Below are 67,999 nucleotides of genomic sequence, written 5' to 3'. Positions count from 1 at the left end.
AGAACCATCGCTTGGACCAGGAGCTGGGTCGAGTAGGGGGTGAGAAAGGGGCGGATTCTCCGTATGTTGTATAGGAAGAACCTGCAAGACCGGGTCACCGCCGCAATGTTCTCGGAAAGGGACAGTCTGCTGTCCATCACCACGCCGAGGTTCCTTGCACTGGGTGACGGCGTGAGTGTGGTATCCCCAAGGGAAATGGAGAGATCCAGATGGGGAGAGGTATTAGCAGGGATGAATATCATTTCAGTTTTACCTGGGTTGAGCTTTAGATGGTGGTTGTCCATCCAGCTCTGGATGTCCCTCAGGCAAGCAGAGATACGGGCTGAAACCTGCGTATCAGACGGCGGGAACGAGACGAAGAGTTGGGTATCGTCCGCATAGCAGTGGTAGGATAGCCCATGTGCAGTGATCACAGGGCCAAGGGAGCGAGTATAGAGAGAAAAAAGAAGCGGGCCAAGGACTGAGCCCTGGGGAACTCCTGTGGCGAGGGGCCGAGGTGTCGATACCGAACCAGCCCAGGCAACCTGGAAGGAGCGACCAGAGAGGTAGGACTCAATCCAGTCCAGGGCTGTGCCACAGATGCCCGTTGCTGACAGGGCAGACAGGAGGATGGAGTGATCCACAGTGTCGAAGGCAGCAGAGAGATCTAGAAGAATGAGGACAGAGGAGAGGGAGGCTGCTCGTGCGGCATGAAGTGACTCACTGACGGAGAGGAGCGCAGTCTCTGTCGAGTGGCCCGATCTGAAGCCAGACTGATGGGGGTCTAGCAGGTTGTTGTTAGAAAAGAAGGAAGAAAGTTGAGTAGAAGCGGCTCGTTCTATAGTTTTAGAAAGGAAAGGAAGAAGAGATACCGGCCGGTAGTTCTGGATGATGGAGGGATCCAGGGTAGGCTTTTTTAGCAGCGGAGTGATGTGGGCCCTCTTGGAGGATGCCGGAAAACAGCCGGAAGACAGGGAGGAGTTGACAAGGGAGGTGACAAATGGGAGAATGTCAGGTGTGATAGTTTGGAGAAGAGAAGAGGGGATAGGGTCAAGGGCACAGGTTGTAGGGCGGTGGCAGAGCAGGAGTTGAGAAACATCAGAGTCTGTAAGGGGGGAGAAAGTGGAAAAGGAAGGGATGGGCCTAGAGGGGGGGAAGGGCACAGTGAGGGGGGCGGCGGTTGTAAGGGATCTGCGGATGACTGCGACCTTCTCATCGAAGAAATCAGCAAAGTCATCAGCAGCGAAGGAGGACTGAGGAGGAGGAGGCGGTGCGTTGAGGAGAGAGGAGAAAATGGAGAAAAGTTTCCGGGGGTTAGAAGCAGAGTTCTGAATTTGCGTTTGATAGTATTTTGCTTTGGCGGCAGTGACATCAGAAGAGAATGCCGCCAGGAGAGACTGGTAAGTCATGAGGTCGGAAGCGTCTCTGGATTTCCCCCACTTCCTCTCCGCTGCGCGGAGGCTGGCCCTGGAGGTACGGAGGGTGTCAGATATCCAAGGACTGAGAGGGGATGTGCGAGGTGGCTTTGAGACAGGGGGACAGAGAGAGTCAAAGGCGGAGGAGAGAGATGAAAGGAGGGTGGCAGATGCAGAGTCAGCGGGGAGTTTGGAGAAGGATTCGAGAGGGGGGAGTGAGGCGGTGACGGTGCTGGCAAAGGAAGAGGGTGAGAGGGAGCGGAGGTTACGGCGGGCTGAGGAAGTGTGGGTGGGAGGAGGGGGAGGATCAATAGAGGAGATCAAGGAGAGGGTGGTTGAGAGGGAGAGGTAGGGGAAATATATTAATTCCATTCATTCATTATCCTAACCCGTTATCCTGAACAGGGTCGCAGGGGGCTGGAGCCTATCCCAGCTTACATTGGGCGAAAGGCAGGAATACACCCTGGACATGTCGCCAGTCCATCGCAGGGCACACACACCATTCACTCACACATTCATACCTATGGCCAATTTAGACTCTCCAATCAGCCTAACCTGCATGTCTTTGGACTGTGGGAGGAAACCGGAGTACCCGGAGGAAACCCACACAAACACGGGGAGAACATGCAAACTCCACACAGAGAGACCCCGGCCAACGGGGATTTGAACCCAGGACCTCCTTGTTGTGAGGCGGCCACTGCACCATCCGTGCCAGCCGGGGGGAAATATAATTCATTATAATTAATTAATATAATTTAACATACAATAAATCATATTTTACATATCATGAGACCCAACATATAATTTTTTAGAATCTCCAAATAGCCTTTTTGGAAACTCACCTAGACAATGCTTAAAAAAAACAATGCAGAATGCTCATTTTTAGTGATCTGTTCAGCACAATTTAAAGGAGATTGGTCCAGCATTGTGGCTGTGGCTCCATTGTGTTTCTAAGCCCATCAGGCATGGCTATATCCCCACAGAGCTTCTGTAACTTTGATTTTGTAAACTTTAGAGTAATTCTGAAATTTGAACAACAATGCACATTTATATTTATTATATGCACTAGGCAATATATGCTGGATACTGTGTACTAGGCACTGGGCACTATGCACTATGCACTATGCACTAAGCACTGTGCACTAGGCACTATGCACTGTAACCAGGTAGATTATTTCCCACCCCTTTTCTGTCCAGGGTGAAACATACATGTATGACTTTATTGTCTGACGGTTCAAGGAGGACTGTTTTCTTCAACCACTTGGGCAAGAGCGAGCAGTAACAACTCTGCCAATACGTGCTGCATCTAAAATCTCAATTTCTCTAAGTTTGATCATCCAACATAATAAGGTGTTCATGTGGGCCTTTCTGGTGAGAAACTTGTATCGACTGTAAATCTGACATCACTTGAAAGCAGGATGAGTTTGTTGTGAACTCCGAAGTTCATAGCTTTGACTTAGCTGCTTAGAGTTATGACTTCTCCAAGCACTTTAGGCTTCACAGCTACTTTGTGACATACTCTGTTTATTAGGAACATTAAAATACACAGAAAATGTATTTATGAATGAACTGTAGTGTATTGTGTATTTGCTGGCACAGTTTTTGGGTACTTCCTCACCATGAATTTAGCTGCAGCACAGATGGAAAAAGAAACAATAACAAGCTTCAGATTCGCAACTCCTCCAATAAGGTCAAAGACGCTCAGTGCATTGTACCCCAGCTGCCACCAGAGGGCAGCATGCCTTGCTGTTTTATGTTGCTGGCTTGTTATGTTGCTGCTTGCTGGCTGAACCAGGACATTGACTTCGTTTATGTTGGTTCCTTTGGATTGAGAAACACGAAGGCCATATTGGTGCCACATTGAACCATGCTTTTGTGTCTATCGCTCTTAACCACCAACCTTCCAGGTCCCAGTCATGTACCTTGGCCGCTAGGCTATATGCTGCCCACATTATACCATTATGCATTATACGTAACAGTATATGCATTATGCTGTTAAATGAATCAGGAAATGTACAGCTATGACACTGAGATGTGTGCTCACTTGTCTGTTACACTAGACATCAACCTGAAATCCAAGTAAACTTAAGGAAAATTTCATGAACGTTAAGATATTGTGAATCTGTACACCATATTCAGGTCAGAACATCCATTCTTCAGATCTGTTTAATAAATCACAGTCTCCTGCCTGGATGCAAGTTAATCTACGTCTTCTGACACAACACCCCAACCTCCACAAAGTAATGAAAATAAAATGGATTAAAGAAAAGGGGGGGGGTGAATATTCCCCACAGCTCACACACTCCATCACCACTACGCCCCTATCAGGAGGAAGGAGGACAGAAGTCTCGCCCCATACCCCCTGCCTGTTACACCTGCACTGGCAGTGACTCACCACCAGGGAGCGCAGAAGTACCAGCAGAGTGCAGCACGGTGTGTAAGCTTAAGTAAAAAGGGCTTCTCTACCTCTCTTCACAAAAGATATTTAACAGCTGGAAACCATGGCTTTATTATGAACACGAATCCAGGGATTCACAGAAGAAATTAAGGCTATATATTAAAAGCACCTAATTGAGTAGGGTGCCTGATAGCATCTGTGAAGTTAAATAGCATTGTGGATGTTCCAGCTACTCATTCAGCGCTGCACCCAGAGGTGAGGGCTCCACTGTAAACAGGAGCCTTTTCTATAATAACCTAAGTTTATCCCACCACTGTGAATCCCTCCTGCAAATCCCACCATTGTGAATCCCACCTAATAATCCAACCACAGTGAATCTCTTGGCAAAACAGCATAACAGTAAGACAGCACTGAATATATTTGGTGCAAGTTCTCACAGATAAACCATCAGCCTTCATTCATAATATTTTCTGTTCAAAGCCACAATCACTCGTGCATGTTCAGACACACAGAAATGTCAGGGTCATTTCCTGTAGCGTGAGCGTCCCTGTGTATGACTGAGTCATGAAGTATGCGTAGCTGCTTCTGCTGCCTGCCCACCAACTTAAAGGTTTTCACAGTTCTGTTCAGCTTATTCCTGCATTGAGCACATACTTATGAAATCCCTCTGTTAGAAAGGGCTGTCTGTTAGAAAGTCTTTTCATGGTATGTCTGTTATTTTAGCCAGTATGAATATTAAGGAAACAAGGTGGAAGTCATGGCAGAAGTCATGTAAGGATTTTCTGTGTTACTGTCGACTCCAAATAACAGGTTCAGTGCAGCTATGAAGTAAGAGCCATCAGTGCTATTCTGTAACTTAAACATTATTCATTCTTTTCTGTAGGCTCATGCGCCAGTTCCTACATTTTTAGGTTACTACATTTTCGACCAAATATATCCAAGAGAACACTCTAAGGAGTGTGAGATAAGAAATATTAGAAGGTTTTATGTCACAAATAGAGAAAGTGTAGATAGGTTTCAGTTCTGGGAGCAGAAATCGAAAATCGAATGTAGATGGACAGCCGCAGGATCATTCTGCTGATTCCAGTCCCTGTGCTTCTGGCAGTTTCCGCAGGTCATTAGCACAGAGCTTCAAGACTGAAATAAACCTCATTGCAAAAGCACTGCCCTACTGTCCTATACGGGCAGAGAGGGAGGGGTAGACCCCTGGGGTTGGCTGAATGGGGAAGGGAAGCGAGGGACAGACCTCTGTGATTAGCTGAATGAGGACAAACCTCTGTGATTGGCTGAATGAGGACAGAGTGGGAGGGGCAGACTTCTGTGGTTGGCTGAAATGGGACATAGTGGGAGGGGCAGTCCTCTGCGATTGGCTGAATGGATCTATGTTGTGGCATACCTGCAGAAAGTGTACAAATTCACTGAACGGAATGGAAGGTTGGAATGAAGAAAGAACAGTTCATGGTGTTCATGAGTATCTGTGCAGTGAGACAGGGGAACCGTAAATGCAGCCAATGCTGTAACGTATGGGGTACATGACTGTCATTTATCCACCAGCAGGCTGGAGTACAGTCGTTTATTTCCTATCTGTGTGGCTATTACGAGCTTCCAGCTCCAGTCCGACCAATCCCCAACCAGTGGCACAGAAGCTGAAACTGAAATGATCCAGAACAGTCACCAGGATTCATCCAGCCAAGCCCTCCAATTAGACAGGTGAAGCAAAAAAACACAGAACTCCAATCCCCCATTTATTCCTGGCTTCCTGTGTTTTATCTGTGTGTACTGGGATTGGGCTGATATACACATAACCCAGATTTGCTTTCCTGACCTGTTTAAAGAAGCAATGGGCACAAGCAAAGATAGGTGTGTAAAATCTATATGGGATCTTTCGAAGCTGGGACCCTGGTAGTTTGTCTTTAAGAGGAAAATGGGTGCAGTTCTCTCATAAAACTTAGAATAACTGCCCTCACACTCCAGTGGGTTTATAAGCAGCCAGTCCTGGCCCTCAGGAAGAAAGAGTGTTTAATGTTCCCTTATATTTATTTATGGGACACGCTGCATCACTGATAACCACCACTGTACATCCGTTTCTCCCAAACATAAACACTGCTACCAAACAATGAATGTTTTTACATTTACATGTCTAAGAGAAAATGCGATTGTATAGGCGAGTTCAGTGTACAATTCCACCTTACTACACCTGGTTAATAGTGTTAACAAGAAATAATGTCATTTCTTGTTGGCATTAAGTGTCATTTAACAGGATAGTGAGGGAGGAGAATCAGGCTGTAAGTGTGAGTAGTAATGGCTCTCTAATAGAGAACACAAAACACACGTATCAGTGGAGTTTCCATAAGCACCGGGCTGATTTACGCTGCTCCTTATGACAGAGAGAAAAACGAGGTGCTGTGGGGATAAATCAGGCGAAGAGCAGGAAATCGAGCTTGGATATCATCTTGTCAGAAGCTTAATGGGCTTCTTCCTGTCACATTCAATCGAGCAAACTTTGAGAGGTGAAAAGAAGACGGCTAGCAATGCCGGTGGAGTCATGGATAACGCTGTAAAAATCAACCTTCTGGCTATCAGTTACTCTCTATGAATTCCACAAGCTGCTGGCTGAAAGCTACTTGGTTTGAACTCCACATAAGGCGATAGGGTGTGGCTTAGCCTGAGCTCTGAGCACTGTACGTGGGGCGACATGGCTCAGGCAGTAAGAGCAGTCGTCTGGCAGCCGGAGGGTTGCCGGTTCGATCCCCTGCCGGGCGGCGTCGAAGTTTCCCTGAGCAAGACACCTAACCCCCAAATGCTCCTGACGAGCTGGTCGGGGCCTTGCGTGGCAGCCAATCGCCGTCGGTGTGTGAATGGGTGAATGAAGAAGCATCACTTGTACAGCGCTTTGGATAAAGGCGCTATATAAATGCCTGCCATTTACCATTTACCATTTGTATGCTGCGTGACCAGGGTACAGTAATTAATAAGAATTACTTGCCTTTAGTGAAATCCTGGTCTTGTCACTTGTGTGCATGTCACACGCTGTTCTGGTGACTCAATGGTGGAATGGCCAGCCTACCACTTTCAGGACGGCAGAATCCCACCCCACACAGACTGTACCACACACCTGTACCTTACTCCTCCCTCCTGATTTACCCACCCCACCCCCAAAAAAAAGAAACCTATGTTTTTGTTTATGACTGTTTCACATGTGTATTTTGCTATTCATAAATTTAATGCTTTTCATATGTTGAGGAACTCATGCACTTGTAAATAGCTATGTATTAATGTATGCTAAATTATTAAAATGTAATAGGTCATTGTTGTAGTAATCTAACAAAATGAAGCTTGATTCATTTTTTGAAAGAATGTAAGCACTTAATGCTCTGAAAAACTGGTTATGTTTTCAAACTAATCGAGGTTTTTTGGTGGAGCTGCACAGATGTTAGTCTACCAGGAGCTAGCAACAAAAATATATGTCTGCACACATTATAATGGCTTGGTCGCTATAGCACTACAGTGTGACGAACAAACTGACACAGCCTACTCCATAGAACTCATTGGGTGGGGCCAATTCCTCAGAACAGTGGGATTTGTAGATTGTGTAAAAAAAGTTGGTACAACAGCATTTTGTCCAGATCTTATGAAAGCACTTTCCTCATTTTCATACATCCAAAAGAATGTGGTGATGGCCTGGAGTATACAGGTCTACGGGCCATGGTCTGGAGTATACAGGTCTATGGGTTATGGTCTGGAGTATACAGGTCTATGGGTTATTGTCTGGACTATACAGGTCTATGGGTTATGGTCTGGAATATACAGGTCTATGGGTGATGGTCTGGAGCATACAGGTCTATGGGTTATGGTCTGGAGTATACAGGTCTACGGGCCATGGTCTGGAGCATACAGGTCTATGGGTTATGGTCTGGAGTATACAGGTATATGGGTTATGGTCTGGAGTATACAGTTCTAAGGGTAATGGTCTGGAGTATACAGGTCTACGGGTGATGGTCTGGAGTAGACAGGTCCACAGGTGATGGTCGGGAGTATACAGGTGTACTGGTGATGGTCTGGCGTAAACAGGTCTATAGATTGTGGTCTGGAGTATACAGGCCTATGGGTTATGGTCTGGAGTATACAGGTCTACTGGTGATGGTCTGGAGTATACAGGTCTGCGGGTGATGGTCTGGAGTATACAGGTCCCCGGGTCATGGTCTGGAGTATACAGGTCTATGGGTTATGGTCTGGAGTATACAGGTCTATGGGTTATGGTCTGGAGTATACAGGTCTTCGGGTTATGGTCTGGAGTATACAGGTCTATGGGTTATGCCAGTAGCTACATGGAGCTGAAGTGCCAGAGCAGCATAATGCAGTTATAGATTATGAAGTGGACTTTGCCAAGAACGTGTGACCTTGGATAGGATAGGAGCAATGCAGATTAGTGCCACCATTTTGCGTGATTGCTGTGATCAGAACATACCTTGGGTTATTGTCAATTCTATGATAATAGTTATGTAGGTTGACCTTTGCTTACCTGCCATTGATAAAAAGCTTGATTTGTCCTTCAAATGATAAGATCTCGTTTAATTAATAAAAACTGTGGATATAAACAAGGTAATGCAGGCTGGTTTTAAAACATTTAATGAGTGCCACAAACATTTAACAATTATTTTACAAAGGACATAAAACAAAATCTGCCGTGGGAAGATAAATGATCTATTTTTAATTTCATCTTCTCAGCGAACTGTTAAAACACAGACACAGGTGTGTTTTTAGGAATAAATAATGGTTTCCTATGACTGTAAACATGAAGCTGGCCTCCCTGTGCTACAAGTAACCAATACTTTACAATTCTTTAATAAAACGTACCATATCAGACTTAAATATTACTCATAAATATGTTTTAAAAAGTTAGCAACAGTAGCCATCCATTTATAATGCAGATATCCTTTAACACTAATAAAATCCTGTAAACTAAACTGAAACCAAGCAGCACTCGTTTGGCAAATTATCATTTTCACAAAATTGACAGAAAAGAGAAATGGACCACAAACTCAAAATCAACAAAATGAACTTGCTGTCAGCATCCGCTCTATATACAAAAGTGTTTAGGTTATCAAACCCCTGGCAGAGGATGCAGTTAATAGAACCTTTTTTTATGAAATTATTTTTTTTACTCCCATAATTCTAATTCCCACCTACCGAAAGGCCTTCCTAAATCTTAGGGTTGGGTCGCTTACAAACATACAGTCTCAAGCTAGCATTCAGACACTCATCTCAAAGCAAAAAAAAAAAAAAGAACATGTGGACCAATCACTTGCTCAGTTGAAATCACGTGACTTTTATTCCACTTCTGTTTGAGAGACCTTCTGCTCTTCTTCAGATCCCAGAGGCCTCAGCTCTTCTTCTTGTTCCTCTGAATCTGCTGTTCCGGAACATTCTTCCCCAGGAGGCTCATCCACCGGCCCGGTCTCGTCGGCTGGGAGATCTGCCACTGGAGCAGGGCTTTCTGAGTGGGGAGGCTCTGAGCAAGGGCTTTCCGAACGGGAGGGCTCTTCGCGGGGTTCATCTGAAAAGCAATGGGATTTGTCCCAGTTTCAGTAAGCATCAGAGGCCTAGCGAGACGTACGTCCGGTTCGATGAATCGGTTAAAAGGCAACGATCCGATTCAATCGATGCAACAATCAGTATTGTAATGAATCCTAGAAAAAATATATATATTTTGGTTGTATGTGTACATGTGTACTGTGTTCATATGTACTGATATCAGAATTTTCTATCCCATCATAGCAAAATTTGTAATACTGCCAAATATCGAACCGTCGTCTCATGGACAAGAAGTCATCTTGGGGAGAAGACCTAATAAAGTCTCTCACAAATGTTTCTTCACCATTGTGAAAATAAAATCAGATCATCTGGAGAAAGGAATACCCTGACAGAACATTCATTTTAAATCCAGTTAAAGGAAAGCAGATTGCTGATCGGAGAGCTTGATCTCATGCAGATTTCAAAAGCCATTCCCACAATCAGCCCGGTGAAGAGGTAAAGATCTGATCTGAAGGTGAGCGGACGGAGATTACGGGGGCTGGAGGCATCAGGCCGTGCTAAAGAAAACCTGTTAGCGGGCGCCGAACGCTGACGAAACCGCGCTTCAGTCCTCGGAGCGCAGGCTAACGGTGAAGCGCGCAGCCAGTCAACACTGCGGCCACCGGCACTGCTGCTGTTACCTATCCAAACAACAGCAACGCCAACAGGCCTTTACCCAAGACGTGGAAGAAATACCACACTCATCCTAGAGGGGGAGAACACTAATGCAGGATAGTGTGGCAATACTTTTTTCTGCGATACAGTATCGATACAGCAGCACAGAGTTTCAATGTTTTATTTATATATATACGCATTTTATAACGTTATTTTTATGTGACGGTTGCATGACAGAGGGAAAGAACCACTCTCCATAGAGTCCAATAAAATCACTGCAGTCTGCAGATCTCACTGTGGATTAATGTTATCCTGTTCATACAAACTGTTGTGAAAAAAACAACTTATTTTTGTTTGACGTTTTGCAAATGAAATGTTATGAGCAAGATATGTGCCGTTTACCTGGCTAGACATGTCAGACTAATAACCATAACCACTGCCATCCCTTTACGTTTACACTACAGTGGAAATGTTACTTGACAATTCCAGCAAATAACCTAAACCGCAGATTCTACCTAGCAACCAGACATACAGTCTAGACCAGGGGTCTCCAATCCTGGTCCTGGAGAGCTACTGGGTCTGCTGGTTTTTGTTTTCACGTTAAAATCAGCACCTGTCGAGACCCAGGTAACCAGGTGAGGCGAATTAATTAATCAATTAGACTAGTTGATTACACTTAAGTGCAGGGTAACAACGAATACTAGCAGACCCTGTAGCTCTCCAGGACCAGGGTTGGAGACCGCTGGTCTAGACCCTCATGTTCTAGTAATGTAGCAAGCCAGTAAGCAGCAAGCCAGCAACTTAGTATTAAAACTCATTTCATCTGAGTGATACTGATGCCATTTCAAAATGCAATTAATAAATATATATGATAGATTCCTGCTTTTTGAAAAAATATGTGCAGGGGTATTATTCAGTTACACATTTCAGTTCAGTTACAATTCAGATGTCATGAGATGTATCGTAGATGATTGTTTTGCAGCATATCGCATATGGCAGAATCACCTGTATCGTGATACCATCGTATCCTGGGCAAAGAATTGTGATTGTTACTCTGAGATTCCCACCCAAAACTAATCGTACAGTACGACTTGGAGCATCTTTAATTTACTGTATTTCTGAATTAAAGAATACTTTTAAAGACTTAAAGTCAAATAGTAACTGTACTGAAGGCTTGTCCCATTCCATTTGGCCCTCCAGCCATCAGTCCACTAGCTCAGCCCAAGGAGAATACAAACGCCTAATTGGCCAGAGATCGCATCAATCATGTTAACAGACTACCCGGCACGCCTGGGCAGACCTGCAGCTAATCAGCCCATTGCCTCTGTGAACTCCCTGGGGCCAGGATCCAATCACAGACCAGGAGGCGTGTCCCGCCCGGGGAGTGGTGCTTTGCGCTGCATGCGCCAAAACCCCAGTGGAGCCGTTAGAGAGGAGCCATTAAAGTGGAGCAGCATTGGTAAAGCGTTACCGAGCACACAGCAGCATTACTGGGAGACTGGAACTAGCACAATGCTATGGGGAGCGAATTTCAGGGCGAATATGAGTGCTACAGCAATGACGTCATTTTTGTAGACCAACCTGACATTTTCTTCCACCATGGGTTCCCACAGCTTTTTTCACCAATAGGGATTTCGATTTCTGCCCGATAAAATGTTAATGTAAATGGTTAATGTACGCTTAAGAGAGCTTCACGTTTTATCCTATGTTAAATAACATCTACTAATATCTCAACCATGTACTTCTATTCTGTTATGTGCTTTAAAAAGCAAGTTGCTAACAAGTTCCTACATTGAAAATATAACAACGCTCATATATTTCTGGCCACCACAAGTGTAATACCAGCCCGTCTGCAACATTACCGTTGCAGTTTCAATACAGCAACAGGTTAGCAACTTTATTTTTTTAAAGCACAAAACGGCTTCAAAACTCGCAGGCATTAACGGATGCACCTTACCTTGTAGAATAAAATGTGAAACTCTTAAACATGTACGTTTACCATAGACTTTATATATGACAGAAATCGAAATCCCTATGGAAGGGAAAAGAGCATGGGAAAATTGGCCGAGGGAACTCATGGCTAAAAAATGCTAACTCTCTCTTTTAGGACTACAAACTGGGGGGGGGGGTGGGATTTGGGTACAGCGGGGTACCTGTGGCAGAGACCGGCTCTTCGTCCTCGGAGGCAGTGGAAGGGGCCAGGGTGGGCGACTCGGAGCACTGCCGTCTCTCAAAGCTGAACTCTGGGAGCCGGGGGGCCTGTGGGCGGGTCTTGCGCGCGGGATTCAGGAAGTAACAGTACGCGCATCGGAAGGCTGAAATACGATGCAGAAAAAAATAAAAAATACACTGTAAATACACACTCACGTTCCCTCTGAACTCAGTAACAGTGATACAACTTCACACAGCCACGTCAGCAAGTTAACAACAGCAATTTGTAGCACAAAGCTAGTAGGCGATACATCGCTGTGTGTAGTGTGGAGCTAGTAAGTGACACTGATGTAGCAACTGTCTAAAATGGCACCAGGAAATGAATAAAAGGACATGGAGAGCAATCTTACCAATGTATTCAAATTCCTCCTTTAGTGCCATGCCATTGTGAGACACACACTGCTGGCAGATCAGGGCATATCTAGAAAGAATGAACATGTTATTCAATGTTATTTCTGCTTGCTACATACATTAATGTTCCAAAGAAAACCATCTTTACTGCTGCATTACTGTAGCTGTTGCTTACTTCTCAGTCACTTTTAGGTTTTTACCCAATTTCAGACAATCAGACTGATACTAAATTACATGAGAGTCCACTACAAAATTAAACACCATCCATGGGCTCCATGCAAACTGTGCTGCCTCTATGAGTGGCTGCAGATGGAAGCAGCGTTAGCTCTGCTAAGTGAAGTGACGGAAATACACATTTCCAGCATCTCCCAAAGCAGTTCACTTCACCAAGCTAACGTTGCTTCTCACTGAAGCCATTCTTAAGAGTCAGCATGCAGCCCATAGATGACACGTAATAATTTTGCATCAAATAAGTGTTACCATCAAATAAGACAGTCAAAAAGCAAATTTGAATGAAATTCTGTGCACAGTCATGACCTGTTCTGAGGGCCGTCCCCCACCAGGTACTCGATCACTCGGTCAACAGCTCCCCTCTCCCGTGGCAGAATGGGTCTGGCTAGCGGAGGGCCCGGCGGGTGCATCCCTACATCACAAAAACCACAGTCAGGGATAATCCGCAACCCCAGCATCACAAAAACCACAGTCAGGGATAATCCGCAACCCCAGCATCACACAAACCACAGTCAGGGATAATCCACAACCCCAGCATCACACAAACCACAGTCAGGGATAATCCACAACCCCAGCATCACAAAAACCACAGTCAGGGATAATCCGCAACCCCAGCATCACAAAAACCACAGACAGGGATAATCCGCAACCCCAGCATCACACAAACCACAGTCAGGGATAATCCACAACCCCAGCATCACACAAAGCACAGTCAGGGATAATCCACAACCCCAGCATCACAAAAACCACAGTCAGGGATAATCCGCAACCCCAGCATCACAAAAACCACAGTCAGGGATAATCCACAACCCCAGCATCACAAAAACCACAGTCAGGGATAATCCGCAACCCCAGCATCACAAAAACCACAGTCAGGGATAATCCGCAACCCCAGCATCACACAAACCACAGTCAGGGAAAATCCCTAACCTCAGCATCACAAATACCACAGTCAGGGATAATCCCTAACCCCAGCATCACACAAACCACAGTCAGAGATAATCCCTAACCCCAGCAATTCACAAACCAGTCAGGGATAATCCCTAATCCCGCCATCACACAAACCACAGTCAGGGATAATCCCTAACCCCAGCATCACACAAACCACAATCAGGAATAATCCTGAATCCTGCCATCACAGAAACTACAATCGGGGATAATCCCTAATTGCACCATCAGGATTGAGGGGTGTGGTCTGTCTCTAATGAATATTCATAAATTTGTTCTTGATGGACAGCCCACTAAACTAACTCACAATAGTGTTTATTTAGCTAGCTAGAAGTGCATTGGGAAATGTCCCTCACATTGAAGGCACAGTCGAATCAGACCAGCAGAATCAGCGGTGAGAGCAGATGTACCATGTAAAGCCGTCCCAGTGAGGTGGCGAAACTGGCGGTTTGCACCTCGTACTTCTATTTCAGGGCTTAGGCCTGGTTTTTTGCTCTATCGGTTGTTCTTTTTCCACTAGTCTGTAAAGGGTCTCTGACACAGTATTCCATAAAGTGCAATGCAAATTAAAATCAGTTATATGTGATGTAGTCTAGCATCTGATCTGTAGGCAGAGACTCACCCAGCCCTGGGATGGGCGTGGCTGGGCTCAGGGGCCGCCGCATCGGGCTGTGGGGGGTCCCCATCCTCTCGGGCGGGCCCCCGGGGGCCGAGTGCAGCGGGGCCCCTGACGGGGTGGTGCCGGGGGCCAGCGGGGGACGGGGAGCCCCCACCGGTGTCGCCAGACCCGGGGGCCTCTGGGAAAGGGTCCGATGACGAAGTTCTGCAGAAGTGTTCCGCAATAAACCATTAATCTTCTGGGTCAGAAGCATTTAAAGCACTTCATCACTGCAAGGGCATTATATATACATTATATATAACTCTAAACAGCACTCCTGTACCTTGGCCTGGTCTTGGAGTCATTTGGGGCCCCACTGGAGAAGATTCTAGATCCTTAATGAAAATAACAGGTATTAATTTAAGTTTGATACACTTTTGCATAGCTTATGAATTAATCAAATTCACTCACTAGTAAACTCTTAGTACCAACACTTACTTTTTTCTTTGACTCTGGATCAAATCTTTCCAGGATCAATTTAGCATTCTTGTACGTTTCCTTCTCCATCACTTCCTCGAGCTGGAAAACACATAAAAACAAAATCACACCTTTATAGTATACCTACAACTCTTATTGTCAAACCTTAGGGCTAAAATATAAAACTCTCCAAAATGATGCACACTTTGTTCTGAACAGAGGCAGAACAAGCATGAAACATGAATTAAAGCTCTATACGCGCTGACCTGCTTTGAGCAATAACCTACAATGTTACAGAGGGACCCATTTCTTTTCTGCCTTCTCATCAGCACACATACACCCTCCTCACTTTCACACATTAGTCAGGGACATCTTCGACACTTGAAAGCACAGAAAGAGAAGAAGCAGGATGGCCATTCCGTGTCAACTCAAATGAAGTTCACCACAGCATCTCTTCAATATCCTTAAAGTGACTGTAAAGGTAAATCCGTGACTGGATTCAGAATAGATTATATGGTGCTATGGTGGTATGTACTATAACATGCAGTTTAGTCAACAACATACAGAAAGACCAATTCCACAATCGATTACATTTATAAACTTCATGAACATAAAGTGACGACGTTATGATTAATATGAATTACTGGCATCCTTTTATTCAAGCATGGAATTGCTGAGTTGAGATTTTTTATTCAACTCAACTGAAGAAAGAAATGAATGGCATGTCATCTACTATTGCTTCATCAAGCCCATAATTACTCCCACTCCTCTGCATTAGTGGGACAGGTGCATGGCACGGTTAAAAGACTTGCTACAAGAGCATCCCTACAAGCAACAGTAGAGAACCATATCTTAATGCCACAACAGCTATATAAGTGGGCTTCAACAAACATTGATACTGTACATTTCTTCTACTCATAAGGAGAATAACCAGAAGCCATGGTAATCAGAAAGTTGTGCCTGCAAGCAATGAGGAATGACTCATGTTCAGAATTTCTTGAGATAAAGATTAAACTTTCATTTGTGTGTCTAAAAGTTATATACCCCATATTCTGGACTGTTGGGCAATATCATTAAAAAATGTCGAAACAGACACATGAAATTCATTTCTTGCTCCAAGTGTTGAATAAAAATCCCAAGACTCAGCAATTCCATGCTTGAATAAAATGGACACCAGCACTTCATATTCATAGTATCAGATTCTGGAATTGGTATTTTTGTAGCTCATTGATTAAACTACATGGTACATAAATATCATTGATTGAAAAGTCCATGGTTAAATTAAGTTGGACTGTTTAAATCTGTCATTTTCTTCAAAAATACAATGTATTTTTTAAGTTTTAGTTTCCTAATAAAAAATCATTATAGTCTTAAAAGATTTCTCTAAAGTTATTTTGGACTATTCCATTTTCTCTTGTTTGGTACAACATTAGGTTTGGAGTTGGAGCACATCACATCTTTTCATGGATGTCAAAATATGTGTAAATTAACTTTGTTGCATTTTTCGTGAGTTATATCGTCCTTGTCAATCACCTGATGTATTCACGTTTTATATGTGAGAACAGTCTCATCAAAATGACACAGCAAAAATGGTTTACTTTTTGAGATACCTTGAAAATGGCTTCTTGTGGGGAAAAAAGATATATCACTCAGGCCTAATATCATTAAAATAAATAAAAAACAATTCATGTTTTTTCTCGAATTATAAACGCAAAGTACCACAAAATTTCAAATAATTTGGCAGATTACTTGTAGAAACAATTTGACATTTTCATTTACAATTGAGAAGTCTCTAGCACAAAAAGGAAGAAGCATATGTCACTCAAATGTTGAGGATTTCTATTCCACATCATTGCCTACCGCCACAAAAAAAAATGAAAGAAGAGTTCATTTTTTTTTCTTCCTCCATATCAGAAGTGTTTTCGCAGAATACAGTACATATGACATCAGCCAGCTGTCTGATTTCACTATCATGCATTAGCATCACCTGCTGGACTGGAGCTTCAGAGCCTAGTAACAGCAAACGGAGGTTTAAAATTCACCAGCATATCCCATGAGTCCTGAGCCAATTTCCTATGGGGAAATCTTTACTGCTCAGTCAAATCCGTCACACATCCTAATGTTTCCAACACTCAAACAGGCAAGCCAGCATGCATACAGTATTATGAAAATACAGTTTCAAATTAAACTCACTATTTTTTTTTTCTGGGTTCGGAGATCACCTAATTTTTCATCTGAAACACAAAACAACATTTGGGTTACAACAAATAACTGCATACATTTTGGGCAAGCATTCCTACATTTTAAGGGGTTATTCAATTTGAATATTTATCAAAATAGATTAAATACTTCCTACAGTTTTGAGTTAGGCGGCACTTACTGTTTCGTTCAGTTCTCTTTGCGAAGAGGTAAATCAGAAGTTTCCTCATAAACCAGACCCTGGGATGAGAGAAATCAGAAATGTGACACATCCAACAGGAAAACTACTGTTTACAATATATAATAACAGATTATTTTGAGAACAGGAATAATTAAAACAGATTTTCAGACCACTACAAATTTAAGTTTACCGTTTTGTGGTAAATCCTGATATAGACCAGACTATGTAGGAGAAGCAAATTCTAAATGTAACTGACGTTGCTGTACATAGAGCCCATCCATGCACTAGAACAGAGCTTAACAGATACCAGACCATAGAGCCCATCCATGTACTAGAACAGAGCCTTAACAGATACCAGACCATAGAGCCCATCCATGCACTAGAACAGAGTTTAACAGATACCAGACCATAGAGCCAATCCATGTGCTATAACAGAGCCTTAACAGATACCAGACCATAGAGCCAATCCATGTGCTAGAACAGAGCCTTAACAGGACAGGTCGCCCAGCAGCCTGTGTATTGGCACTTCTGTAAGGATAAAGTACTACATATCTTACTCAGCTGCCACTTGTATTCAGACTTTCATGGTCTCACAGAGTATGTAGAATCAGGATTAGGATTATATGTAGAATCAGTCATGCACATCTGTTCTCCTAAATCCAGCTGCTTGGAACACAGGGCTTAGCAAGAAGCACATTCACTTCTGTTAAGGCCAACATTTCCCATAATTATCATAACTCCCATAATCCTGCATGATGGAAGTGCAACAGCACTGAGTTTTACTCACAGCACAGGAAACAGCGCGAGGGGCAGAGCCAGGAGGAGCTTCTCGGTCCACTGGTCGGGGAAGAAGCAGAGGTACACGCTCAGGCAGGTGAACAGGTACAGCACAGAGGAATACAGCAGCAGCCTTCCCACCCACAGCTTCCGCAGCCTCTCGTTCTTCTCCCGGAACTCCTCCAGGTCCTTTATGTCCTGCAAAAAAAACAACATTTCCCATGAACACTCTGGTCATCGACATGCGCAATACAAACATTTGAAACAAGAGATTAGTCGATAACAGTGGTTCCGAACCCCTGCTCAGAAACAGCTGTTTTATGTTTTAACCGATCACATTAAAGACTGAGGTGAATCAATAGGCCCCTAAATGGTAAAAGTACGGCCATTAAAACTAAGAATTTGGTTGACAATGAAGATGATAAATGATAAGAAACCAAACCTGCATTGTATTATAGAGTTATGAATGAATTGAAACTCATGTGTTGGAACAACCAAATTTGGAGCCTACTGATTCACCTAATTTGATCATTTAAAAAATTATGTTGCCTTTTTTATGAAATTGTTTGTAATATAGCACATTAAGGACAAAGTGAACATATAATCATTACTCGTCATGCCATGCATAGCTATTTCTGACATAATATGGCTTAAGAGGGTAAACAATTCATCTAAACATGAAAACACCCAATTTTTTAAAAATGGGATGGCATTTTGATGATTTCAATGTTTACTCAAGACTTGTGTGGTTAGTCTCATAGACACACGTGCATTCATATTTTCTTATTCTCTCTGCACTCTTTATGGCAGGGCAGTGGCACATTACCAGCCCAATAAAGATGAACAGCAATGCCCAAAAATACACTTGAAAATACTTCCACTCCTTACACTCCCTCCGTTTTGGGAGGGTAACCACAGTAATGACAATAAAAGCAGTTTACCTTGTCTATAGTTTCCAGAACATCCACAGTGGAAGGTTTTGCCTGTTAAAAGGAGGAATAGGGGGAAGATTGTGGTTGTGTTTCATTTTAAACGCATTTCCACAGGAGAACAGTTACAGGTCACATGACTTCCCTCCCCACTCCCCGAATCACCTCGGTGATTCCACATATCGAAAAAGAAGAAAACCAGCTCAGAAATTAAAGTAGCAGAAATGACCAGAATGAACCCGCAGACACACCGCAGAAACAATTAATAGTGATTTATTGATTTCTGTGATATATCGCATGCCAACTTTGCAGAGCTCCGTTTAATCGGATATTGACTTTATCCTGCCGTGAAGATCCCCATTTCACAGTTGAGTCATTTCAAGCTGAAATGGGCCATTTCGCAGTCTGAGCAGCTCAGATTTTGGTAGAAAAACTCAAAGGCAGTAAAGTGCTGTTTACTACCTTTTTTTATCTCTTCTTTGACCTGTGACTGGTCGGCATAAAATGAGAAACTGACTTTTCTTCTCATGGTCCATACTGAATAATCCTCAAGTGAATTTTTGTGCCTGACACAACGAGGCTTCTTTCCACTTACCTTCCACCGTGACACCACATTCCCCATTTCTCCGTGGTGGAACGCAGTCAACTATGTCTGCTCCTGTTGAAAATATGTTCAATCAGAACGTTAACAAACGTGCATACTGCGAATTATGTGCGAATTGCGTATTTAAACATGTGATATACTGACATGGACCGCTGAACATAATTGGCTGGATGCAGGGCCCAAGGCGCCATAGCGTCACAGACGGACTGTATTTACAGGAAAGCACATTCCCCTAGGCACACTCAAAGTAAACACCAGCATTATCCATCACCTCCGCCAAGCATGTGTAAATTATGCATACATTTTAACATGTGCACATCAGACGTGAGCACAGTTCTGTGTGCGTGGGACTCAGGTTCATTGCACACTCATACTCCAACATCGCTCGCGTTTTAATGGACACGACCGATCTGGACTTTCAGAATAAGTATACAGTACTTTTAAACCAAAACTATAGTTACCACCCATCTGCACATTGTCACGATCTGACCGGAAGTGACCACTCCACTCAGCAATGCTGTACTCCTTTTCAGCGTGAAAACTTCGCTCAGGTATTATCGCAGTTTTTATTTTTTATTACTACCCACCTATCCAGAGATAGCGAACAAGTCCTATCACATCAAAGTAATCTAGCTACCTTGCTACACGTTACAGCACAATTCATAATGTATTATACGACGCAAGTTAATTCTAGCCAGCTAGATCAGGCTTGTGGAGTCGCAGAGCAAGTAAAAAAAAACGGCAACAAAGCGAATGTAAAAACGGATACACAGACCCAACGATTGCCAAAATGTAGCAGGAACGGCTACTGTAGCTAGCTAGCTAACGTCAAAACATTCCTACAAGCCAACAATTACATTAGCATAGCGTAGTTTACATAATTGCAGGTAACGGTTAGCATTATCTCGAAAACGGAATCAATGACATCAGAAAATGAATCAGCCTGCATGCAAGTCATCACCTACCCACATACAACATACAGCTACCTATAGATAACCTCATCTGCCAGCTAGCTAACAAGCTAACGTTAGCCTAATCATATCATAGGCTATAAAACACAAGCATCATAGACTGGGCACCGGTCCTCACTACTCAGTTTTAACGGCGCAATGAGAAATTAATCTGATGCGAGTGGGGTTGGTTTGAATTTAATGATAACTTTAGTCGCGTCCTTACTAACAGTTACTAACTTACCTCAGGAGCCGTTTCCTAGCGTGTGCTGGTACACGAAACACTGTACACACTAATAATGTTGGCTTACACTCCCATCTGCTAAAGCATTTCGGCCTCCAAGTCTAACCCGCCTGTGCAAAACTCCTTCCCATCATGCCTTGCCACAGAAGCTTCATCCACAGTCTATGGCTTCATCACGTGAAAGGGGTTCATAACACTCAAACGATAACAAACGACACAATTGTTCAATGAACGATACCCAAACAGCTAGATTTTCTGTCGGAAAGCCATAGGCTACATATGACGCAGATTTTACATTTGGTGGCTAATAATTTTTAATGCTGTCACATTCTTGCACCAAACAGAAAATTGCTTACAGGTTTTAATGCAAATGCACATTAAAGTAATTTCTCCTGACTTTAGAAAGCTGGACTGATTTCAAAATGTGATACCATTAAAATATGCAAACCTCCAAAGTACCCAACTCCCCATTCATCATCATTATAGGTTGATAAGTTAATGAACACATGTGGGTTTATATTTTAATAAGCTAATGTAATCATCCTGTTTTGCATTAATAAGCTATACTTAAGTCATGTAGCATAACATAACCCCACCCCCCACACCCTGGGCCAGGAACAATACCACAAGTCTGGCTTTGGCTGGTCTTACTCAAGGACAGTCAGAGACTTGTCCCGAAGCCACTCCAATGTTGTCTTGACAGTATGCTTCAGGTCACTGTCGTGCTGAATGATGAATCGTTGCCCCAGTCTGATGCTGCCACCACCATGCTTCACTGTAGTCATGGTATTAACCAGGTAATGAACAGTGCCTGGTGTTCGCCAGACATAGTGCTTGTAGTTCTGTTCAATTTTGTTCATCATGCTCTCAGAGTCCTTTAAATACTGTTTGGCAAACTCCAAGCAGGCTGTCATATTCCGTCTAGTCACTGTACCATAAAGGCTGATTGACGGAGTGCTGCTGAGATGATCGTCCTTCTGGCAGGTTCTCCCATCCCTGCAGTGGACTTCCGAAGTTCTGCTAGAGACCGTTGGGTTCTTTGTCACCTCCCCTCACTGGTTACTCAGTTTTGCAGGATGGCCAACTCTAGGCGAGTCCCGGTGGTTCCAAACTTCTTTGATTTCACAATTATTGAGGCCACTGTGCTCCTTGGAACACTTAAAGCTTTAGAAAGCTTTACACCCTTGCCATGACCTATGCCCCACTACCATTTTAGGTTTACAGAGAGCTCCTTGGACTTCATGGCTTGTTTTTACAATCTTACAAGTGTGCAAAAAGTGAAGGAGGAATTACATTACATTACATTATTGGCATTTGGCAGACGCTCTTATCCAGAGCGACGTACAGTTGATTAGACTAAGCAGGAGACAATCCTCCCCTGGAGCAATGCAGGGTTAAGGGCCTTGCTCAAGGGCCCAACAGCTGTGCAGATCTTATTGTGGCTACACCGGGATTAGAACCACCGACCTTGCGTGTCCCAGTCATTTACCTTAACCACTACGCTACAGGCCACGCGGAATACTTTCTGAAGTTACTGTATGTCTAACAGTTTATATTTCAAGTGTATTCCATGCTCAAAGTGAATTCAAGTATAACAGTGTCAAAGATTGCACTCCATCAAAATGCACTCGGTCTCTCTTGGTCAGAGTTGATTTCACACATTCATACCTTCTCTGAGTGAGAATTTGACAATTCACTTGAAATACTGATATTTCTGTTATTTAGTAGGTCCTTCAGGGCCGACACCCTCCCTGTAGTTCTGGTATTTAGAGGGTCCTTCAGGCCAGACACCCTCCCTGTAGTTCTGGCATTTAGTGGATCCTTCAGGGCCGACACACTCCCTGTAGTTCTGGTATTTAGTGGATCCTTCAGGTCCAACACACTCCCTGTAGTTGTGGTATTTAGTGGGTCCTTCAGGGCCGACATACTCCCTGTAGTTCTGGTATTTAGTGAGTCCTTCAGGCCCAACACATTCCCTGTAGTTCTAGTATTTAGTGGGTCCTTCAGGCCCGATATACTCCCTGTAGTTCTGGTATTTAGTGGATCCTTCAGGCCCGACACCCTCCCTGTAGTTTTGGTATTTAGTGGGTCCTTCAGGCCTGACACCCTCCCTGTAGTTTTGGTATTTAGTGGATCCTTCAGGCCAGACACCCTCCCTGTAGTTTTGGTATTTAGTGGATCCTTCAGGGAGAGTTCTGGTATGTTTACCTCATGCCAGCAGCTGTCATCACCATGATTGGCGATCGGCTACATGAAACATGCTTCAAAATATACGCATTGTATGTATTCTGCCGGGTCACTGGTAATAAGCCAATCAATCACTCTGGAACAAGCGGATTGGTCTGTAACAGCACATAAACAGCGCGTAACGGGAGAGCGGAGGATAGCCTGATGGGGGTGATCAGGTAATGTTAAATCAATATGACAGACGCCAGTAAGTGCATCTTTCATGGCATTTTATAAGATCTTCAATTTAAAACAAGCAGTTCAATTATCCAATTCAGGCAAAATAGGGATGGCCTAACAATAGGAGTGTACTGCCGGGGATAATATATATATGCTGCATTCTATAATGACACAGCTATAAGATGCATTTGTATTATATTTGTAATAGCTTATTTGCCAATTGGAAATACAAATGGTTTTTATTTTGAGTATGATTATATTTTATTATTGTCCTACCTAGCCTACCTCTGAGGAGGCAAAAACCACCCAATGAAGCCCACAGGAAGGCATGATGATACGGAACCAGCTTGTTTGTTTGTTTATTTTTCATGAATGCATTCCTACCTACGTATATACAGTACACACTCCAGGTCTTTTATATAATCAGGGAGCTACACAAACAAATAAAAAAAGGAAATTTCAGTACATATTGATACAAAGTGAAATTAAAAACATACTGTTTGTATCATTTAGGAGTAGAGTGAAACAAGAAAGCACCTAATTGACCTTTGATAGTCTGCTTCTGTTTACAAACAGTTCTCAGCACCACTTTAATTGTTCCTAACCAGGCATTCCAGAAAGACAAAATGGGGTATAAACATGTCGCTAAGATAATAAGTGGTTTTAATTAGGAAAGCTAAATAGGCTTATGCCTACACCGTGTTTCATTTTTAATGGAATGAAATTCAAAGAAATGGGTTTGTGTTTTTCAAGAATACAGGCCATGTAAAGAAAAGTGATTAGAGAGTGTGAAATATTAATTATGTGAATTGAGCTACTGTATATATAAAAAACATAGTATTTTACAGTAAATTAATTTGAAATAATACACAAAGTGGAAAAAAAGAAAGACAGGGTCTTTATTTTGTGCATTAAATAAACATTTGTTCCATAAATAGGCAAAATAAATGTACTGTATCAATAATTTTGCACAGTACACCAATATATATTTGGCAACATGATTTTTTTGTCATTTCATATGTATGAGAAAATAAGGAATGGGACAGCCTTTAATAACAACATATGCTTCGTGCATTGGGACATACGTCCCAGCATATATTACCAAGCGCACCTGGTTAAGGCGGGTCTACTGACACTATCTGGTTTGATTTAAACCCTACAATAATACTTCCATACAATCATAGTTTATGTAATGAACTCAAATGGTTCATTTGGACATTTTAAATATTGGAGCGATAAATAAATTAGCATGACAACATAATAGGATAATAGGCTACGCTACAACAATGATAGAAATAACATTTTGGAAACATTTACAGTTAGAGGCTTGTGTTTAGTGAGGTTTCACTGATCTGGTGAAAGAACTGCATTTGTACTAAATACAGAGACAGACAGAATTATGAAAAAATCTCGGTCGAGCTGAGGGCACTGGAAATTGGCTATAGGCAGCAGCATCGACCAGGACCGGAAGAAGCGCTGACTGGATGTAAGAATGCGCAATTAATCGTATCTTATTTGACCAGCATTTGAAATATGTTTCGTGAATTCAATGGAACACGCGTTGCCTTTAGCTTAAATATTTTGAAACATCGAAAGATCCTATTGTAGTACTGCTATACGAATCAAGATGAACTTATCAGCTGCACCAGTGTTGGGGGATATGAAAGCGTAGCCTTCATATCCCACATATCTTCAAAATACAGATGTCACACTGAACTACAGTTGACTTAATCTATACCCTAAAGATAAATGTAGCTTCTGAAACCACAATTACTAACACGTTTCAAACTAACGTTCAAACTAATAGTGTGAGTAATGGCTTCTTTTTGCGCACAGGCAAAACAAGTGGGGCAGTTGGGAGTTAGGGTTTTACCACTAGAAACTACAGTGCTATTCACGAGCTAGGATGAGAGGGAAGAGAGAGAAAACCCTAAGTGGTCAAAGGGTTTTGGAGAAAAAAAATAGGTCCAAAAGTAGTTCGTAGTTCCACACCGCAAAATGACAAAAATAATTAACCAGGCTACTGCAATCACTGTACTAATTTAACAACTACAAACTGCAGACAAGTGTCACTTGTCCATGTACGAGTAGTTAAACTACTCCCCAACAGTTATTACATCATATATTTAGATACATAAAAAATAGGTACCACAAATCGTTAAATAAAAAAGTTAAAACGAATCGTCTGTAAGTTAATAAGTTAGGCTCCCAAAAAAGTAGGCTAACTGGAGATATTGGCAAATAATGACAATTAATCAACTGAATTGCTGCAGGGGTATTAATTTATAAAGAGGGAGAATCACAATAAAAAATAGGTCCTACTTGACACATTAAAATCGTCAATGCTAATTCATCTCTTACAGTTCTGTCCAATACTGCTTACAATAAATCTATTTTGTTTTAAAACATTTTTACAATGCATAAATCTATATTATTTAGTATAAAATACACTATTTCAAATGACTGCTCTCAAGACATGGGTGCAAAAAGGCAGACAAATCATAGAGAACAAAAAAATACTCCTACAGCTTTGAAGAAAGCTTTAGCCTACGCTGAAACGTCTTGTCCAGATTTTCCTCAATTACAGCTTTATGCGTATTTGAGGCATCTTTTGGTGTGCGAAGCCTTTTTCTCTCTTCATAATACACTGCTAATTACATTCATATTTGTATACAACTGGAAAGACAGAATGCACCGTGTAGGAACTTCAGACATTACAAATGTGTTTCACCTTTGTTGAAATCCTATAGCGCTGGGAGTCTTTTGCTGTTTACAACATCACCACGTTGCTGCTGATGTGCGTCTTGCGCAACTTCTGTCTTCCTGTTTTCCGAGTGATGCGATGACAGATTAACAAGATTGATGCATCCATCTTGCTTTTCGTATTGAAATCAACAGGATTCTTATTCTCAGTCTGGGGCGACCGCTGCGCTGAGAATTTCCCAGGGCCTCGGACACTGCATTTCCAGCTCAATCTGACAAATTTGGGAGTCTTTAAATCTCAGCGAGGCCGTGAAGCCGCACCGCCCCAGAATAACCCCAGTACGCTCTTTCCATCTTTGAGTTTTATGGGGAAATCCAAGGTTCCGGTCCTCAGATGAGTTGTGGCGCGCGTTAATGCGCTTTCAGCTCTCTATCCATGTCTGATACAGACTCTGATATGTGCAACGTGCGAGGTAGGCTTTTATCCACGGCCAGCTTTAAACGGCTTCAACGGCTTCAAATGACCTGTGCGTGCACAATGGAGCCAGACATGCATACTTTAAAAGTGCTTGCCTGTGCTTGCCTATCATTAAGCATTAATCAGTGACACTGCAAGAATGAAGATACCTTTTTCAGGTAAATAAATATGTGATGACGAGATGACTTGTGGTCAGCAGACTAATGGCAATCATATCTAATAGTCTAATATCTCCATTGGCGTTGGAAAAGTATAGTGATCGCACTAACGTAGGCCTAGCATGGCATGCTATTAGACGGGCATGCATGCTTTCCTGTTCAGCGTGGGTGAAAGCGGAATCTAATCGCTTATAAAGAACGTATGCACTAGAAAATCGCTTTCGATTAAACGCGTCTGCTAAATGACTAAAATGTAAATATATAATTTGAAAATGATGTTTATTTTATCATGTAGAAATTATTTACAGAGATCATTTTCTGTAGCTACTAATCGCATATATGGTAATTCCTCCTTTATCATATGTTTCACCCTTTTACTGTACCCTTTTGTTACCCCCTCTACTACACCCCTATCTTACCCTTTTTACTACACCCTTATCTCTCTCTCTTACTACTACACCCTTATCTCTCCTGAACTACTACACTCTCACCATTATTACTATACCCTTATCTCACCCTTGCTAATACACCTGTATCTTACCCTTATTACTATCGCCATCACACCGTTACTACAACACCCTTATTTTACCCCTATTACTACCCTTTTAATTCACTACTACACCCCAGTCTCACCCAACTACTACACCCTTATCTCTCTCTTACTACTACACCCTTACTAATACACCTGTATTTTACCCTTATTACTATCCCCTATCACACCGTTACTACTACACCCTTTTCTTACCCCTATTACTACACCCTTATTTCACCCTCTACTACACCCCTGTCTCAGCCTTTCTATAACACCCTTACCTCTCTCTTACTAGTACACCTGTATCCTACCCTTACTACTACACCCTAATCTCACTCTTGCTACTGCACCCTTATCTTACCCTTCCTACTATACCCTGATTTTACTTCTACACCCTTATCTTACCCTTAATACTACTCCTACCCTACCACTACACCCTTATCTTAACCTTACTACTACACTCCTAACTTACCTTTATTACTACATCCATATCTTCTTACCTCTACTACTACATGCTTACATATCTTATCCTTATCTTGACCTAACAGAGCCATCTACTGATCAGTGTGTTCTACTGCATGATTGGCTTCCTTGGCAAGCATTGTTTCAGCAGGCTGTTGTAAATGAATGTTTGAATGTGTCAGCACTTTGTTTACACAACCTCTACATATTTAAAATAGTGGTAAATACTAGAAAATCCAAAAGGTAAAGATTTTTCCAATAATGCAGTTAATTAATATTATGATTTAATGGCTCTTAAAATGCAATGTGCATATTGCTAAAATGTTATCCATTTCTGGAGTGTCAATTGGTTGTAATGACCACAAACAAACTCGGGAACTAAGTATCACTGTATATGACTCTTCTTGTATTGCAGTGTTGGCATATTCGGCTGAAACAAAGTCCTGTTGGTTGAAGCAGTATCTGCTGTTTGCAATTTTTCAACCAATTTCAGTGGCTATTGTGTCCTGCCTTTCAACTGCTTCACAATAGTGTCCAGCCTTCCACATAACTCAGTACCTGCGCCTTTTCCAGTCGTAGCGCATGTAACACTAAGTTAGAAAACATTAGTCAGAGCAATACTTCATTAATAGCCACTCCAGCAATGTGAACACTAGAGTAATATGTTCATCCTTTTTTGTTTTCCTCAAAATACAAAATACTGTATACACAATCTATGAAGTAGGGTTTATGTTCAAGATCACTGTGGTTGATGATAGGCAACAACTGTGCATACTTTCATTTATACATACTTATTTCATATTGGTTTTAATTTGTGCAGGCTACACAAGCCTGTAATTGATCACTTTGTCATGATATCAGAATACATGTCATACAGTGCCTTGAAAAAGTATTTGTGAGCATTTCATAATAGAGTTCCTCTATTATTGCATATTTGTCACACTGAATTATTTCAGATCTTTCGACAAATTGTAATATTAGACAGTAATAACAAAGACAGTCTTGTGACTACAGCTCCAGGCAGGAGTTTCTCAAACAGCGTTCTGTTCTGTCAACTTACAACTTACTTACATTGTTTTACTTATTGCTTACAGATGTTGCAACAAGACTGCTTTACACACTACCAGCCTATTTACATATACATTTCCATTTTATCCAAAGGCACAAGCGATCTGAACAGAATCACAAGCAAGTTTTAAATAGACACAGCAATCTTGAGCTTTGAAAGCGGTTGGTAAAGATAGATTGACTGTGGAAAAAGAACAACATTACCCACATTACACATGGATGCTGGTATTGACACTTGGGAGCTCATTCATAAACCTAGAAAAAAAATAACGGACCCAAGATGGTGCCTTGTGGCATCACATTATCAATGGCATGGGACTGGTGCTGCCATACACACATTATATGCTGCAGTATGTTAAAGCGGTGAAGCAGGACTATCCTCCACATGCTGAGTAAGCTGCAGCTGAAAAGCCTGGCTGTTCATATTGAGACAGAGAGCCTCCCATTGGCCGCAGTACCTCATTGGCTGAGTGACTCTGCACTGAAGGGCAGAGCCAGCAGCCAGCTCTCTGCTTTACCTGCAGCTGATTGGACAAACCACCAGCACTGCTGAATAAGGAGTCACATGGCAGCCAAATCAACCAATCATTACAGAGAATGGAGCCAAACCATGACTGAAAGCATCCGGAATGCCCACCACTACTTCCTAAAACATAATGGAAAAAAATCTGTTAGCTGTACCCCACTCTCAACAGAAGCTTTTCAATGTGCAAAAGCCAACATACTGAATGACCAATATAAAAACGGCATCTACATTCAAAGCTAAATATTCCCCAATTTGTTCCATGCAAACCAAACAAGCACTGTTCCAAGGCAGTAGGACATATATTTATCCTTTCTTAATTGTACAATCTCATCCCTCACTTACTTTTTCCAAATGTTTTATCAAATCAGACAAATCTCAAAGTTTTTGTATATTAGCATAATTTTCATAGTATACACATGGGAATTGCAGCCCATAAAGCTTTGTATCATGGATGGTGATTTATATTTCATATTTATGAAAAACACTTATCCTACAAGAAGATAAAGATAGTTCTAAAAACAACCCAATGATGACCATACGGCTGGGTCACTATGGGAGAGAAGACACCTTTGGTTGATTTTACCCAACAGCTGGGTTAGACAGTTTTAACCAAGACTGTTTGGTCATTCCATGTCTCATTGCAATCAATACTTTTATCAACATTCATTATTATTATTATTTGTATTATTATTATTATTATTTTAGTAGCAGTAGTAGTAGTATTATAGTAGTGTTATTATTATTACTGTTGTTATTATTCTCATTATTCTTCTCATTATTATTATTATTTTTATTATTATTGTTGTTGTGAAACGTATGATCAAAGAAACATTGCTTGTAATGTAAATTCATGGAAGTGTGGCAGTAAAATAAAATAAAATCCCATGATGAGCCTGATTCTTGAGTAGGCTGTTCTTGAGTGGGCTACTTAAAATATTAATACAGTTGCTCTCATTACCGTTTCACAGTAGCTACCGTGAGTATACAATACTTGGTTTTAATAACGTTTGAAATCGCACTTGCTTTCTACCTTACGTGCTGTATCAGTTTGAGAGCTCGTTGATTTGTTCGGCTTATGATCTCATATCATTGCCATGCTTGATGTTCATTTATTGAAGATGTTCCACAGTCAATTTTACATAATAAGCGGTCGTGCATCTGACCATATCCATATATTATAGTCATTGAGCTGGCCCGCTTCCGCCATGTTCAATGTCCTCTTTAAAACTCTAATCCTCATTTATTTAGAAGTTTCATATAAAATCGGGTTGAACATCCCTGCATGCTTCATTTTGTGTTCTGTACAAAATCTTCTGATTTAACAGGTTTGCATTGTCCCATTTATGGAACTGTTTGTTGTTTTGCCCTGCATATAGCAATAATTGATAACATTTGATGTTGATTGACTGAACTTTACATATAGTCCTACAGTAAAATCATCTGATCTTGAGGTTAGGGGTATTCTTCAGCTTTTGTGAAGTTTTTGGTTGCTGTTTAAGGTCGCATTTGTAACAGTTTGCCATAAATCGGATGTGATACTCGTTTATTAGGCATATTATTTCTGAAAATAGGAGTTTAGAAAATAACAGTTTTCCTATTAATTCCTATTCATGCAAGTAATTCGGATTATTTATAAATATATTCAATTGACGGATTCGCGCAGTGACATACCGCAGGTTCATTTCCTTATTGTACAATAGATTGCATTTTTTTTACTGCATATTCTTTTTTGCTGCAAATGAAGCTTGAGCCATGTAAGAATTTAAAATGTATCACTTTGCCGGTATAAGGACGTGTTTTATTATACATCTAGACGCAGGCCTTTTTGATAGTGTATGTTTGGATAGGCTACTGTAATTTTTATTCATTAACACCATCACTATTAGAAATGAAAACGAAATAACACAAACAGCTTCACCTACATTTTCTTTTGTATTTATTTTGATTTCGCAATGGAATACAAAATAGATTGAGATTTCTAATATAGAATACGAATAAGCGAAGAGCAATACGGTCTAGGTCTTGAATTTGTAAACAGAAACCCTGAACAAAACCACAGAAGTTGTATCGGACTGGCACACTGCATTAGCCGTTTAATTCTATTAAAACGTTCAAGACAAAATAGGCCTATTAGTCGTGTGGTTTGGGACAGAGGGTAAAAGCTTATTCGATTGCAACAACAATCAATTAATTCAGAATAACAGCATGCCAATCGATATATAGATTATATATATAAACAAATACGCACAAAATCTACATTTTATGTAAACAGGATAATGTAGCCAGTTCTTGTGCAATTAATCAGTCCATATTTTGCGCTTTATTCATCGCCAAAGGTTTATACTAAAATACTTTACTGGATGAACCAAAACGTTTACTTCAGTTTGTTACAATATATTTATTTTAGTTTTCTCGATTGAAAAATGTAGGTTAATTCAAATCTACAAATTGAATTTCAGGAAAGGTTTGAACACATTTTCCTGAAAAAGGAAAAGCATTCCCTTTTCAGTGTAAGCTATAGCCTATTTTATGACACTTGCAATTTAATACATTCTCTTAAACCTACATACCGACGCTTCTCCCGATACTTTCAAGTATTTCCATAAGTTTATATTTGAACAGAAGAGAAGAGAATCAGTAAAATGAAATGCAAGCTCATTTAGAATCAAACATCCTTGCTTTCCAGAGCATAGGACAGATAGTAGCCTATGTGTGTATGTAGTCCAAGGTCCAGAGTTATGACTTTCCATCAAATCTACTAAAACACTGGCGGTCGCACCGTCATGTCATGAGTGAGTGAATAATTGATATGTTCAGGACGATGTTTGTAAACAGAAAAGAGGTTTTTAATAAGGAGCGGCGTGGCCAACGACAGAAAAAAAGGGAAACGGGTGGAGATATTCCCCCAGTTCAAATGCGGATATTTGTATCAGTCTGCGTGCGAAGTTTGCATAGCCTACAGCTTCTCTCAGTCCAGAATCAAGGTCATATCCGCTTCTCGACTCAACAGTTTGTCGATTTACAAGGTAATTTGGAAAATGTTTTGCCAATTGAAGGATATCAAATTGTGCTCAATTCCGGCATAACACAATGACATGCAAGCACTATGACACATAAATTCACTGGGGTATTCCAGGTTTCCCCCCGCCAATATACGCTTTATTGAATGGGCAACTGATTTGATATTTCGTCTTATTACTAACTCAGCACACAGCAATCCGGACAGGATCTCTCACCTCTATAGCAGGCCTATCCCAACTCCTTTCAAACTCAGTGGGTTAAATAACAACAACAACAATGATACTACTACTACTACTACTACTACTACTACTAATAATAATAATAATAATAATAATAATAATAATAATAATAATAGTAATAATAACAAAATTACAACAATTATAATAAAAATGATAATAATAAATGCTATGACTACGGCATAATCATCATCATAATCATTGCTGTTGTTATTTGCAGTCTTGTTGGCGTCTCAATCTTTTATGTTTCTCTTTTGCTCGCGCTTTAAGTATATATTTACACTTTAAATACATTTAAAACGAAAATAATAGTTTTATTACCTTATGACTACGTTGGAAATGTCATTTCCGTAAAAACATAACACGTATGAATATTCACCAATTAAACATGAGCTCAAACCTCGTCTTAAGGATTTAGCTCGAAACAAGCTCGTTCAGAGGCAAACAAGCTCGTTCTGAGGCACACTGTAAAATGCGATTTCGATATTAACAACGATAAATAAACGAATTCAGTGAAATATGGGCTACGGTTACCCAATTTACAATCATATTAATTACAGGCCCAATTGAAGCAACAGAAACATTGAGAATGTTAATCAGTTACAACAATTACAACAAAAAAAGTGAAACTTTGTTACAGCTATTAGACACATTTGATACGCTTAATTCAAACCGTGTTCCATTAATATTTTCTTTGGAGGCGAAACTACTGAATTAGCTTCCTGTGTCGACGCTTCAAATGAGCAAGAGAGAGAACAGACAGGACTTCGAATTGCAGTTGAAGAAACCCGAAGAGTAGACCATTACCATCAAGTTAATTACCAAATATTCCTCTACCAGTCCGCCTGGCTATAATTTACCATCACATTCGTAGAGTTCAAGACAAGTATACTTACAGAAAGATAAAGGTAGTCTACCAGAAAGCATGTATTGGCCAAAATAGCCGACACAAGGCCTAAATTGAATAATACGGCATCTGAAATCTATTGATAAGTAGGTTAAGCTTTTTCGCGTCTTACTGTCCTTAGTAGCTAATACAATTTGTTTTTTAATATATATATATAGGAATTGTTTTTCATTCTCATACTAGTCAGCGATACATTTAATTATTTAAAGCCAGCCAATTTAAATGTTTTACATGTAACATGTACATCCAATTTTATTTAGCTTTAGCCTTTAATTCCTTTAAGTCTTAGGTTTAAAATTAAGGTTGCATACAGAAGACATTTCATGAGGTAATGTATCGTTGCTCATTGGCCGGCATGAGGTGCGCTTTTGAAAACTATTTTGCAGTTCCTTAACACTTGAGTCAATGACTTCAATATATCCAAACGTTTATTGGGCTGCACAATGTAACTTTATTAAAGTTATTCATATCCAGGTTTTGACCAACATTGCCTACATTATCTGTAAAAGCAAGTTACTTGAATATGGTTTAGATGTGTGTTACTAGTCAGAATGGATAGCCTACACAACCTAATTATCACAGCATGCGGCATAATTAGAGGTAGATAATTACAGTACATAATGCTTCCCTTTTTGGAAACCCATCATATTTGTTTCGCTTTCTGTATCTTAAACATAGCCAGTTAAAGCAAATAATGTCAGGTTAATACTGATGGTGACATGGATATGAATGTCCCTTTCGACATTCATAATGAGGGTGATCAAAACACTTTGCATATAAAATATTACTTTATGGCACATTACTCAAAATGCATATTTAACATATTAAACAACAGTAATAGGCAATAATATATTTAGTTAATAGTCGAATTCAATAAAATCATAACGCGGGAATGTGGTCACATTAAATAGCCGATTGCACATATTACGTGAAGGTAACTGTATTCTAGTCAGAACAAGAAGCAGCACGTTTCACGTGTTCGTAAATTAGTAGTATTATTGCAAAAGTATAACATTTTTATAACTTTAACACTATTTCAGCGGTCTGTGACCTTCACTTCACAATAAACAGACTGAAATCTGAACCAACTGAGCCATCTGGCGGATGAAGTATGTTATTGCATATATCGATTTTAACCATAAAATGGGAGAACTGATACAGCGTTCGAGCAGTAGTGTTTTGGGTTTTTTTTTTTTTTTGATAGCCTATATAATTTAGATTTTTAAACGAAGCAGTGGATGACTTAAGCTAGCTGAAATGAGATCAGGCCCAAATCAAAACAAAGTAGATTTCTATTCACCTCACGCTCTCTTTGCAGCAACGCACATACAGAAACAATCTATTGACAGCAAATAAAAAGATACAAACGAAGCGCAGGCGTGTTCGTCTCTTCCAGTGCCGGCTGCGCCTTGTGTTCCAAGCGCTCATTTGAATTTTCAGACGGCACTGTGCAATGTCCCGCTTGAGGCAAACTGTTTTTCAGTACAGAGCTGTTTGTAAGCTGCCATTTGAGTTGCTTTAGGTGGTTTTAGGTCTCTGAACTCTAAACTACGTTGCCGGTCACTTGCAGTAACCTTAGCAACAGCATATACAGATTCCTAATGGCTGTTTTTTCTGCCAAATAAACTGCTTTACATAATCAAGTCAAGCAGTCTTTAACAGCAAAAGAACATTTGTTTTTCCCGGAGAATAATGGCGATAAACCCTCGAAGCTTTTCAGCGAAGCGGTCATTATCAAGGGGAACGTCCATTTGCGCTGAAGGGTAATAGTACAGCCCACACCGGGTGCGTGCCCTCCGGCTCATACAGTCGCATGTGAGTCAAATATGTCATAACCTATGGATAGTTTGTGTCATCAATGATCATTAATATGTTAGGCTATATGATATATTTTGGAAGTTATTTTCTCTAGAAAATCCTCTACATTCTCTACATTCTTACAAATTATGAATGACACAGATGGGCTATATGGTATGGCCTGTTCATCATTTAGCTACTTTTTATAGTATTATGCCGTCATATACAGCGCCAATAAAAACAAATAATAATACTAATAATAATAATAATAATAATAATAATAATAATAATTGTTTTTATTAGTATTAGAAGTAATAGTACTAGCACTAGATAGTAGTCGTAGCAGCAAGTATCGCAATCATAATCATATTGATGTTACAGTAATAATAATTCTGATTATTATCATAGTCATACACATTATTATTTTCATCATACCAGCAGCACGTGTACTATCTGTATCTGCCTACATGCTGAAGAAGTCCAGTTGGGTTATTTACGTATTTGTATTAATGCAAAACCTAGGATATAAAGAAACAGAACTCGATTTAAACATTTTAGTTTTTAGTGTGAACAATGCCCAATGCTCACAATCCCCAATGTTCTTGGTCATGCATTTCAATTGGATACAAATTCCACGCACTTACGGAAGCTCAGCTATAAATATATTGTATAGGCCTACAGTGGCCTACTTGCAGACTTGTGTGCAAGTATTACAGAACGTATATCTCAGCAAGTAAAATAGATAGCCCAGAAAGGAAATAACAATCCAATAAGCTTTATGAAACGGCAATAAAATAAATTTTAAATATTCAATGTATATAATTATTCTGACCATATAGTCCAGACAGTACTGAATTGTTTGAGAGGAATACATCGCGTATTATGTAGGTTATGCTTCACGTAGGCTAATCCTTTCATACACTCTGGCAGGTTGGCGTTCATCGCGTGTGGCCCTAGACTCCGGGTCAGGAGGAGTGCTAGGCTATTTATTCGTTGCATGCACCGCAATTTGTAACTGTAGAACTGTAGAAAGGGTATTTAATCCTCACTGAAGTCACTGCATTTTGCTTTTACTTCAGCTGCATGACCAAAGTAATAAAAAGGTGTAGGCAAATAATTTCAAAGTGACAAGCTCATTGTCGACAGTTTGAAAACACTTAATTGCTTGCGGTAAGTAGGCTACACAACTGGATTTGAAGTCAATGAATAAACAAATGTACGCGTAGTATTTCAATAGCATTTGAGTAAATGCCTGCAGTGTTGGCCCACGATGATTCTTATTAAAATATCTTAATGAGTAACAGAAAATAGTAACACCTAACTGATTTAAATAATTCATTATATATATATATATATATATATATATATATATATATATATATATATATATATATATATATATATATATATATATATATCGCAGTAAAACTGGATAGGGGAGGAGCTGTACAACATGGTTTGCATATCACGTGATACAGTTTTACCAAATCAACTATTACCTTCCGTCTACTCTTTAGGTCAGGCTAAAAAGGTCTGCAAAAAGCGTTTGTTTTTCTCCCTGGAAATGTGTGAGCACAATCTTCTTAACTCTGGCTATGTCGGTTCTCTCTTGAATTTCCCCTCACCGGACTCTTTTTACTTCTCCAACATACGGAGCAATGGAGGCCAGGTCGCGGGGCTTTCCCCGCTTTCCTACAGCAGAAGAGACGTATGCTCGTTCCCATGGACTTCATCAAGTTCGTGCACATCTCCGCCGCAGAATCGAGCCTTCGGCGGCTTCACTCAGCCGTTCATTACAAACTCAACGCATCAATGTACGAGCCCAAATAACCATAAGGGCCAGCGCGAAGATTCTAGTAAATACTACTTTCAGGATACAAACCTCAAGCCAGAAGAGGCAGAAATGCAGACATCATCTTTTGCAGGTGACTGTGGAATAACATATTCTGTTACTTCCCTCAAACATGGAATTTCCAACTTGGAGAGACTTTCCCAAAACGCCGGCCATGCTGAACTGAATTCCAGCCCTCAAGCAATAACCGAAGGCATCAAACAGTCGGCCAACTCCAATGTTACAGTGGCATCTTCAAGTAAGTGCGCCTGGGCATCACTTTACGATGGGACACAACTCTTCGTCAATAATCACGATGCTTGCACTACACTATCCAGTAGGCCTTTGTAGGCCTAACTGCATAACTGACAGTGCTGCACGGAATAGTCTTTTGATTTAAAAAAAAATGTATAGTCTACAGAGATTTAGTAGCCTACAACTCATATCTGTTTCCTATTTGACCTGAGTGAAAAGATTCCGCTGAGATAACGCCCTCAAGCTTGTTACCCAGATGACTTGGCAGACATAATGGCTGGTTTTGATAATGCTGCAGAAAACAAACCTTCTGCTCATAGGATTTGATTCTCTGTTTTGCAGGTGTACACTGGGGCCCTTTACAAGTGAGATCCAGAAAGAAACGGAAGCCGTATACGAAGCCACAGCTCTGTGAGCTAGAGAATGAATTCCTGATGAACGAATTCATAAACAGACAGAAACGAAAGGAGCTCTCCGACAGACTGAACCTCAGCGACCAGCAAGTAAAAATCTGGTTCCAGAACCGAAGGATGAAAAAGAAAAGACTGATTATGCGCGAACGCGCATTTTCAATGTACTGAGGAGACCCCGCGACAATGACCTGCGCACGAGCCTACGCGAGCTTCCTTTCCGGATGAAGGGGTCCTTTTCGGAAGTCAGCAAGACCGTCGCGCCATCGGCTCAAGATAGCTATGAACTGTCTTTAAGAAATGTTCAAATGTGTATATTTCTTAATTAATATGAAAACATACGTCACCCAGACCCAGAAGTTGTGCTTTACAGCTGCATCGTAAATTGATTGGAATGTTTGAGTATATGAACGCCTATTATCTTCTATAAAATCGTTAGAATTTAGAGGAAATGTGGAAAAACATTTTAGACTTACTCAAGTAATGGAAAAAAGTAGGCTAATGAATAACGAGTATTGTGTCAAGCATGCAATTAGGATATTAATACAGTGTTTAAAATGTGTTTATCTCCCCTTATGAAATTCTGTCATTTAATGTAGACGACAAAGTATTTTTAAATTTATGACAATTTGGCATGTTAAAAAGTATTTTCGGAAGATCTGTTTGCGCCTGTTTTCGTGTCGCATGATCATGATGTCGTCCATTATTATTTGTCTAATGTAGAAATGTGGTAACTTTAAATCTGACATAACCACCTCGAATAATGTCCAAATGATTACAAGAAAAGAAAAAAAAAAGATTCACAATACCGTTGTCCTCTGTATGTATGTATGTGTGTATGTGTGTACGTATGCGTTTTAATGTAAGCAATTAAAGTGTTGTAATAAATATAAAGACTACAATTTGGTCCTTGGTATACTGAGTGAAATTTATAGAACAAGATAGTGTGTGAATTATTGTACTTGTATAATGAGTGTAGATCTCATTCATCAAATTCTAAAAGTGATTGTTGTACATACATGAGTAGAAAATGTTCAGAATGTGTACTTGTCACAGGACAGCGTTGTTTGTGTTGGGAGACAGATTGTGTAGTGTGTGGGTCTGCGGGCGAGTCCAAGCTCAAGTTCGCTGAGAGGTGAACCACCACAAGGATTCAACGAATGACTAAGTTACTACAACTGTCTAAACGTGGTTAATTTACAGCGAAGCTTAAATATGCGTATTAATATATTGGCCTCAAAAAAACACATTTGGCAATGCTGCACCACGCGTTGTTGATGATATCTGCCAGTAATTTTAGTTGGGTGGCGTAACAGGGTATTTATGCTCAGGATTTGTTCATTTTGCGTTGCAATGTTTTTTCTTTTTACAAAATCAAGGGTAATATATTAATATTGTCAGCATTAATAATGCTTTCTTACGTTCATCTATGTGCATATTATGCCGTTAATTGAATAGTTCAACAGCATGCAGTCTGTTCTGAGAGGCATTATCGAAGAGGAAAGGAACAGGTAGCTAGGCTGCCGCAAGCTCAGAAAAGTTCTGGAGGCAAAACGATGAAACTTTTTCTCCATTACAAATTCCACACACGTATATCGAAGAGCTAAGATTTCGGTCAAAAACCTTCGTTAGAGCAAGCTTACATACTCTAACGAAGATTTTTGACCGAAAACTCTGTTCTTGAATTAAAGGCTGTGAAATGTGCAGTGGACAAAATGTGCGGAAAATGTTATGTTTGAAGAGATGAAACTCTCAAACTTTATTTTTTATTTGTAAAAAATGTTATCGGTTTAAATTGTGCATTGTAAGAAACCACTGCAACTGAAATTGAATAAAAGCTCATAAAATTAATATTGTATTACATTACATACATTTCATTTGAATACAAATTGATTCACTTAATTTACTGTTTAAAGAATACTTTGTAAATCTACTTCAATACAAATTTCGACTATAGGCCTATAGTTACCATCAGACTTCTGTGGAATTCTAATGTTTAAAATGGAAATATAATTCACGTGTCTTCCGGTTTTAAATGAAGAAACTAGAAAACTAACAATATAAGTAGAAGGCATGGTTTTGTTGATATGCTGATTGTTTTTCGAACCACCAGCTCATGAGGCATGACCTATAATATATATTTTAAAATGTATATTATCAAAATAATGTTACAGTAACGATAGCAGATATGATAGTTTTTATTTTTGAACAGAACCAGCCACTGGCATAAACACTCTATGCTGTCGTTCAGGGTCATAACCATCCCAGCGCCACACAATTCAAGTTTGGGTTGATTTTTCATCACTTTTGCAACAACATTCTTCTTTAAGGACACCAAAACTCAAGGGTCGGCTCTGTGTTTGAGACTAATGTCTTGAGAAAGTTCAAAGGTGTAGCTTTACAAACTTTAACAGATTTCCAGCGTCATATTAGACCAGCCTAGCCATTTACAGATATTGCAGCCACTCCACGATGCCGCCACATATTTAGAAAAAGAAGCTAGTCTGTCACTAAGATGCATCATTAAAAAAATAAAATGCATCAATACAAAATTTGAAAATGTATTTCAGTAAATGACAAGGCATATCATGTCATTCTCAATTCTTACCAGCTAGACCATGAGGCGGTGGATTGGGACCTTCAAGATTGCTTTCGTCCTTGGGAAAGTAGGCTAATTTAACGTTTCTTTCTTTTTTTTAAATCCAATTTATCCAAAATAACTTTAGCTAAAGCTTGAAAATGAACAAACGAGGAATGACGTCGTTTTCCGCATCCTGTGAGGCTGTTCACGCGAGCCCTGCCAGACAGCGTCTGTTCAAGGTCTCCATACGCAGGACGCCATAACAAAGTTAAGGTCAAGTTAACGGCTCATCTTGCAATGCAGAAATTTAAATACACCCTCTACTCCATTTAAACAAAAACGCAGCCATGCGGTCTTTAAGTCAAATTTACGCGATTTCTTCTCATTTTAAAGACAAAACAGTAACGTATAATCACTGTTTTTTAGGTTTTGGGCTGTGTGTGTATGTGATTTTCTAATTACATTCATTATTTTGAAAGTTACTTTAACTTTAGTGTGCCGTTTCAGTATGTCACATTGTAATATCCGAAATGATACTGAAATAACATACGTTTTTCTATCAACATGTTTCCAGTTTTCTAGCAATATGTATAACATATGAAATCAAATTGTTGATGTTGACAGGTGACCAAAACAAGTGATTGACCAGCTTAACCTACTCTTTTGGTATCTTTCGTTGATAATCAATAAACTAAAGCCATTTTATTTAACAAGCAGGCCTAATACATTTTCAGTGAAACTTATATCCCAATCCGTGGGGTCATCTTGACATTGTCGGGAGCCGATCACCACTCTAGTGACTATATACTTCAATTCCAGCATGTCCCTTTGTCTGTGTGTGATAAAATGATTTGACTGTTATTGACTAATATGGGGTCTCGTCGGCAAACCGAGATATACAGAGCGAGAGGAGTTGTAATGGAAGTGTATATTTGTATTTAGAAATTGTTTTTAGAACTAATCTAACATTGAAATAGATTAGTTCAGTACTAGATTCGATGGAAGGTGTCAATAACATTGTCTGGATAAAGCAGCATTTTTGCTCTGATCGTCTGCTAAATGCCAGTAATGTGATGTGATGTGTCATTTATATTTATATTTGTTTAAAGTCATCACCAAATCAGCACAATTATTTCCTCGCGTGTTGGTGTAACATAAAGCGTGTTTATAATAACATAAGATTCCATGCAGTCTACTTGCAGAGCACACATATCCAAATAGTTAATGTCATAATGTAATGTATTCCTTTTAATATTTCTTCCTTTCTTCCGCTATTTTCTTCATGTCGTTCTTACTGTAGGTTCTTGCATGAATCCGGGCTTCGCATTGCTGTTTTTCAATAAAGTTGGTCGCTGTCAAAAAAGATAGGCCTCAAGAATATTCTAGAATAACTATATAATAATGATCATAAAGCACAATCTTCCTTGTTAATGAAACTGATATAGCTTATATGAGACAAAAAATTAGACACTATCATAGTGTGAATTATAATCTCAAAGAGTACACTATGAAAGTTTAAAACTAAACATTTTGCTGTAGAGTGCATATTCCAGATGATCAATATAATCAGGCACATATAGCCCTAATTCTCATCATGTAACACTTAAAACGCTTCTTGCTTTAGCGCAAACATGCTATGACTCATCCATAGCCCATACTTACCAAACAATTCACATTGTGTTAGAAAATATGCAAGAATTTTCGCTTTTAGCCAGTTTTCACTTGATACGTAGGCTACTATAAAAAGTTTGCATAGAGGGGGGCTGGGTCCAGAAAGAACTTGTAAATACGTTAAAAATACGTAAGTTCATTAGAAGATTCTGTAACGATTTTAATCCCACATGTATAAACATAATCATTGTGCTGAAAAACGATAACATGATGCACCTTGAATGTTAACTTCTCAGTTGAAGATTCTGAAGCTGACACTAACTAGTTGGCTGCGGTTTAGTGCTAAATGCTAATGTTTTGAATGCAACACCGAGCAAAATGGCATACAAATAGCCTAGATATTAGGGCGAATCGTGTATAATCTACATTCGCTACCGTCATAAAATATACAAGCAACCTCGACATTTTATATTGTTATTGGTGAAAGAAGCGGATTTTGAAACGTCAGGTGTTCTGCCAGATTGATTCGTCGAAAGTACACTACAATTTGACGCACGGTTTCAGTGATTGTTTACTAACGTCTAACTCGTGGGCGAAAGTTAGATTTACACTACGGTCTCTGGCCGAGGCAACCAATGAAATTACTTGCACTGCACATCCGTCCAAGGGTTGCTCGGGATAGCTTAAAATGACCGGTATTGATATATGGTAATTTCGTTTCCAGATCACATGACACGATTGCCTCAAGAATCGATCAAGATGAACTGCACGTCAGCTTACGTTTCCGATTTCCCCTCTCGCGGGTCCTGTACTCGCGCCTGTAGTGCAATACATGGATAAAGTTTAACACGCTCTCGCTGCCTCTTCCTACTTGCAAAGAAGAAGACATGACGGAGTGTGGCGATCGCAGCAACTGTACCTCAAATATGTATTTGCCAAGTTGCACTTATTATGTATCGGCAGCAGATTTTTCATCTGTCTCGTCGTTTTTACCTCAAACGTCTTCGTGTCAAGTAAAATTTCCTTACTCTTCCAACATAGCTCAAGTCCAACCTGTTCGAGAAGTTGCGTTCAGAGACTATGGACTTGATCACCCCAGCAAATGGCATTACAGGGGTAATTACGCTTCTTACTATCAAACCGACGACATTATGCATCGAGATCTAATGCAGGCTTCGGGCAGAACGGACATGCTATTCAAAAATGATTCGATGTACAGCCATCACGGCAGTACCAATCCATCTTGTAATTTTTTCGCAAATACCGGTCGAAATGGCGTTCTTCCGCAAGGATTCGACCAGTTTTTTGATAACGTAAACAGCAACACCGAGAAACCTAACTCAGACCCTTCGAAAGGAAAGACAGAATCTGTGCCACCTGGAAATACAGAATGTAGGTCTTCAGAGTCTTCAGACCAAGCGAAACAACAGCCATCTGGATGCACAGACGAAGACTCCTCTTTATCAAACAACGGCGAAGAGAAGAGCGAGGGCTCCAGTAAGTAGCCTACAATCATCGAATGGAGGTTGGGGTGCAAGTCCAGTTCTTTGTCCGTTTGATTTTGCATGCACCTTTAAAATCATGCAATGGTTTTTACACGCTCTTTAAGTTTTGCTTGAGTGTTGTAAAAACATTTACGAGAGTAAAACAGTTTAGGTAGCCCTCAGCAATATTACAGATGAATAATGTCGATCTAATTTAATAATCAACAGTTTATTGTTATTGTTGATTGATGTTTCTTTAAGTAATGGCAATGGGTTTATTATGTCTATATAGGAAAATTACATTTGGCGGATTTGTTTGTACGAGTATAAATGCTTTATTTGCCGCTTTAAAAGACCAATATAACTTGAATAAGATAAGTCATTATTCTGGGGAAGGGTCTGTTTTATGTTACCAATGCATTGGATAGAATGATAGCCTACATTTACTACAATCTGACTAAAAGTCATCTGGAAAATTGGCATATTGAATTTTCTGATAAATGAAATGCATTCTTTCTTTATAGGTTTACTAAAGTCAAGGAAAAAGAGATGCCCCTACACCAAATACCAGATCCGAGAGCTTGAAAGAGAATTTTTTTTCAACGTATACATAAACAAAGAGAAAAGACTACAGCTATCAAGAATGCTAAATCTGACAGATCGCCAGGTGAAGATATGGTTTCAGAACCGAAGAATGAAAGAGAAAAAACTCAATCGAGATCGGCTTCAGTACTTTACGGGAAACTCTTTATTCTAACATTTTGAACGTTCAATTCGTGGATCTTACCAGCAACCTCCGAAAAGTAGCGCTCGTAGGTTGTCAGTGATCGGACGTTTTATACACGGAATTTCCATGCAGTTACGCAAGCTGCCTTAACGACGGAAAAAATGAAGACTCAGATGGCATTAACTATGCAAACCTCGTAGTACAAAAAAAAAAAAAACTGCTATTACGCACACAAAATGGACTCAAGCCCTATTTAAAAACAGAAGTAAGTAAATTCTTGGACGGAGTTACGGAAGTAAGGACATCATGACAACCTCCACTGTCCCACTGTGCCTCTCCCGAGATGTTAATTGTCACATTGATGTAATTGATGTCTACTTAATGTTTATTTATTGCATTCATCCGGTTCATTCGATTGATTGAAAAATAATATTGCATTACGCAACAAATTATTTGATTACAGTAATCAATGTTATTATATACTACTGGATCTATCTACGTGCATTTATTTCTGAGACGCATGTGTATTATCTTTATGAATGGACACTTATTAAATGAAATTAAAAATGGCACATTCTGAATTTTGTAATTACTTTCAGTTAGTCTAATATCTTCCTTTAGAAGCATATAGCCTACCATATATCAATAAACTTGAGTATGCTGCCAAAAAAAGTAGAGTATGGTATATTTGTGGACTGAATTCGAAAAAATACATTTGGTAGAATTTAACATTGCATTTGTTTAAACTTTTACGCGCCATAGTATAATGTATATCTACCCTTTGAAATGTTAAACCCTACCTTAACATTAGACAGTATATGCTCAGGAGAATCGCTGCAACGCCTCGTGAACACATTTCATCCAAGCTCCAACAGAAAGGGCATTTACTAAAGGGTGTTTACTAAACCTTGAACCGTCTAGACAACACAATAAAAACTAGTTGTAAAAGTCTAAATGGGAGGAAGTTGGACCTTCTGCAAATGCTCAAAACAACCTTTGCGCCCAAAACGGGCAGCATTTATACATTTCATAGAGGACATATATTAGCATCCAACACAGCACAAACATTTTGCATTTGAAAAGGCAATTTAGTAAATTTCAATGTCAAGGTGCTTACTATTTATTTCCTTATCTGCTCACTACTCCCCCCTTTCTGTGTGTGTGTGTGTGTGTGTGTGTGTGTGTGTGTGCATGTGCGTGTTTGTGGTTTTTGATGTGTGTCTGAGTGGATGTTGGGTGTATATGTGTCTGTGGGTGTTGTTTGTGTGAGTATGTGTGTGTCGTTGTGTGTGTGGGTGGGTGTTTTTGTGAGTATGTGCGTATAGATGTGTGTGTCCGTGTGTGTGGGTGGGTGTTGTTTGTGTGAGTATGTGTGTGTGTGTCGTTGTGCGTGTGAGTGGGTGTGTCTGCACCCATATGAAACATTTTACATTTGCTGTGGAACTAATGTGGAGGCGGCTACCTTTAGCGCAGGTGGGCGATTAGATATTAGAGAGTGAAAATCACACACATATCTGCACTGCAGCAGGATCCCCAAAATGGCTGCCAGCTCCCTGCTGCCAGAGAGCTACAGGCTCCCAGCACGTTTCACCTTCCTTATTCGTAAACAGTGTTCTTTTTGCTATGATTTTAGGGTTAGCAATTCTTAAAAATAGTTTTTTTTAATGCATGTTTGTATGAGAAATATAAGACAAACAAAAACACATTTTTACGTAAGACATTGCAATTTATTCATCATCATCTTCTTCTTCTTCTTCTTCTTCTTCTTCTTATTATTATTATTATTCGTATTTAATAATAATAATAATAATAATAATAATAATAATAATAATAATAATAATAACAATAATAATAGTTATTTCTGGAGGTACTACTTATATGACTAATAATAATAATAGTAATATCTGAGGTGTTACAATATACATGGTATTACATTACTTTGCAGTTATTTTCCTGTAAAATTAGGTGTGTGTGTCTGTATGTGTCTCTGTGCGTGCATGTTTGTGAGTGTAGGGTGTGTGTTTGCGCTAGGTGTGTGAGCGTGCGTTCCATGTCTTCGACTCAAAGGCACTTTAGGTGCAAAAGTATATTACTTTACAGGTGAGGAAATTACTCTTTTATTTATTTTATATGAATTGTATTAAATGTTGGAAGCACAAAAGAAGTACATAGCCTATTTCATCCATGCCTGTGGCACAAACGGCCACTCCTTAAAAACACAAAATAAACAACTTTGTTGAAGGGATGAAGTGAAAATTGGATTCAAAATAACGACGATTGGCTTTTAAAAAGCTCTTCAACGACATTTCTAAGCTTCTGTGGTAATGACATTTTATTGTTATTTAATCTTGGTATAAACTACTTTTCTGAGACATATAGGTTAACATTGCTGTTCAGTCTTTTCTACTTGCTATTTGTTGTTGTAACCGCACGAGGGCGTATTTCTACGTAAGTGATTTCTCTGCATAATGAAATAAACATCTAATGCTGTAACTGTTGAATTACGTTGCAGCTGAGGTTATACTGTAACAGCATTGCATTTAGCGAGTACATATTTTTTATTTCAACACGGTGTGGAATTCTTATTTTCCGGTTAAAGAGTAAGCTAGTGTGTTCATAAGATAGAATATATAGATATTGGTAATAGTAGCAGTGCTGAATGACCTCTACAGCTAAAAGGCCACATGAACCATGAATAAATGACGTCAGTAAATAATAACACGTTTAAATGAGCCTTGCGATGGAGTTGTGGCTACTCGTTTTCTGTGACAAATGTATGGCAGGCTATATTAGTTGCAAGATGAAGTCATGTTATCTGTACAGCAAGTAATGTCTAAAATGGCCAATGTAAGTTAAATAATATACGTAGCCTACTCGTGGTCTTTTGCTGTTGAAATTATGTACAGACACTATACTATTACTAGGTTTTCAGATTGCATTCAGTGCGGTCTTTGAGTAATGATTCAAAAACAAATGAATTATTTTTTTCTTTTGATGTTTCAAGCTGCAGCCTATTACGGAAATATATTCAACTGGAATCTTGCTAAGCCTTTTTATAACACTCAAAATCAAGTTGAATCAAGGTCAAAGGAAACAGGCATCCATTGGCTATAAAACGGTGATAGCTTTCCAAATAATATAAATGAATAACATACACTTATTAGCCATTTAATATGTTAACCATTTACAAATCTGTGACCAAATAGAAATCGTATATCTTATATATAACTATTTAAAAACATCGTTTATTTGTCAATATGTGCGTTTGTGTCCCTTACTGAATTATTATGTTAATGAAGTATTTCCGCGATGAATACCAGATAAATACAAATATGAAACGAAGGCCTTCGCCCTTTTAAATAGCGCGTAATACGTTAACCTATAGCAATGCAATGTTAACATTATTATGATACGTGTCTATAAATCTCATATATATTGCTACTAATCTCACTTCGACTTAATTTACTTTAATGTGTAGCTAATGAAAATAAATGAATAGGCCTAAATAAAAATAGTCTTAGCTCTCCTCCAGTTTCATTTCAATGTCTCGTGGATCATTGTTATTGTTCCAATTGTTTCATTTAAACATTCATTGATTTTGCTTTTTTTGTTTTGTTGAGGGCAATGTTGCATTTTGAGTTCATCATTTAGTTTGCGTCTGCGTAGGCCAATACTTAAAAAACAATCTTGAATTCAGTTCAGAAGCCAGAAAACGACCTTGTCTTATGGAGGAAGACAAGGTAGTTGTTTTCAACAGCTAATTCTTTTCAACATTTAGAGCAAAACAGTAGCCCAGGCAAAACATCTCCCAAGACAATCTAGGTCTAACTTCCTGTGGTTTTAACCGCTAATTATACGAAATAAGTTTAGGAGATGGAACCACAGCCGCACACAGATACAAATATTGGATTTATTTCCAAAGGCGGTCAAAGCCTTTATTGTTCGGACACTTGAACGTGCACGCGGTCATTTGAAAGTAAGTAGCCTATACGCCCTTCGCCCAACCGGAAACAACGTCATTCTTTTCAGAAGTTGTAGTTTATATATATATATTATATTATATTATTATCATGTTTTGCATAAACATGGTACAAGTCACGGCATTTAAAAAGAGCATTTTGTATTTTCAATGAAAACTTTAAAATCACATCGTTAAAGCAGGCTACACATGCTGGGACAGCCGACGCCAGCTGGATTATATTTATTAGGAAAACTAGGGAGGCAAAAGAATAAGCTTGCAAACACACATAGCTTGAAACACACACATACACACACATATTTTCAGAGAAACATTTAAGTCATTAATAGGGTTACTGCTTACAAGTATGAATCTCTCCATTTTGCCCTTTTACAAAATCGCAAATAATTAGTAGTGGGATGAGAGTACACATGTGTGACTGTTTCACGGCACGCACACCTTTCTACAAGATAAATTATATTTATAGGGAAACTATTTGAGGCTAAAAGGGTGAAAACATTTTAGTGCATATAGGCACGCATAACTTTATATCGCACACGCACACACATCAAGCCAAGCACAGCAAATAATAATTTACATGAAGCATTGAAATAACTAATAGCGTTACTGCAAACAAATATGAATCTATTAATCTTGTCCTTTACAAAATCGCAATTGATTTGACAGTAAAATGGTTGAACACCTGTTTTAACTGTGGGCATAATTCTGCAATAATTTTCAAGACCAAGAAAACGACAAGAAAGCATTCGAATGCAGATGAGAAATATATTGATCGCCCTATCTCCCTGATATGCATTAATAAATTCAACAACCTTTAGTACTCGAATGTCAGGCTTAAAACGCTTTTACTTATTTATAATTCATACGTTCAACCAGAATTATAACTAATATGGCGAAGTTCATGGAAAAATAATGAATGCACTTACATTACAAAGTCTAGTAAAATTACCTAGGTATACACCTCAGCGTTTCTCTTCGTAATTTATAGAGGTCCTGTGTTAGCGAACCTTGTGAATTCGTTTGTATTGGATTTCCATAAAATATATGTGCAAGTGCAGTTTTGTTTCCCATTAAGTTCACCTAAACGGTGAAAATTCACTTAAACACATCTAGAAATGCTTCAAATAGCAATGTGATTATCGTTGAACTTGAATTGAGCTTTTGGTACTAAAAGGTAGCTACATAGGCGACAGAAGTCCTTCTTAAATGAGTCCTCTGAACACTCTGCTTCATGCGTGTTTTCATATTTTCTGCGTCCAGTGAATAGGGGCGTTTAATGTTCAAGTTGTATTTTGCTCGTCTCGGAATCAATTTCAAGTCCGTGTTCTGGGTGTCGCTGTTGACCACTTCTGAGATCCCAATTAAGCGTAGTGCAACCACGTGACCAGCGCGCAGGCTGCGTCTCAAGGCCATTTTCAAATTTCATTGGCGAGGTCGTCATGCGGTAGTAGAGAGGCATCTGGAGTAACACGGGGATTGCTAGATATGTCAGCCTACAAAGGACATCTCTCTTCTCTCTAAAATCTCTGCAAAATGTCCTTTCCAAACAGCTCTCCTGCTGCTAATAGCTTTCTAGTAGACTCTCTGATCAGTGCTTGCAGAACTGACAGTTTCTACTCCAACAGCATGTATATGCAATCCACAGCTGAAATGGAAACTTATGGAATGCAAACCTGTGGACTCCTGCCGTCTCTCGGTAAAAGAGAAGTTAGCCACCAACATATGGGCATGAACGTCCATTCTTATATACCTCAATTTGATAACTGGGCAGATCCGAACAGAACGTGCAGAGCAGAACAGCCATCCACACAGATACCCACTTGCACGTTCTCACAAAACATAAAAGAAGAAAGTAACTGCTGCATGTATTCCGATAAAAGAGCAAAGGTCAGCTCGTCCGAAGTCCCCACGTACGCTAATCTGATTCCCGAATCTTGTTCTGTAGATGGTCCAGAAATTCCCGTTCCGGGTTATTTCAGACTGAGCCAAACTTATGCGTCTGGAAAAAATCAAGACTACAGCAACGAAACGAGTCCAAGCAGACTACTGCAGCTGAACAGAGTTGCTCCTAAATCGCCACTATCCTCTCTTGTCGGGGTGGAAAAGAAAATAAGCGAAAATCAGAAAAAACAAGAGACTTCCGAGACACCAACCCGCGTGGACAGCCCAGATCCTAAGTCGAGTCCTGGAGAGGAGAACCCGTGTTCTACAGAAGCGTCTACCTCCAGCCCCAAATCGCAACAAAAGGAGACGAAAGGTGGGTATAATGAAAGGACCCAGACTGGAGCGCTCCGGCATCATAAAACTCGGTATAAAACACAAACAACCCTAAAGTCGTAATGTTTAATGAGAGCCGTAGTCTAGTTGCAGTAAAATGCTTTTACAGGAAAAGGCAAGCGCCAGCCGCGTTGTAGTGTTCAAGCGTCTGCGTCCTTGCCCACTCATTGCTTAGTCAAACATTTTATTTTTAGACAACTTTCAATAATAATTCAGGATACGTTTAGATAATGTTTTTAAATGTCTATATTCTCTTACCATGGGCCTATATGTGCGGAATACACATTTTCTTCAGGGGCGCTATATGTTACCGTTTGGTATTATTGTCTATTTTCACCTTTGCATGCACATTGTGATCTGATTATAATGCAAGACTTGGGGGTTTTATTGTTATTGTTATTATCGTCAAAAATTTTTCGTGTTTTATAATACACCAGAATTTAGGCCTAGTTTTAATATAAGTAAAAAAACAAAGTAGTGTATTAAACTGGACACGGGTTATGTTTAATTAAAAAAAAAAATTCAAGGACTCATAGAAATGTGGTGTTGACAGCTGAAACCAACAGAAATAGTTAAATATCGAATATGTAATTTTGTTTTATTGGTAGGTGTCGGCTTGCACATTCCTGTGATTAGAAATGTCCCATTTTGACTAAATGAATAATATAGCCTATTATAAATTGGGTCTTTAATACAATTCATACCATTTATACTATATTGTTAATTAAGCCTTTTACTATTTGTGAATGTCTTATTTTGTTGTTTCGTTATTTTTCAGACAGTAAGAGTGATACTCCCAAGACCAGCTGGTTAACTACAAAAAGCGGTAGAAAAAAAAGATGTCCTTATACAAAGCACCAGACATTGGAACTGGAAAAGGAGTTTTTATTCAATATGTACCTGACTCGAGAGCGCCGCCTAGAGATCAGTAAAAGTGTCAATCTCACCGACAGACAAGTGAAAATTTGGTTTCAGAACCGCAGAATGAAGCTGAAGAAAATGAGCAGAGAAAACCGAATTCGAGAACTTACCGCCAACCTAACTTTCTCATGAAGTGCACCAACGTATCTATCTTCTTCATCGCGACCCTCAACATAACTGTCAAAGGGAAATATTGGAAACCTGTTTTTTTCCCCATATTTTGAGACTGTGACTTGTATGTTTTATATTTCTCTATATTTAGTTCTGTATTGTATTTACCTTCTGGTCTATCTAAAAGTGATAAATTGTGTAATTTAAATATTGTCACAGGGTAATGACAGATTGGTTTACGTGGGGGTTAAATTATTAAAATGTTCCAGAAAACCAATCTGCAGAGGTTTTTTTTGTTTTCCAAAACAAAGCTTTCGTTGGGACTTTATATTTCAAGAACATTCTTTTGTACATTAAAGCTTATTTGGTGTTGATAACTGCGAAAAAACAGATTCCATAAAAGTAGGCTACAATGTTTCCATTTTGAATTCTTTTATCGTTATTTGTAGGCTATATTGAACGTGGAAATTATTGTTAACAAAAGGGTCTAGTTTAATGCATGTTTTGTGGCACGTACACTGCAATAAATTGAATATTCCCAAATGTTTTCTATTGTCTTCTGTCTTTATAATTATCACAATGCATTTAAACTCTCTTATACAACTAGTAGGCTCCACGTCACCACTAATAGTAGCAATATTAACAAAATAGGGCAATATTATTCAAACTCTTAGCTTTAATGTGATCATAGACAAAAAGTATTCAAATGGGCGACTAAATTGATTGTGTGTAGACATCCGTATATTACCGACTGAGGAATTAATTTCTTCAGGAGATGTTTCAGTAAAAATTATTTGCGCGCATGCATTTCACCAGCTATTATAATATATTTCGCCAGCTTTATATTTTTTTATTCAATTTTCTTTTTACACATTAATATTTTGCGACATAGGCTATTGCAGACTGCAACTCAATACTAATGTACTGTTCTTGTTTCCTCTTTGAATGAGCCTATACGCTTATACCCACCCAAAGGATAGAGAACATAATTTAGCCGTGTTTCAAAGTACACTACATTTGGTTAGACATAGAATGTGTTTTGATTCACAATCGTGAATCCCATCGAACGCTATTGAAACAACTGAATAGAAATCACTACTTGAGTACCAATTGTTTGAAAAGGGACTAATAGAAAAAAGAAGATCTCAGACAAGCACAAATAAACATACAAACACACACACGCGCACACATACACATGCATGTGTGTAAATTAAAATAAACTGAAGATAGACTATGGAAAAAGAGGGCAGGAGACAGGCCTATTTTCATTCAGGTAGCTATAGCCAGACTCATGTTTTTGGAAACGGGATTTTTCGTCAATGCCAAAATTACAACCACTCCCCCCAGAAATAAAATACATAAATAAATAGAATTCCATTAAAAAAAAGAACAAAACAATAATACATTACAATTTTTTTCTTTATTTATTCATACATTATGTTAGTTTATTTTAAGAGCAGTTGTGTGGTATTGGTAAAATACGGTACAAATACGCATTCAAATAAATAGGATTGCTTAGCAATGTCAAGCACATGCTAATCGTTGTGTACGTCTGGTCCGTTCTCGACTTCCAATGATATTTAAAGACACTCAAAGATACTCACTTATGTTGCACTTAATTTTGTTAAGGTCTGGATATGATACGTCTGCTAAATAAATCTTCAGCGTAACGGAAGTAGCGTCGCTCCAAGTCTCTGTGTTTTTATTTAGCCTAGCCTTTCCGCTCCTCCGTGTAACATTATAGAATTAAACACGATTATCTGGTAAAAGGGGATGTGCTTATTGCTGTACGGCTGAATTCATCCAGTTAGACTTGCAGAATTGATCAGTCAATTGAAGTATGTTTTCCTTCCCTTTAAAATCTACCAATGGTAAAATTTGCACTTCGCCAGACCGTGATACGACTGGTGTGGAAGTTCAAAGCCTTTCTGAATTAGTTACTTGAGCATACACGTTACTTAATATAGTTCTACATCGTTCTGGTGTTCGCTTACTAAGGACGCATTAATGTAAATCATAATCAAACGCACCTCGTAAAGATTTTATTGATAGACATAAAAATATTATGGCGCTATTCTTGGTATATACAACCAGTGGATACAACAACGACGACTTCCTTTGCCAAATATACAACAGCACCAGGAAAATGTGAACGAGGGTACTCTTCTTTGAACAAACCATAAAGAAATATAAAGCAACGTTATTTTTTATTTTATAGCACACTGGTTGCGTTCTTTTTACGAGGAGTTACTTCTCAGTAGTCTATAAAAATATTTACAAGCGTGGAGTGTACAACATACCTTATGTCGATCTCTTTAAGATTTTACACACATATGAAATAGTTTGCCAAAGCATCATTGCTGAGTGGGGCATATGACATTAATGGGCGTATTAATCTGTCTACGTAAAGAAATAGTCCCAGGCCACCATCCGCTTTTGTCTAATAACCCACATTAACAGGCGCGCAGACACAACGAATTACTTATTGTTTAAAGTTCAGTGTATTTCCGAACATTTTACTGTCAGTGGGAACCAAACTGGCAAGATTAAACACACCATGATGTGCGGATTAATTTACTGTAGCTATTGGTAAATATGATCACGTGATCCACGCAACCAATCACCGAGGATGAAGCCAGCAAAAATACTATGATTGTATAGAGGGAAGGTAGCCTATGTGCTGCAGTGTAACCTTTTATATGACTTCGACGGGATTAAAAATGTCGACCAGCGGTACACTTAGCAATTATTATGTGGACTCTCTACTTGGACATGACGCAGAGGACGTGTATGGAACTTGCTTTGTCCAAAGCTCGCACACCGCGACCCCAAGGCCACCAGGTGTAGGAGCTAATGCAGATTTTTCTTCCTGCAGCTTTGCACCCAAGTCCGCAGTGTTTCCCACGTCGTGGCCCTCCGTTCACCCGCCGTCCGCCGCCGTCTCAGGCATCTTCCATCCTTACGTGCCCCAGTCTCACCTTGCGGCAGCGGACAACAGATATGTTCGCTCCTGGATTGAGCCAATCTCCAGCTCAGTTTCCTACCCCGGTTTCCATCAGAGTTCGCGGCACTGCGGGACAAAGCTCGAAAACCTACCGCCGAAACGGACTGAATGCTCTGCCTTTGAGACAGAGGCACCAACGGTCTCTGACTATGCTCGTGTAGCAGTATCAGAAAGCGAAGACAAAGCAACCAAAGACCCGTCTGGCAGCGATATTTCGAGCAAGAGCGAGGCCAAAGAAGAGAAGCAACAGCAACTTGACCCAAGTAAGTAAAAGAAATTGACCCTTGATTTACAGCCTCAGAAAATGTTCGAACGAGGGTGTGTAAAACCGAGGGGGTTTACTAACCTATAAAAAGGTCTTGACTCTTACTATAGTGCGAAAGAAACTGTATTCATAGTTGCAAATTAGGTACACGTATTTAGGGTACATGTATAAAAGGTATAGTGCTTACGAAGTTGCCTTTACCTAAGTAAGAACCTAACTGTGGATTTGCATTAAAATAACAATCAAATGTGTAAACAGGTATAGCCTACAGGATAGACTTTGTTAGCTATGCCTGGTGTTTGTTGAATTGCTCATTGTTTGCATTATTTTTGCAGGCAATCCGGCTGCAAATTGGATTCATGCTCGTTCAACAAGAAAGAAACGATGTCCTTACACAAAATATCAAACCCTGGAACTGGAAAAGGAATTTCTCTATAACATGTACCTCACAAGAGATCGTCGTTACGAAGTTGCCAGAATCCTAAATTTAACAGAACGGCAAATAAAAATCTGGTTTCAAAATCGAAGAATGAAAATGAAAAAGATGAACAGAGAGAGGGGCAGTAAGGATCTACACTAAAATCCCGACTGACAGCACCAGAAATGAACTATATATATTGTCTTTCCTATTCTATAAGTAGTAGGCCTATTGCACAGCCTATATGTGTGCTAGAATAAAACTAAAATTGGTGCTTGTGCATCAAATACTAATTTTTTCTCGTATAATTGTACATATATTCCCGAAAACATTAATAATTGAAACAAAGCTTCCAAACGAAATTAATGTTGAGCTTTCGGCGAAACAAACTAAACATTGTGATCCCCAAATTAAATATATAACGCGCCATTTTAGGAGTATCATATTTACGTTTCTCCATGATGCCCTCCTGTAATTATGGGAGTTCATATTTTCAGAATTTGTGAAATTTAAAAAGCTTAACAACAATATGGGCCTATACAATATCAAAGGAAAACAGGCCTCTTCGCGAGGAAAGCAACGATAATACACTATCGACGCTTTCCCCATATATATTTGGCGATAAATTAATAATCCATACAGCATTTCCGTTTGTGACAAAATGTATTACACCGAGTGCCGTGTAAATATTAGGCCCTAATTCCAAGCACATTTATATTTCAAGTGTAGCTATGTGTGGAAGCAATTGGTTCTTGGTAGCCTCAGTCTATATATATTATTGTTTTACAAACGGCTGTGACGTGCATGTAAGAATGAACCACGTGAGGCTAAAAGCTGCTCAACTGTTTATGCCTGTATAAGATGGCCTACATTAAAATTAAACTCTAAGTTGGAGTAAAAATGAAACGCACAGCACGGCTACCATCATTTCGGAGGCGACTTTTTGTGTACTTTTCCTTGTGTTGAAATCCCTTTTGTTGGTGTAGTTCAGATATTTATCCTTTGGAACATTTTTAATCTTTCGTAAAATAACGTGTTGAAATACAATTAGACCTTAAAACTGATATATTACATATATGTTGGATGTTAAATACAATTTAGACTTCTTGACAACGTCACAACGGCTCGAAAGTGAACGTCTTTCCCTCACAACTTAATTTTTAAATGCTTAAATGGTGGAGGAACCCCCATATTACATTTCTGGCGTCGATGTAATAATACATAGCTGGAGGATATCCTAGGGAAGAAGAGTGTTTATGATTGGGAAAGGTGTTGCACCGTTCCCAAAGATAATGCCAAAGCTCTAGCCTACCTACCGGTCCAATTGCTTTAGAGCAGGAAGACATGCGGTCTAATAAAGCCATAAGGGTGGCTAGACGTCTGGTTTAAATGAGTTTATAGAGGAGGGCTGTAATTATACGGTTCTTTGAAACCGTGCTATTTGGGTGCTTGGGTCTGTTGCTGACAAACAAAAATGCAGACAGTTTTCTACAGGGTGTCTGGTCAATAAAATATCTCCTTGGGCAGCAAAATGGAAATCATTCGTCTCTAAAACACAGAAAGTCACGTTTCACGTTTCTCCACCAACTCCCTTCCTGCGACTTCTTCAAAATGCTTCGATGTGATACTTTTTACTGTCATATTTAAATGTTCACGATGAAAGATTGCACACCCTTTTAATGATCTCACTTACAGAACTGTGACTGAATTAGAACTGGGCGTACATCACTCGTCACAAAACTGTCAATTTATTCGAGAATTATAGCCAATGTATTCGAAATTAGCAATATAGGACACACTGATTCGTTCAGGTTAATTTAGAGATCTATGAACAATGGAAAATGAATACGCGCATGTGCATGAATGCAGAAAATAAACATTGATCTCATTCTCATTTGTCATAATTATGAGAACTATTGAGAGAGCAAAACTAAGAACATAATCATTGTTTAATATATTTGCGGTCACTTGAGGGCGCTGCTGTTCCACTGCAGAGCGTGGCGATGTTTTTCCTGCTCTTCTCGCTGTTGGCCTATTTAAACCAGCGCTGGTCGTTTTAGTTCCAAACGAGCTCTCCCTTGGTTGGTTCTGTTAGATAGGACTGAACTAATTAAATACTGATCTTGGTTTGACATCACTTGAGGTGTAACGATGTGATGTTTTCCCATTCGGAAATAAATGCGGTTGTTTGAGATCAGTCTGGTTCTGGTCACGTTCATACGAATTAGAAAGCCGATCCATAATTAATGGAGCCTTTTTTATGTCTTAAAACAATTAATTGGTCAGTGAGTTAAGGTTAACTGAGACTGTTACGACCTTTATGTCCTTGGGAGCCGCGTGGTCTGTTGATATTCATTATTACCTTACACTTTTAATATGAAGTTAATATTGTTACGATTTTAAATATTTAACTACCGAGATCAGCAGAGTTCACCTCAATACTATTTGTTTTAAATGGTTACGTGCAATTATGATGGCGTACAGGGGTATAGGTTTAATCATACTATTTTTCACAATCACATTTTGTTTCTTTTGTCAGAAATATTGTCAGACAAGAGAAAGCCAAGGAAATGGTAAAATAATGAATATTTTGACGGGCATAATACTTAAAGATATTATATTGGTGTGGTAAATGTCGGGCATGTGTTTAAATATATAGGAGAGAGTCGGTGCTTTTCTACACATGTAACAAGTTTTTGTATTTATCAAACAAACGAGCGCATTCCCCAATTAATTCAGGAACATTGGAATAGTGTCTTCATTACATTTAAGTCCATTAAACCAAGAGCATTTGCGATCATACCGCACGTACTGGCCCATAAGCAAATACGAACCAGAGCCTGCGCATGTATCCGAGTTAAAGATCATGCACATTTGAGATAATCAGAACAAGGATAAATTAGCACATACCCGTAACCAGCGCTAATGTGTAAGGCAAATTAATCCCCGAATTAACTATTAAAGCTAAATGCTTTAAAGCTCCACTGCATTGATTTTTAGAGCAGGACGCTGCGAGGAAATAGGTAATTAATTCAACTATAGGCCCATTTGAGCCATTAATCAGACTTCGCCTTCTTCGTTGACGTATTATTATTATTATTATTATTATTATTATTATTATTATTATTACATATTCAATTAACAGACCTGCTGATTTATATTTTTCATTGAAATAGTAGAAATGTCTGCTCAGTTTCCTTAGGAACGTGTAATGATCTAGCCTACTTTTCCAACCTTTGTGGACTGATTTTTCAGCTGACGTTTCAACACATAGTTGACGTTCTGAAATCAGTGCCTACCTTGCGTAGGCCTATAGCTTACCAGCACTAGGATATACAGACCAAGGCCTACATCTGATAATAATGCAGCCTATAATAAACTGTCTGAAATTAAACCATATTCCGAATACAACCGCTTACTAACAGCACGATTATTATGAAGCCACAACAAGTTAAAAATACGACAGCTTCAGTGATATTATTTGATCAATTTATCAGTCAAACTGTAAATATGTACCCTTACGTTGTCGATCTGTGCAAATCAGGATAAAAACAGGCCTAGTTGCCAGGCAGTACCATTATCAAAGATTATATCAGAAGACAGATATACGTAAGATACCTATTTATTTATGCATTCGTCGTATTACCTTAGGACAACAACTCGAGGTTGTAACAAATCCTATGTTGAGGAATTGTATATCACGCAGTGCAGCAATGCCGAACACAAGTCATCAACCGAATCGCCGCGAAATTACGTGTCATGGCGTCCGCTCTAAATTTTGCGTAAACGATAACTTAGAGACAGCAGCCCTTTACGACCGCGCAAGATTCTGCGCTGCTACAATACTCTGCGCGTAAATCGCCCAGTAGTTGTACTGGCCAGCAACCAGAACACTTAAATCACAAACTGTCTCCCTCTGACGATTCCGTGGGTGAGATCTCAAGACAGGAAGCCAAAAAATAGGCTTTCAAATCACGGATTATTCTCCAATCTCCAATTTTGCAAATACTCGTATTTCCTTTTGCAGGGTTAGGCTATGTTTGCAGAAACTGTGCCTAATTAATTAATTCATAATACGATAAAACCGTTACCCGTGGAGTGTGTTGCGATTTTAGCAGGGCCGAAAGAAGGGGTAGGCCTATAGGCAGAACAGTCAACATGGAGCATTTTTTGAATAAATACAAGGCGAAGAATCTAGGTTTTTAGGTTTTCTGCGTGCATATTTTCAGAGATAACTTATGCGACACTTTTACAAGATACAATTTAGACATTTGGCAGACGCTTTTTAGCAAAGTAATTTATATAAAAAATGTAAATAAAAAAAATATATATATGGCAAGCAAAAATAGCCATGTTCACCAACATGATGTTGTAAAAGAAAAAGAAAAGAAAAGACGAATTTCCATTCTACCAGATTATGCCCATATTCAAATGATAAAAAACGCAACAACGCATTGCGTTATTATAGGTTAGGTCGACAAGTATAGGCAAGTTGTTAACTACCCACTCGGCATCTGACGGTCTATTAAGGGTGGTCATTTTTTCATTTTATATAGTCACATGGCATATCCCCCAGTAGTTTAATACGGGTGCTACCGAAACCTAAAATAAATAAACAAGTGAGTAAGTAAATAAATAAAAAATAAATAAACGGTGATATAGTGGCAAAGACTGTAGCGCAGGACGCGAAAAGTGACTAAAGAAGACAACGGGGTTGTTTCATAGGCACAGATTAATCTTTGTCCAGGACTAAATTAAGAGAATCTCCGTAAAAAATCTGTGCGCGAAACTGGCCCTACATCTCATGCCAAACGTTAATGACAGTAACCAAACGTTGGCTGTTGATTTCCATTTGGTATGCCTGCAGCCTGCCTCAAACACAGGCTACGGAGGCACATTTAGACAAAGAAGGCATACAACATAAACGGGGTTAAAATTAGGGAACAACCATGCAGAAATTACTACTATGAACCAATAACTTACATGTTTTAAAAGACAACAGATGTCTATGTTTTAATCACGATGCAAGACGTATGATAAAAGTTTACATTTAATCATATGACCCGTAACAATGCTATCATATAAGAAACACTTATGCACATCTGCAGTGAGTTGGCAAAATGAAGCCAACACCCCATGCAAGGGTTAAAATATTGAGTTGTTGTAAGTGTACTGTGTGCTTAAAACAGGATGTGTGGTTTTACACAGTCTTGTCAAGGAGTACGATTACTGACGTGACATCACAAGTATTGGAAATTTGTTATGAAAGTCTATGATGTATACAATTTATATACGGAATACATACGAGCACGTTGAAATTAGTGTAACCCTCAATGGTGCTGAATTCTGTATAATTTCAGAGGAAGTACAAGCCAAACTATTCGTCAACACACTCAATAAAACCCACACCACAGCACGCATCTGTCAATTGATAGACAAAATCTATAGTGATTTTACATGTAACGTCTTTTTTTCTTCTAAAAATGATGCTTCTGTGTAACCCTGCGGAACCACGTGGGTCTTTCATTGAGAATGTTAAGATGGTTTATGATGTAGGCCTTGACTACAATATAGTCAGCGGTTCCGTTGTTTTTTCACATGCAAGTCTCTCACATCTCACATATGTTCGTACTATATTTAAACGATAATTACAAACTATAGAGAGCATATTATACACGCTGGCCAAGGCTACTATACACAATTCAATTGAATTAATTTGATACCAAATGATACCGTGGGTGTAGCTGGATTGTGTAAAATGATATGTGCGTGTTTCTCTGAGATGGAGACCGGACATTTTCACATAAGTATTTACCCCATGTGCTTTCGATCAGATTCAATAAAGACAAGCTCTTGAGATAAACGTCCAATAGTGCACCCCTGCCAAGTGCAGAACAAAATCCAGTTTACAAACATGACACTTTTCACTTCGACGTTCATGTTCATATTAGGTATTCCCATTGCAGATTTAGTCTCTTGGCGTAATATTTATTAAAATAATTATCGTGATTTGATCACTAATGCATTTTATCGAAAAAAAGAAAAAACATTGTAGTTTATGCGTTTTAGCCTTAAGCAGCAATTTAACAGGTTTATTTTTGGCGCTGGGTTTCACCAGTGGCTCCGGTTTCAATGAGATTTGCCTAATATTCTGATGTAAAACGTTGCAATGCCAGGCCTGCGTTCACTGCGCCACTTCCGGCTTTCCATCAGTTTCCTTTTATTGTCTTGAGTTCATCCGTTTGTTTATGAACCCCGATTATACTGGAATGTTGAGTAGACTATAATCGCTCTCATTTCCCCAAGTTGGGTACTGGGCTTTTTTCTTTTTTTTAAAGATAAAATATTGTCCCATAATAAATACATAAAATTGTGTTTTGCATCAGTTAGCAGCATATTAAAATGAACTTTTGTCCAAGGCATCTTAACACCCCCCTCTTAGACGATGCATTTTCGTTGATTGAACCCCTATCTGCGAAAGACACAGCAACACTTACAATAGCTATCCCATTGGTTTTTCATATCTATAAATGAAACATGATTGTACATTAGTAGGCAATGCCACAAACCATTATGTGTTTGTGTTGGGCGTTTTCGGACGGGGCTCACAAGTGTGTGGCCTGTTCTGGTTCCAGAGCTCACTCTCTTTCAGTAAGAAAGGGAAAGGCTTCCTTCATTATGCGCAAAAACGCAGAGGTTTTACTGCAGCCTAAATTCCTTTTTGTTTGAACACAATTTACAACTTGGTAACAGACCTTTTTATGAGCAGCTATCGCCTGTCATTGGACGCCCCTGGTCATGTGGAAGACGCTAACGTCTTCATGGCCCCTTTTCCTCTTTTCCCAAGCGATTTTTCCCACTGCATTCTGCTGCTAAAGCGTTCCAACCCCACCCTGCCTACCTCCTCTCCCCGCGCTAGTGCTTCAATATCGGTGGTAAGAGAGAGGTGTGAAGTTGGCTGTCGGTTACAGTTCTTCTGCAGCTTTGACGCGATTCCTGTGTATTTTCAAATGCAAGTTTGAGCACTGGGCATCCCATGTTCTATCAATGAACACTATGTCTCCTAGCCCAAAATAGCTCATTTTATTGTTAAAACGTATAAACTGAGAAGAAAATGGATTACCCCCCTCAATCAACAAAGCTTGGTAAGTTCACATTTTTAACTGATTGTCACCTTTAAGTTTTTATCAATGTTTGATTTTTTTCTTACCATAATCCGAAGGATCAAACAATCTGTTCGTTCAAACATTGATAGATCAGTCCATATTAGAAGTATTTGAAGGACATTATAGTTTGGTTTAATCTTACAAAATGAAAATATTAACGAACATTTTCCTGATCTTTCATACACTGTTTTTGCTAACGATTTAAATGGGTTTAGTTCAATCAAATACAAACTCTTATTTCTATTTATAAGGTATGTAATATACATTGTTGTAAACCAAAACATTGTATTTAATTACATATTTCGTATTTCATCCTTTAAAAGAAAGCATGTTACGCTCATTTCATTTTACAGCATGGCACTGTACATAAAAGATTTAAAACTATACTACTTAATACTACATTGCTGTGTCTTATTTTCCAACAAATTTGTTAAATAATACAAGTTCTTATACAACGGACTTCTTCTTCTTCTTCTTCTTCTTATTATTATTATTATTATTATTATTATTATTATTATTACTTCCGATAGCATCACATTACGATCATGGTGGTGAAGAAGGTTATGGTGTTTGTTTTACATATATGTATGATCCACTTTTCGAGGGCAGCATATTGTCTAAATTATCTTTTAATAATTTAGTTTCCAAAAGAAAGTTACCTTTGACCAAATACTGTAGCCTACACTGCTTCACATTAAATGATTCAATACGTTTCTTTATGCGCACATCTGAAGAGTACGTGATTGACACTGACATTTTCCATATGAATATCACCATTTTGTTTTATAATTAATTGATGTAATAAATTCCATGTGTAATGGTTAAAGTCGTGTATGCTTATTTAAAGTAAATTAATTAAATTAACAGCGTATTTGCAGTTTAGAGTAGGATCTTCATGCTGGACATATACTGTAATATTAGTCTTAAATACGACTGCTTTATCAGACGCTGTAGACACTACAGTATTGACATTGAACGTGCATGATTTAATCGAGATATAAAATAATGTGTGTTTAATTATATTTCAATGTTTTAGATGCAGATGTTCTTCAGAAAGCAATGACCCCCCCCCCCCCCCCCCACCACACACACACACACACACACACACACACACTTGATGCTTTCATTGGCTGGTGGGCGAGGTCTGTGGAACAAAGACAGTATTTCAGCTCTGCTTGGTTGACAGCTGCGGAACCGCTTACTGCATTACTGCAGTACTGCAATGCGGCAAACTCGTTATAGGTTTCAAACAGGGCGGGAACCAGGCCCTGCAGTGAGAATTTCGGAACACCTCAAGCACTGATGAGGCTCACCCTATAACATGGAACTTTGCAGGGGTAATTCAAACTAGCAATATAGCCCACATCATTGAAACAGGTTGAATAATTTGGAATGTAAAATAGCCCTTCAGGAATTATTTTGATTTCAGTTATGTAGAGCCTGTTCGAGCAAAACTACTGTTCTAGTAGCATTCAGTGATTTCCCATTTCAAAAGGCATACCCTACCGACATGGTATATATAAATGATTCCTTGTTTAATTTCCACGGGTACTTTAATAGGCTATGGCGCTGGTAGTGCATAGTAATATAGTTAAAGACAACAGTGAACAAAGCCTTAAACCATAAGCTATGTTGAATTGATAAAGTTCAATGTGGCTTTCACGGATTTCATCCAGACTTGCTGGTGATTAAGTGGATAAACTGAAGTCAACGAGCAAAATTCACTATTCAGTATTTTTATTATATTTATGTTGTTTCGGAAGTACAGTACAGTGACCTGCAGCATTCACCACTCTTAATATTCTTGCGGCTACATGCATAGACATTGGGACCGCCATGCTGTAGAAATAGGTTCGCGCTACAGCTACAGTTAGCCTTCCATTCGTGTGGAAATGTGAAAAACAAGGTAATGGTTTTAGTTTGTCCCAGAAGTTTTTCTTTTTTTATCCAATAGACGGCGCTGTTGCACCACAGTTTTACAAGCGTCGTCCTGTCTCCAGACAGTCCGTTCAGTCACGTGATTCACATTAACGCGTCATCTCATTAGGAAATAAAGTTCTTTGGGATTATAAAATTGCTTATTGGGTGTGGCCAGTGAAAAACGGGATGTGGGCAAATACTATTCAGAAATGGAATATGCACATATACATAACGTGAATTATACTAATATAAAATAACTTCTGTTTGTCATTACTGGACGTATCAACAATTTTATAGCAGCAGGTCCTAAATATCCTATTTTGACACAATGAAGACACTTTGACTATTCGATCATCAGAACTATTTGACGCGATGAATCAATAACATATGTAAGTATTGACTGAATAATATCGTAGGCTCTACTTCAGATCGCCAGCGCAACAGCATTCGACAAGATGTGACATATTCTTGCCAATGTATTATGAAAGGCTTTGATATTGGAAACCAAATTAGGCATCTATTACACTGGACATCCTGACGCAGTATCACACGCTGGCCCGCCACAGCTAGATATTGGAATATGTGAAGACTAGATTCTTCACCGAAGAGCACATGCGCACAGAGGAGCAGCGCCACTCATCCGCGTGAGCGTCAAAGGACGAATGAATATATCCATATTCAACGTTCTTTACTTTTTTGCATTCTTACCAAAAATACATAACGTTTCCCTCTCATAGCAAGACCGTGTAGCATTTCATGAAAGCAATACAATTATATGAATTCAGGTATTGAGGTATTGCCTGTATGTACATGAATAAAAAACCCCTCCATATTAAATCTAATGAGCGTTGTAACGATTTAAAGTTTTAAAAGTTTATTTGCTTCCCACACGGCTGCGGCAAAAATTAAAAACTTGTGGCTTGCAGATAAAGTAAGTCATACAGCAATCGAAGGCCTGGAAGTGTGATAAATTCACATGGCTTGGATGTTGTTGTGACAGAGGTTCAACTGTCATTATTGAATAAGTGGAACTCAGAAGACTATTTATGGCACCAGAGCAGTGTCATGAATGGCTACGGAGGAGCACGTGATTTCATTAAACTTTGTTTTATGGCCAGCGAGTAGACAAGGCAAAAAAAAAGTAACAGACATTGTGTATTAGCACAGAACTCCTGAATGCGGTACAATAGCAGAGCGATATGAGGACGCGTGGATTAAGCCAGTGGATTTCTCGCATCACGGCTGTGTGTGTCGGCTGGAGCCCACCATATCCCTGCGCTCTTCAGAGTAAGTTTAAGTTCTGTTTATGTGAATTAATGTGTAACAGGAAGGGGAGATAATATATACGTTCCTCTCTGTAAAACGCTTGCATATTTGAAAGCCAAATGTAGCTTTGTTAAACATTCTTCAGAAACATTAACATTACATAGGCCTATGTTATTGAGCTGTGAGAAATACATAGACTTGAGAAGGAAGATTCACCACGGCTAAAAAATGGGTGAAATAATATACCTCATTTTCAACGATTTTTCAAATTTGCTACAACATAATGTCGATAACACAATATTAAAAATATATCATTCTCGTAGGATAATGTCTAAACTCATACATTTATGTTTTAGAAAAAAATTACAAATTAAACTTTGCTTCGTATGTAGCCCACTTTTGTAATTAATCATTTATTCGTCGAGATTTTGTTTCACATGTTTATGTGCAACTCCAATAGGTGTAATACAATGGAATTGTGATTTTGCTGTCAGGCTACTAGTGGCTAATCGAAACTATGGGAGTTGCAGTTGTGGGATAGATAGCAAAGTGTGAATTAATGTTGAAAAACAAAATCATTGTTTGTACATCGATATGAATACAAATGGTTTTCGGGTACAGTATTAGTGAAGGCCTCTCATGGCTATCCACGTTCTCGCACCGCAGAGCGGCCCGCAGGGCGCAGAAAAATAATATATCGGATTTCCCTTCTAAATTGAATAGTTTTAACATCTCTTCTACAATTATGTTATAGTCACGGAGAGGTAAAACCTTCAATTCGCAAATTAAATATGCCAGTGACTACATGAAGAAGAAGCAAATACACGCATTCACTCATTCATCGGGAACGAATGCAATATGCGTTCTCTGTAAAAATATAATTATGTATGCGCATAAGTTTACGTAGACTGCTCGGTTTTTGCATCATTGCATTTTGTAAGCAACACGACAGTTACAAACCGTACACCTCTCTCTTTGAAGAAGAGGCTAAGCTATGTTTATCTGTTTATCCCAAAGTTGGTCCACCTGCATCGGATGATGGTGCAGAAAAGGCAATGGCTATATCATAGCACAACAAATGTACATGAACGTTTGAATAATATGTTGAAAAACAAATAAAAACATAGCTATTTAGGAGCAGGTCGGGAGGAGAACCTATTCATCAGTAACATGTCTTTGACCCGTCTAATCAAGTCCGCGCATTGAAGGTGAAACGCAGGTCACCCTGTCTGAAAAATATGAAAATGCAAAGTATCCGACTAGGATGTTTCCCATTTCCCTCCACAAATCTAAACTGAAAATAGTATTTTATATTTTATAATTCGAATTATGCTTAATAATAATAATAATAATAATAATAATAATAATAATAATAATAATAATAATAACAACAACAACCAGTAATATATCATAATAAAAATACCAGCAATAGTAGTTGTAATAACAGTAATAACGTTATTATTGTCTATGATTATTTATACTGTTATTTTTATTAGACTATTATTATAATCATAATTATTATTAGTATTTTAGCATGCTAATTTGTTGTAACTACTGGTTTTTCCACAGTTCATTGGCTTGGACTGTGCTAGACCATTGGCCATAGTTTTAGATATTTGATTATTTGCTACTCTGTAGATTTGCTGTCGGCCTAGGAAAAGTAATGGAACTCTGTGACTGATTTGGTTTGACCTCCCGCCCCTAGCCCCTGCTTTGTAGGACTACACATCAACTCTATAAGTCTGGGGAGGTGAACTGGTCGGCGAACTTCATTTTCGAGGAATAATTACTAAGGTATACATTTTTTTCGATTCCTTGTTTTAAATAGACTACTCAGCTTTTCACAAGTTTAAAATGCAATGACACATGCAATGAAACGGAATAAATAAATAAAAATTCAACCAAACGTAAAAATTTACGTTTCAGAAATTTACGTAAATAGAATAGGTAAAATTCGCTATAACTCAAGGAACACAACAACGACTTTCACCACACCCATGCGTAATTCGGCTGTACACAATGTCTACAATGATAGGGCAGGCCTGCATTAGGCTACTTCTTTGCATTGTTGTAATATTTTTTAATTCTTATATTCCGTCGTCTATATATACCCTGTAGAACCGAATTTGTGTGATAAAATCACGGTCACAGATTCGATTTTAGGGGAGTATATGGTCGATGCAAGAACTTCGAATATTTGCCATTCATAATTTTGAGGTGCAAGGTATCTTCTTAATTTCCTCCGATTATTAACCATTAAACAATATAATAATTTATTGCATCGGTTCTCATGTATTCCGTTTGAAGAGGAAGTAGTCTTAATTAGTCCAACTGTACCTTCTGAAATGATAGAGCTAGAACTACAATATAACGAGAGAGAGAGAGAGAGAGAGAGAGAGAGAGAGAGAGAGAGAGAGCGAGAGAGCGCGCGCAAGAAAGACATATAGACCTTTAATAACAGTAATACAATGAAAGAAAGGTGTATTGGTGCTATATAAATTATAGTGATGATATTGATGATGTTTATTACAGCCTACATTATATGATATTATAGTTTCAGTATCTCAGAAACTGCTTAACTCCAGGGATTTTCACGCACAACAGTCAACAGTTAACAGAGAATGATGCAAAAATAAAAACATCCAGCGAACGGCAGTTCGGTGGGTGAAAAGGCCTTGGTAATGAGAGAGGTCAGAGGAGAAGAGCCAGACTGGTTCAAGCTGACAGGAAAGCAACCGTAACTCAAATAACCACGCATTACAAAAGTGGTATGCAGAAGAGAATCTCTGAACACACAA

General features: G+C 39.2%; 6 protein-coding genes across 6 annotated transcripts in view; 5 read left to right on the top strand and 1 right to left on the bottom strand.

Annotated features, from left to right (window-relative positions):
• Positions 1-8,405: 8,405 nt before the first annotated feature.
• Positions 8,406-20,829, bottom strand: LOC133116609 (endoplasmic reticulum junction formation protein lunapark-B-like). Its single transcript, XM_061226352.1, has 13 exons — positions 20,682-20,829; positions 19,479-19,541; positions 18,896-18,937; positions 17,965-18,152; positions 17,178-17,236; positions 16,991-17,031; positions 14,819-14,899; positions 14,664-14,715; positions 14,345-14,545; positions 13,081-13,186; positions 12,543-12,613; positions 12,135-12,296; positions 8,406-9,349 (listed from the first exon to the last, which is right to left on the bottom strand). Exons 2-13 carry the CDS (start codon positions 19,503-19,505, stop codon positions 9,123-9,125), a joined length of 1,257 nt encoding a protein of 418 aa, XP_061082336.1. The 5' UTR covers positions 19,506-19,541; positions 20,682-20,829; the 3' UTR covers positions 8,406-9,122.
• A 15,710-nt stretch (positions 20,830-36,539) lies between these two features.
• On the top strand, positions 36,540-37,642 carry LOC133117101 (homeobox protein Hox-D12a-like). Its single transcript, XM_061227229.1, has 2 exons — positions 36,540-37,065; positions 37,404-37,642. The coding sequence occupies exons 1-2, from the start codon at positions 36,540-36,542 to the stop codon at positions 37,640-37,642; spliced, it is 765 nt and encodes a 254-aa protein (XP_061083213.1).
• A 4,887-nt stretch (positions 37,643-42,529) lies between these two features.
• hoxd11a (homeobox D11a) lies at positions 42,530-44,357 on the top strand. Its single transcript, XM_061226809.1, has 2 exons — positions 42,530-43,160; positions 43,672-44,357. Exons 1-2 carry the CDS (start codon positions 42,551-42,553, stop codon positions 43,902-43,904), a joined length of 843 nt encoding a protein of 280 aa, XP_061082793.1. The 5' UTR covers positions 42,530-42,550; the 3' UTR covers positions 43,905-44,357.
• Positions 44,358-49,386: 5,029 nt separating this feature from the next.
• On the top strand, positions 49,387-51,537 carry LOC133116954 (homeobox protein Hox-D10a-like). Its single transcript, XM_061226988.1, has 2 exons — positions 49,387-50,110; positions 50,909-51,537. The coding sequence occupies exons 1-2, from the start codon at positions 49,387-49,389 to the stop codon at positions 51,181-51,183; spliced, it is 999 nt and encodes a 332-aa protein (XP_061082972.1). The 3' UTR covers positions 51,184-51,537.
• Positions 51,538-53,860: 2,323 nt separating this feature from the next.
• On the top strand, positions 53,861-56,806 carry LOC133116736 (homeobox protein Hox-D9a-like). The gene is made up of 2 exons (XM_061226640.1): positions 53,861-54,429; positions 54,767-56,806. The coding sequence occupies exons 1-2, from the start codon at positions 53,862-53,864 to the stop codon at positions 55,009-55,011; spliced, it is 813 nt and encodes a 270-aa protein (XP_061082624.1). The 5' UTR covers position 53,861; the 3' UTR covers positions 55,012-56,806.
• A 10,591-nt stretch (positions 56,807-67,397) lies between these two features.
• LOC133116706 (homeobox protein Hox-D4a-like) overlaps positions 67,398-67,999 on the top strand; it is a 3,460-nt gene continuing 2,858 nt past the window's right edge. The window contains exon 1 of the mRNA XM_061226584.1: positions 67,398-67,999. This exon is cut by the window's right edge and continues 1,203 nt beyond it. The gene's annotated coding sequence lies outside the window, so the exon portion shown is untranslated.

This window comes from Conger conger, chromosome 17, assembly GCF_963514075.1.
Source record: "Conger conger chromosome 17, fConCon1.1, whole genome shotgun sequence".
In the NCBI taxonomy this organism is placed as follows: domain Eukaryota; kingdom Metazoa; phylum Chordata; class Actinopteri; order Anguilliformes; family Congridae; genus Conger; species Conger conger.
The sequence above is the reverse complement of the archived record's forward strand: the minus strand, read 5'-3'. Positions and strand labels throughout refer to the sequence as shown.

Excerpts from the sequence above, each read along its gene's own strand:
- LOC133116609 (XM_061226352.1), bottom strand. The coding sequence starts at position 19,505 with ATGGGGAATGTGGTGTCACGGTGGAAG. Across the intron at positions 17,237-17,964 it reads CTCGCGCTGTTTCCTGTGCT|GGTCTGGTTTATGAGGAAAC; the intron begins GTGAGTAAAACT and ends CTCTCATCCCAG. Across the intron at positions 17,032-17,177 it reads AAAGAGAACTGAACGAAACA|ATGAAAAATTAGGTGATCTC; the intron begins GTAAGTGCCGCC and ends TTTGTGTTTCAG.
- LOC133117101 (XM_061227229.1), top strand. The coding sequence starts at position 36,540 with ATGTGTGAGCACAATCTTCTTAACTCTGGCTATGTCGGTTCTCTCTTG. Across the intron at positions 37,066-37,403 it reads TGTTACAGTGGCATCTTCAA|GTGTACACTGGGGCCCTTTA; the intron begins GTAAGTGCGCCT and ends TCTGTTTTGCAG.
- hoxd11a (XM_061226809.1), top strand. The coding sequence starts at position 42,551 with ATGACGGAGTGTGGCGATCGCAGCAACTGTACCTCAAATATGTATTTG. Across the intron at positions 43,161-43,671 it reads AGAGAAGAGCGAGGGCTCCA|GTTTACTAAAGTCAAGGAAA; the intron begins GTAAGTAGCCTA and ends CTTTCTTTATAG.
- LOC133116954 (XM_061226988.1), top strand. The coding sequence starts at position 49,387 with ATGTCCTTTCCAAACAGCTCTCCTGCTGCTAATAGCTTTCTAGTAGAC. Across the intron at positions 50,111-50,908 it reads GCAACAAAAGGAGACGAAAG|ACAGTAAGAGTGATACTCCC; the intron begins GTGGGTATAATG and ends GTTATTTTTCAG.
- LOC133116736 (XM_061226640.1), top strand. The coding sequence starts at position 53,862 with ATGACTTCGACGGGATTAAAAATGTCGACCAGCGGTACACTTAGCAAT. Across the intron at positions 54,430-54,766 it reads GCAACAGCAACTTGACCCAA|GCAATCCGGCTGCAAATTGG; the intron begins GTAAGTAAAAGA and ends TTATTTTTGCAG.